At 53.8% G+C, this 68735-nt stretch overlaps 3 protein-coding genes and 1 long non-coding RNA gene across 11 annotated transcripts in view; 1 reads left to right on the top strand and 3 right to left on the bottom strand.

Annotated features, from left to right (window-relative positions):
• Positions 1 to 14305, bottom strand: part of ST6GALNAC1 (ST6 N-acetylgalactosaminide alpha-2,6-sialyltransferase 1) — a 20199-nt gene extending 5894 nt beyond the window's left edge. Inside the window, exons 1-2 of one of the 4 annotated variants that reach the window (XM_058703351.1) lie at positions 14236 to 14305; positions 12314 to 12726 (exon numbers count right to left, since the gene is read on the bottom strand). In XM_058703351.1, the coding sequence (XP_058559334.1) occupies positions 12314 to 12444 (131 nt within the window). In that variant the 5' untranslated portion in view covers positions 12445 to 12726; positions 14236 to 14305. Of the gene's footprint in view, positions 1 to 12313; positions 13866 to 14235 lie in introns of those variants that run through there. The other 3 variants (XM_058703349.1, XM_058703350.1, XM_058703352.1) reach the window with 3 other exon arrangements.
• On the top strand, positions 8886 to 18730 carry LOC131497232 (uncharacterized). Its single transcript, XR_009254821.1, has 4 exons — positions 8886 to 9153; positions 14139 to 14412; positions 14509 to 14612; positions 18598 to 18730. It is a non-coding gene; the product is annotated as an uncharacterized LOC131497232 (long non-coding RNA).
• Positions 16399 to 20111, bottom strand: LOC131497230 (uncharacterized). Of its 4 annotated transcripts, XR_009254818.1 has the most exons (5): positions 19500 to 20111; positions 18826 to 19364; positions 18542 to 18677; positions 17939 to 18347; positions 16399 to 17029 (listed from the first exon to the last, which is right to left on the bottom strand). XR_009254818.1 is itself a non-coding variant. In XM_058703353.1 (3 exons), coding segments are annotated over exons 1-3 (723 nt in total). In that variant the 5' UTR covers positions 18548 to 18676; the 3' UTR covers positions 16399 to 16768. The 4 variants fall into 4 exon arrangements, 1 of the variants encoding a protein (XP_058559336.1); XR_009254820.1 differs by lacking the exon at positions 19500 to 20111 and having other exon boundaries at positions 18607 to 18677; positions 18826 to 18966; XR_009254819.1 differs by lacking the exon at positions 19500 to 20111 and having other exon boundaries at positions 18542 to 18692; positions 18826 to 18963.
• A 19033-nt stretch (positions 20112 to 39144) lies between these two features.
• MXRA7 (matrix remodeling associated 7) lies at positions 39145 to 68511 on the bottom strand. Of its 2 annotated transcripts, none has more exons than XM_058703549.1 (4): positions 68184 to 68511; positions 51223 to 51286; positions 47151 to 47247; positions 39145 to 40174 (listed from the first exon to the last, which is right to left on the bottom strand). In XM_058703549.1, the coding sequence occupies exons 1-4, from the start codon at positions 68466 to 68468 to the stop codon at positions 40060 to 40062; spliced, it is 561 nt and encodes a 186-aa protein (XP_058559532.1). In that variant the 5' UTR covers positions 68469 to 68511; the 3' UTR covers positions 39145 to 40059. The 2 variants fall into 2 exon arrangements, with proteins under 2 accessions (XP_058559532.1, XP_058559533.1); XM_058703550.1 differs by having other exon boundaries at positions 51223 to 51274.
• Between the last annotated feature and the right edge of the window lie 224 nt (positions 68512 to 68735).

Raw genomic sequence — 68735 nt, 5'->3', positions numbered from 1 at the left:
TGCAGCCACTACTGCTGACCATCTCCTATGAACGCTGGGCTAGTTACTGGGGCCTGGGTGACGAGCTCAACCAGGTCCGGTCCTGCCCCCACGGAGCCCAGGATATATGGGGGACCACAGATCATCACAGATAAAATGCCAAGTTGTAACTCGGAGGTGTGCCGGGGAATGGGTGATCGTGATGAGCCACGGGAGGTAGCCTGACCCAAGCTCTGTGTCCGTGACAACGTGAATGCTAAACCCCTACGTGGCATCGAATTGGGCGTGTTATGGGTTGTAGTCGTTCAACGGGATGTCAGCTCTGCCCTAGATCGCAGGCTCCGAGGGGGCAGAAATCGCTCCAAGCAGCCCTTACTACAAAGTCCCCCCGGGGTGGTGCCATATCACATCAGGGCTTTCGAAAGGCTTTCTTTTAAACATTTTTTTTTTTTTTTAACGTTTATGTATTTTTGAGAGACAGAGCGTGAGCGGGGGAGGGGCAGAGAGAGAGGGAGACGCAGAATCCGAAGCAGGCTCCGGGCTCCGAGCTGACAGCACAGAGCCCGACATGGGGCTCGAACCCACGGACCGTGAAATCATGACCTGAGCCAAAGTCGGATGCTCAACCGACCGAGCCACCCAGGCGCCCCTTGCAAGGCTTTCTGAGCCCACCGGGAAATGGATTTAAACAAACGTGGGGGAGAATTTGAAACATGTACTCGCAGAAGAACATCTCATTCAACAGCTGTTCACTGTCTCCGTGCGATGTGCTTTGTGGGTCCCAGGAATACAAATTTGAACAGGGCACAGACCTCGAACCCACAGAAAACACAGTCACTGTTGTTACAGGTGGAAGACAGAGGAGACTTTGATCCCTAGACCAATAGAGGGCTGGCCCAAGGCAGTACCGAAATAAGGAGATTACCCATGTTAATCCTTCCTCGTGTGGGGCCTCCCTCTGCATTGTGGCCGTGTTTCCTGTTTCCTGCACCCCAGGGAAGAATGCTTGTTCAAGTGCTCCAAGAAGGACACTCTCTGTTCTGACATTCAAACTTCTCTGGAGGCTCTTAGGGAAAGGCTGGCAGTGGGGTCCTTCCTCCTGGGAACACTTACACGTTGTTACCTGGGCTCAGTGAACAAATGCCCCTGCCTTTGTTTTATGGCTCAGAGAAGGGACTCGAACGAGAGCTATTCCAGACCAGAAAGGAGACAAAGGCCGCGAGGCAGGGCTGGGCTGTGACACGGAACAGCCTGGAAAAGATAATAGCCTTCAAGGTTTGAAGCCTTTATTCTTTTTTTGTTTTCCGTTTTTAACTTTAAAAAAAGGGGGGGGGGGGGGAAGGGGCGGGGAGATTTATCATAAGGAGAGAAAACATCTTGAGCCCAAGGCCAGGACATGGTTGGGGCTCTAGAAGGTTCTGGAACCTGGAATCTCTCTTTGAGGCCTGTCCCTGTTCCTACCTATCCTGTTTCCCTCAGCCTGCTTTCTTCTCTCTGCTCCTCAGCCCACATGGAGGATGGCAACCCCAAGTCACCTGCCCCAGGGACTGTTGACTCTCCTTTTGTCTCACTTGGGTCCCTTCTTCGTCCCTGGCCACATGGTAAGTGACACGGGTCTCATGGCAAGTGGCCTCCTGGGGTCCACCCTGTGCACGGGAGGAAGACAGTCTCAAGAGAAAGAGGGGGTTATTGGCTCATGAGCTGGGCAGACGCCCCTAAAGTATCCATTCTGAAAGAGGACCATCCACGCGGAGTGGAAAAGCTGAGAGAGTTCAGAACATACGCTTGATGGATTTGGGCCACCTTTGTTTCGTAGAAAGGTTTGAGGCCTTGAGATTCACTCCTCCCCTTAAAGAAAATTTTTTTAAAAATGTTTATTTATTCTTGAGACAGAGAGAGACAGAGCATGAACGGGGGAGGGGCAGAGAGAGAGGGAGACACAGAATCGGAAGCAGGCTCCAGGCTCCGGGCCGTCAGCACAGAGCCCGACGCGGGGCTCGAACTCACGGACCGCGAGATCGTGACCTGAGCCGAAGTCGGACGCTCAACCGACTGAGCCACCCAGGCACCCCTTCTCCCCTTTAATGTCACAACTGAGCTGAAACCCCAGGCTCGGGGCACAGGCGAAGGCCTAGGTGTTAACTCTCATGGCAAATAGCTCTCGTCACTCAGCCTTGAACCTCGGATGCACCTCCACCCGCATTTCCCACGCCCAAACCGCAAGAGGCGTCTAGAAGTTTCCCTTCCAAACTGCGAGCACCTTCGCGTGGCTGTGATCGGGGAGCTGGTGTGGCAGGGTGGTTTTCCACCCTAGACGTGGTGGGCATGCAGCCCAGACAGCTGGCCCTCTGCCTCGTGGTCACGCCAGCCCCTAAAGAGGGGGCACCAGGCACTCCTTCCTGCAGCCCCTTCCAGAAGCGGGAGCCCCAGGGCCCCGTGCAGGGCTGTCTGCCTGCGACACTGGCAGATTACTGATGACTCTTTTAAGTTTTACACGGAGTTGCAGCAGTGACCCAGGTACTGACAAAATTATGTAATTAAGTTCCATTTCAATTCCCTATAATTAAACACAACTATGATTGCTAGGAATGTGGGTGTTTATGTAGGCATTTCCTTCTGTTCCTGCCTGGTATTTACTGAATGCTCAAATTCCTTCCGGCCATATGGTGAATGCCCTGCATTCGTCTTGTCCAGATCCTATGTGATCCTGAATGTAAACACCATGGGCAAGGCCGGGGCGGGGGGCGGGCAGGGGGGGTGGTGAAGGAGGGGACCCTGTTTTCTGTTAAGGGTTCCGGGGGACAGGCAAGTCATTTATGGATCGCATCCAAGCAAAAAGCAATTCCATATCCAATTCTGATCTACCGGGGAGGTAAAAACGTAAAATGTTGCACTTTAAAAACAAATTTATCAGCGGGGATCACATAGTTCTAGTCAATACGTGAAACGGATACGGAAGAATAATGGTCTGACATCTTCTTCCCTCCAAATTCTGAACTACGCAACACGCAGGGGGACCTGGAAGCAAAGAGGTTCAAGGTTTCTTTGTCCTTGGTGCCATGAAACAACGGTTGGCAAGCGTGCAATAGCACAGTGGATCCTTGAATGGTGTGTGGGTTGGGGGGGGGGGGGGCGCCAGCCCACACACAGTCGAAAATCTGCGCGTAACTTTTGACTCCCCCCAGACTCAACTCCTAATAGTCTGCTGGTGACTGGAATCCTTATCAAGAGCATGCACAAGTCAATCAACACATGTTTTGTGTGTTACATGCATTGCATACGTGTTCCTACAATCAAGTCAGCCAGAGAAGAGAGAACGTCTTTCAGAAAATCCTAAGGAAAACAGGGGGCGCCTGGGTGGCTCAGTCGGTTAAGCGTCCGACTTTGGCTCAGGTCATGGTCTCGCGGTTCATGAGTTCGAGCCCCGCATCGGGCTCTGTGCTGACAGCTCGGAGCCTGCTTGGGATTCTCTCTCTCCCTTTCTTTCTCTCTCTGCCCCTCCCTCACTCGTGTATGCTCGCTTCCTCTCTCTCAAAAATAAATAAACATTAAAAAAAATAAATAAATAAAAAGAAGAGAAAATGCTAGTCTGAGAAGACACACACACCCCTATGTTCATGGCAACATTACTCGCAACAGCGGAGATACGGAAGCGACCCAAGTGTCCATCGGTAGATGAATGGATAAAGACGCGGCCAATGTGTACAGAATGGAGTTGCTCAGCCATTAAAAAGAACGAGATCTTGCCATTTGCAGCAACGTGGATGGACCTGGGGGGGTATTACACTAAGTGAAATGAGCCAGACAAAGATCTTCCAGTAATAAATAAGACACGGGGGTGTGAAGTCCAAGCATTGGGAATATACGATAATATCGTAACAACTTGGTATGGTGACAAGGGGTAACTAGCCTTATTGTGAGCATTTCATAATGTCTGTGAATATCGAATCATTATGTTGTACACCTGAAACTGATATACAATTTCGTATGTCAGTTATTCTTTAATAACCGCCCCCCCCAAACCAAAACCCTTTGATTTCCCTAAATAATTCTGGGCTGTGCCATTCAGTGGCACAGACGCTGAACAGGCTCCAGGCTAGGTGTGCCTGCCTTGTGATAAGTGGCTGGCCACACACATGCCTCTAATCACGTCCTCACGACCCGGACCCCCTTCCCCGGAATCCTCACCATCAGCTTCTTTGCTCACTCTTTTTATCTTGAGCCTCTTCAGGGTCACCATCTGGTTCCCCCACCTGGGTTTTCATGATGCCTGCCTCTCCTTGGAAAGGGGAACCAACTGTCGGGTCCCCACAGTGTCTTTCCTCACCCCCTGCTGAGGACCCTCTGTGATGGGCGGCTCTCCGCTCCAGGACCTGATTTGTATTAAGCATTCAGGGGGACAGGCAAATCATTCAGGGGTCACATCCAAGCAAAAAGCAAATCCAACATCAAGTTCTAATCTATTGGGGGGGTGGTTAAAAATATAAAATGTCGCACTTTTGGGGCGCCTGGGTGGCTCAGTCGGTTGAGCGTCGGGGTTCGGCTCAGGTCATGATCTCACGGTTTGTGAGTTGGAGCCCCTGCGTCGGGCTCTGTGCTGACAGCTCAGATTCTGGGTCTCCCTCTCTCTCTGCCCCTCCCCTGCTCACACTCTTTCTTTCCTTCAGAAATAAATAAATATTCTTTAAAAATGTAAAGTAATTCAGTAACAGTAGGGCGCCTGGGTGGCTCCGTAGGTTAAGTGTCTGACTTCAGTTCAGGTCTTGATCTCAAGGTCTGTGAGTTCGAGTCCCGCGTTGGGCTCTGTGCTGACAGCTCAGAGCCTGGAATCTGCTTCAGATTCTGGGTCTCCCTCTCTCTCTGCCCCTCCCCCGCTCACACTGTCTCTCTCTCTCTCTCTCTCTCTCTCTCTCTCTGTGTCAAAAATAAACATTAAAAAAAACAAAAACAAAAACATCATAGCCCAGCCTGGAGCCTCCCCAACTCCCTTGGTGCCGGCAGACATAACTCTTTAGGGGCTCCGGTCTTCTCTGAGATGAAAACCAATCATTCTGCTTCCCTCTCCCCCAAACTTTGAAGTTTATTTCCCCCAGGAAATCCTGACACTTTCTTGCATGATTTACATTTTAGAACTTCACTTTGAATCTTTAGACGCGTCCACAAGTTGCTTCAGTCGCTAAAATCTCTACTTTGCCTTAATTCTCTTTATAGGCTCGAAAGAAAACACCCAGAAATCTGTATTCTATTGTTATTCCAAGTGTTCGCTTTTCAAATCAAAGCCAATTCTCTTATTTGTGTAGTTTCCGGCCAATTAAATCCTAATGGGGAACAATAGAAACCGGGAGAAGAGGAAACACATCTAAGCCACTGCTCCTAACGCTTCAGTAGCGGGATCCAATTTCCAAAGCTCTCCCCCAGCAGGGGAGCCCTGAGCCTTCTCTGGGATCCCATTCACCTCACTGAACTCACTGTGGCCCAGGGTGGGTGGGAGGCTGGTTTAAATGTTGGACGATTTCCCTCCCTGGGATCCACAAATACAGACACAAGCCTACAGCTCTCCCCAGACCCAGAGGCGTGAGTCTTGAGATTAGTTAAGGAGAGTAGGGAAGACCTTGAACGTGAACGGGGAGGGTGGTGGGGGTGACCGAGGTCATTGTTGTAAACCCAAGAATGGCAGGTATGTCTGGGTCAAGAATCACAGATACGAGATGAGACCCTGTGGCCCGGTGGCTGGGAAACGATCCTTGTGAACCAAGACTGTTCAAAGCAGAGTCTATGTTTATCACCTGTATCTGGTACCTAGCTTACCTCTCTTGGGGATAATCACAGAAAACTAATTTCCCGGCACTGGGCAAGAGGACAGGGGAGCTCACTGCGGTGGAAAGTCACCTGCTTGAGTTCCAGCCCGGCCACCAAGTGACCAGCTGTGGGATCTTGGGCAAGGTCAGAACCCTTAGAGCCCCTGTTTCCTCATCTGTTAAATGGGACTCTGTTTTCTTTTTTAAGAACTCCAAACTTACCTTTATTATGATATTTAGGGAAATATGTCATTAATGTTGAATGGCTACTGATGAGGCACTTACATTTTACTAAGATTTCATTTAAACTACCTCAAATCAAATAAGTTTAGCTCTCATTTTGCACATTATTGATAAAATGTATTGGCCTCTTTGGGTTTTGTTTTGTTTAAAATTTTTTTTAACGTTTATTTATTATTGAGAGAGAGAGAGGAGAGAGAGAGAGCATGAGCAGGGGAGGGGCAGGGAGAGAGGAAGACACAGAATCCGAAGCAGGCTCCAGGCTCTGAGCTGTCAGCACAGACCCTGACGCCGGGCTTGAACCCACGAATTGCGGGTTCATGACCTGAGCTGAAGTCAGACGCCTAACCAACTGAGACACCCAGGTGCCCCAGTAAGAACTAGAAAGTAAAGGACACCTTGAAAGACCTTAGAGGGAGGAGAAGATTTGGTGAAATAGATCAAATGTCTCGGAGAAGGACTTGTCTGTTTCCTCCCACCATTGCCCCCTCCCTAGAAAGTTTAGTCTGGGTGAAGAGGACAGAGAGGAGAGAGGAGCTCTGGGTCCCAAGTTCAGAGGGCTCCTGCGCCCTACTTGTCGTGTTCCTGGGGTCTAATAAGACCCCTGACAGACAATGGCTGCACACTGAACCCAGGAAGACAGAACCGTAATTCTGACAACATCAGGAAATTCTCACACCTAAGCCAGGTAGACATGAAAAGGCCAAGAGGCAGGGACGACGGTTGTCTCCACGGCCACACGAGGGCTAAGAATCAGCCACCCCTACCCAGGCGCTGGCACGGCGTGGCCATCCGGGAGCCCTTGACATCATCCTGGGGAGGCGGCAGAGGAGGGAGGACGGTCCCGACATGAAGTTTCCCTGCAGCTCCATGAATGGGGATCCAGGATCGGAAACCAGGAAGTTATAGAAAAGAAAGTTCTGTGTCTTAGACCAAAATAAGATAAAAAAGAGAATCCACAGAATTGTTGAAGACAAATTCATTCCAGACTAGGAAAGCCAAGCAGGTAGAGACATGGTCTTAGCTGGTATCTACCTATCCAGGGGCACAATGGAGACTGGGACCAAATGAAGAAGATACGAGAAGTAGTCCAATAACCCAGGTTTGAAATCATACAATTGTGTCCCAGTCCTTCCTCTCCACTGCCTCCCCATCCTGTTTGTTGCCAAATCCAGCCGATCTGAGTTATTCAGGCCTTTCTTCCGAACGCCGTCCGCCCAGGGCTCTTGGGCCCTAAACCATTGCAACAGCCTCTAACCTAGCCCCCCACGGAGACCACCTTCCCCCCACCGTCTGCCGTGCAATCTACTAACTGAGGAATCTGCACAATGCACAAATGTATTCAAGTTACTCCGTTCCTGTAAAGCTTTTCCTAGCCGTGGAATCCAACCGTTGGTCCCTCAAGGGCCACGCATTCACTCTTTCATCAACAAGTGTTTAAAAACCACCTCGCAGGGGCGCCTGGGTGGCTCAGTCGGTTAAGCGTCCGGCTCTTGACTTCCGTTCAGGTCACGAGCGCACTATTGGTGGGATCGAACCCGGAGTCAGACTTCTTCGCTGAGAGCCGGGATCCTGCTGCGCATTCTCTCCCCCGCCTCTGCCCCTCCCCTGCTTGTGCTCCCCCCCCCCCAAAAAAAATAAATGAATTAACTTTAGAAACAAAAAATGAAAAAACACTGCCGAGGGACGGGGGTGGGGCTTGTGACACCAGCCTGGGTTGTGGCTTGGAGCACAGACTCCGGAGCCAGCTGGCCTGTGTCTGAACTTAAGTGACAAGGGTGACCTTGGTTGGGAAAGTTGCCTAACTGCTCTTATCCGTAAAAGAGGGGTGTTGCTGATAATAGTATCTACCCAAAAGCCTTGATATGTGGTCAGTAATCATGGGTTCTGGAGACCAGTGCCTGGCATGCGGAGCCCCTATCAGCCTTGCTCACATGAGTCATCAGTCCCTCGAGGAACACGCCCCGCCCCCCCACCGGTGGCCCTGCTTCTGCACCGTTCCTTCTGCTGCCTCCTTAGTGCGCGGTGTCCCCCGTGCTGCCATGTCGCCCAGCCCGCCAGCGCTCTGCAAATGCCACCAGGATGTTGTCCTGACCCTGCCCCCTGGATGTAATTACTCTTCTCTGTTTCTTCCCATAGCGCTCGTCACCTTGGACTTAAATCGGGGGGTGGGGGGGGGTATTTACCACTGTTAATAATGTCACCCTCCCTCTCTTGCTTCTTGTGTGGCTCTCCCCTCCATCGGACTTTGAGTCTCCTGAGAGTGAACGCGTTCCAGGTAGTGGAGCCCAAATCCCGTCTGTCTTGCTCCTTCCTGGCTGGGTGGGATTAGGCTTAACCTTTTGGAGCCTCATCTCCCTCATTTGTGTAAAAGAATAAAAACGCTGATCTGGGGTGACGATTGCGAAGATTGGAAATCACCCCCGGAAAAAAAAAAAAAAAAAAAAAAGGGAAATAACCCCCAGAAAGCTCCTGAGCATAGGTGCGGGTCTGGGGAAATCTCCAGCTCTGAGATGATATTGAGGTGTCATTAACATGCAGACTTGAGAACAGGGACCTTCAGAAACCACTGATCCTATACTTGGGTTGGCATTCTATGACTCCCTTTTATCTCTGATTTTACTGTCACCCTTTGCCCAGGCAGCACTGTGGGGGGAGGTGAGCCACCCCCACCCCCACCCCGACCCCGTCTCTAACTGCACAGGTGCCTCCCCTCCCCCCACTCTTCTTCAAAGTGTCTCCTGATTTTCCGCTTCTTCCTACCCCACCCCTCCCAGATCTTCTGCACCTTACGTTTCAGTGCCTAAATCTGCCAGGGAGGGCATTTGTCAGCCCCGGTCCTTCCCTTCACCGCAGGATAATCCGCTGTCGAAGTCCCTCCCTTGGTTCCTGCCCTGGGTCAGGCCAAAGCTGTGACTCACACCTCCCATCGATCCATCCTGTTCCCTCCTGGCAGACCAATCGTTGCACAATCCTGCTTTGGTGAGGTCGCCTCCCTGCCTGAAAGCCTCTTGCATCAATCCTCGGCCCCACCCTCCTGAAATGCCCTCCCTGGGCTCCCCAGAGCAAGCCCCTCATTTCTGCAAGGCGGATTCGGATTCGCCCGAGGCTCAGTCAAGAGGACACTTGACTGCAGGTCGGCCTCCTTTTTTATGCTATCCTCCCCACAAGCCTTTTCCAAGCCCTCCCTGCCTCCGAGGTCCTTCTTCTCAACAAAGCTTTCAACAGACACACAACCTTTCCTCCAGGGACCTCTGGCTCAAGGCACTCAGTCTCTGCTCTGTGGTTGATTGGCAGTATAGTAAGGAGAGACTTTCACTGAGAAGTCTCAGTGTGTGGCCCTTTCCCTATCTCTGATGCCTAGGGCAGATTTACTCACTTCATAGTCACCTTTGATGATTCAAACTCCGTCCACACACAAAACAAAACAAAACAATTACAGAAAAGATTTAAAAAAACAAAGCAAAACACCTAACCCCCAAATTCAGTCTCATCCATTTAGAATTCCAGGTGTCCCGCCTCCCCCCGCCCCCCACCCCAGGCTTGGCAGGGGTGAGGCTGGAGGGGTGGGGGAGGTGGGGGCAGCTAGAATCCCTGGTCAGGCACAGAGTAGACCTTCCCTTCCTTCTGAAGACCTAGTTCTCCTGTATTATTACTCAAGTCTGGGAAGAGTGGGGAGCACTTGGTGTCCCCGCTCGCACTGAGGTTCCAGTGGCTTCTGTCTGCTGACGTGGTGCTCTCGGTAAGGTCAGTAAGTGTGGCTTCCCTGGGGCAGCGCTCTCCTTTGCATTGAGGATCCCCTCATGAATGCCCCCAACAGTATTCGGGGTCCCCAAACGCTTCTCTGGAGTGGATGTCCCTTTACTTGGCCCCAGCGGGTAATTGGGGGGTTCTGGGGCCCTGATCCCTCCTGGCACCACAGGAGTGCTGACCTGCCGTCCACAGCCTCCTGGGGTCTGAAGGCCCAGGCCAGAGCCTTCTTCCCATGTACATTACACCATGGACAATTCCCACCACCTTCCGCCTTCAGAAATCTCTAGACCAGAAACAGGCACCAGTCTGCTTATATCTCCCCCTAACTCCAGGACATGTGACATCGGCTGGGGAAGGAGACCAGGCATCGGGGTCACTATGAGTGACTCCTGCAGCCCACTCCTACCCCAACGTGTGTCTCCGGGGACACTGTAATCCCCTGACCTTCTCTCCTTCCCTGGGCTTCTTTTATTTTGTACAAACTTTCTTTAATGTTTACTTATTTATGAGAGAGAGAGAGAGAGAGAGAGAGAGAGAGAGAGAGAGAGACAGAGCACAAGCCAGGGGAGGGGCAGAGAGAGAGGGAGACACAGAATCCAAAGCAGGCTCCAGGCCCTGGACTGTCAGCACAGAGCCAGACGTGGGGCTCGAACTAACGAACTGTGAGATCATGACCTGAGCCAAAGTCGGATGTTGAACCAACTGAGCCACCCAGGCGCCCCTCCCTCCCCGGTCTTCTTGTTTAAGCCAGATTGCGTTGGGTTTTTGTCACTTGTGGTCAAGAGAGTTCAGCGTATGCAAACCCAGATTCACACCGTGCACAAAAATAGGTTTCAGATAGGTTAACGATTTAAGCTTAAAAAAAGTACAAAAATATTAGTAGACAATACAGAAGGCAATGGGAAGGGGAGGAACAATAAGATAAAAATGGAGGGAGGCAAACCATAAGAGACTCTTAAATACAGAGAACAAACTGAGGGTTGCTGGAGGGGAGGTGGGTGGGGGGATGGGCTAAATGGGCGATGGGCATTAAGGAGGGCACTCGTTGGGATGAGCACTTGTAAGTGATGAACCACTGGGTTCTACTCCTGAACCTAAGACTACGCTGTGTGTTCACTAATGTATATATATTCACTAATGTATATATATTCACTAATGTATATATATGTATACATCACTATATATATATATATATATATATATATGGCAATTTATAAAATTTTGGGGTGGGACAGACTTTCCCCCAAATTGCACAAAGTCCAGTGGCCATAAAGGAAATGATAAATAGATTTCACCTACATAAGAAGGAGTTGAGTCACGTGAGATAGCATAAACAAGGCAATAAAAACAAACATCAGCCTGAAGAAAACCTTTCAAGTATTGTTACATCTACGACAGAAAAGGGTTAATATCCTTAATACACAAAAAACTCCTATCGTTAAATAAAAGAGAAATAATTTCGCTTCCTTTTTTGGGGGGTGGGGAAGCAAGAGATATGACCCAGCCATTCCCTAGAAAAAGACAAGCGGCGGTGACAGCTGGCTGACTTAGTTAGAAAAAATGCAAATGGTCAGCACACTTCAGAGGATCCTCAAATTCACGGTGGCCTGAGAAGTGCAAAGTCAAAAGAGAAACATATTTTCACCTCTCAGTTTCTAGAAACTTCAAAAGCATTAGTGATCTAGTGTGGTGACTGAGGAGAGAGTCAATGTTCACACCTGTTACCTTTTCAGAGTTGATGTGATGGCATCTGATGGGACTAGATTTGTACGTAAGGATGAACTTGGGGGCCAGAATTAAGCGAAGGAAGAGGTTCTTTTTTTCTTTTCTTTTCTTTTCTTTTCTTTATTTTTTTGGGGGGAGAGGTCATTTTCTGACAAACTCCACGGGGAGAGTGTGATTTTGAAGTGCATGGAATCGGGGCGCCTGGGTGGCTCAGTCGGTTAAGCGGCCGACTTCGGCTCAGGTCATGATCTCGTGGTCCGTGAGTTCGAGCCCCGCGTCGGGCTCTGTGCTGACAGCTCAGAGCCAGGAGCCTGTTTTGGATTCTGTGTCTCCCTCTCTCTGACCCTCCCCCGTTCAAGCTCTGTCTCTCTCTGTCTCAAAAATAAATAAAAAAACTTAAAAAAAAAATAAAATTTGAAGTGCATGGAATCCACGGGGTAAATCTTGTGCTTTAGGACACAGTGAATGGCATGTAAGAACTCACCCCAAAGCTGCTATTATCATTCACGGTCCCAGAGGGGGAAGGCATTTTCTGTCTATACCTTCCGGAGACCCAGACTCCTCGTTCTCAGACTCCTGCCCACGTTTCCCCTCTACCAGCCCCAAGGCATCCGGACCCCTTGGTTTTCCCACCCCTGACACCTGCTTGTCCCCCAGAGGCCCCCTGGGATCTTTCTTGCCAGTGTTTCTTGACAACATCCCTGACCCCCGCCTACCCCCGTGTGGGTGCAGCAGGTTCCCCAGGCTTCCCTGGACGAGAGGCTTTCAAGTTTCCTCTAATAAATTCTGAGGCATTGGGAAAGGGGCCAGAACCTTACCTGAAAGGTTTCGTATCGGGTTCCTTAACGAAGGAGGGCAGGACAAAGAATAAGGAGATCAACACGGCCAAAAGCAAGAGCCATTGGACAGCTTGGTCCAGACGACTGGGTCTCCTCAGGCAGGTCCTCATGGTGGTGGCTCGGGTGCTGCAAGAAAGTTCTGCATATCCTGGAGCTTTGATGTGGACTGCAGGTAGTTTAAGGGCTTAGGACTCCTGGCCAGGGAGTGCACGCCGTTTGTCTTGACGGTGAACCACTCTGATAGGCACGGAGTCTATCAGTGTCTGCGAGGGAAAGGAGGAGCTGCCTTCCCTGCTTTGTGGAGGCTTATAAGCTGGCGTGGCTCGAAGGAAGAGAAACTCCTTTTGTTCAAACAAGTTTGGTTTCCTTTTCTTTGTCTCTGAAGCCAATTTCTGCATGTAGAACTTTATGAGAAACATGCACACGTCACAGGGAACCTCGCTTTTATCAGGTTCCAAACCCTTGGGGACCCTGGACAAGTGCAGATGCTGGGAAAGCCTTGAACGGCCCCCAAGTTCAACATGACCTTTATAAGGAAGGTACAGGGAATCTGGTTGGCTTTAAGACCTTCTAGCAGTCTCTCCTAAAAGAACGTTGTGCAGCCATAGACCAGAGCTGCGAGAACATCTCATTTGCAAACTGTTCAGGGTGGTAGCTCTCAGTCCTGGGTGCGCATTAGAATCACTTGGGAGCTTTGCTACATCCAATGCCCAGACTGCAACCCCCACCAACGAAGCCGGAACCCCCAGGGGTGGCTCTTCTCCCAGGCAGGGGTATTTTTTTTGAGTTCCCCCAGGTGATCCCGACACGCGGCCAAGTCGAGAACCGCTGATTTACCGTCAGTCGGCTCAACCTTCCCGGCTTCTCATCCGGAGTCATGGCCATGACAGCAACGAGTGGCGTGGGTGCAGGCGAGAGCTCTGAGCCAGGCACTCTGAACGGTGCGCGTGTGGGACCGCCCTCACAGACACCCGAGCCGCTAGGCGTTGTTATCAACCCCCTTTTGCGGTTGGGGACATCGCCTTTGAGAGCAGGCGGCTTGCCCCAGATCACGGAGGGAGCCCTCAGCTCTCGGGGACCCATCCGACGACCTACAGACTGCATCCTTATCTGCTGAGTGACGACACCTCTGAGAAATCATTAATTCTGTTTTGATAGGAAGAACAAAAGGCGTGAGGCCTAGGGGAAATGTGTAGCTCAGAGAAGTGATACCAAGACCCGGTGTAGAAGACTTAGAAAATTCAGAGACGCAGCCCTTGGTCAAGTACCGTGGGTTAGTACTTTCCAAACTCTCGCTTACAGGATGTTGAATCACACAGGGGTTATCCAGCAGCCGAAATGGCTCGCGATCCTAAGCTCTGAAGGTCGCGGGACCCGGGTTCATGGCTCACACACGGCAGGGTGCATTCGGAGGAATTGCACAGCCTCCCATCCTGTACCCAACGTCCTTGGCCTTCACCCAGGGCACGCACCAATAAATGTTTAAACCGCCTTCCCCAGGCAGGATGAAAACAGTAAGAACACGCTTCTGAGTGGCTGCCAGGAATAGAGACGCAGGATGGGCTTCCTCTGCCCCTTGCCATACGCCGGGACGCATGGCACTGTTCCAGGGGAGGGGCTGGGAACGAGGAGACAAGTGCCTCTCAGTGCTGATTCAGTCTCTCTTTCTCTCTCTCTCTCTCTCTCTCTCTCTGAACACACCTAACCTGCAAACGACCCTATACACTGATTCTATAAACATTGTCTGCACAGACCCGGGTTAAGTTCTAACTGTCCGCCTTAACCGACCCTTAATTGACCAGAGTTCACCCGTGAACTTGGCACGAGCAATCGCCCGACGCCCTGGTGCCTGTTCGCCATGCTAGGCAAACGGACCGCGCTTGGGGAAGGCGCTGGCTTACCCTTGGCACTGGTCTGATCTCGACGAAGCATCTCTTACATCTCGCCCCCTGCTCTTGGAGAAGGTTCTGGCTGCCAGTGTTTTCTTTCTGCCTTCCACAGCGCGGAGAGATCTAAGTGGGCTCCTGGGTGCGAGCTGAGCCACCGAACAACGGTCTGTGCTGCTCACCACCTCAGCGGTGGGTGGAACTGGGAGCCCTCGAAGCCCGCTGAGGGGGTGGGGGGTGGGGTGGCAGACAATCCAGGCTTCTGGCTTCTTGGTTCTCGGGTTCCAGACTATGTCGCTGCCGGGCACAGAGTGAGATCCAGAGAAACACGCGTTCTAGTGGAAACAGACTTTCCGAATGGGTTTCCGGCCATCACCACGGTTTCGCATTAGGTAAGGTGGACAAACCACCCTCTCCTTTTAAAAGCCTCTGACTTTAGAGTTTATATGTCAGCGGACGGGATGCACAAGATCTTCTGTGCAGATAAAGTTGGTAAAAGATCATTCTCGGTAAAAGGTAAGATTGCGACGCTCCCGCGGATATGAAACGTGAACATGTGTTAAAGGTTTTATTCCACTCGTAACCAAACCGGGCAGATGTAATATTGATCTCAAAGAAGTGCAGGGGCACCTGAGTGGCTCAGTCGGTGGGGCGACCAACTCTTGATTTTGGCTCAGGTCGTGATCTCACAGTTGGTGAGTTCGAGCCGCCCCCACGTCGGGCTCTGCGCCGGTCGCTCGGACCCTGCTTGGGATCTTCCCTGTCTCTCTTTTTCTCTGTCCGTCCCCCTCCGTTTGTACTCTCTCTGTCTCTCTCAAAATAAATCAGCTTAAATAAAAATAAGCAAATACATAAAAGAGAAACGCAGAGGCACAAATTAAAACAGAGTAAGGACGGTTAACAATGATTGCAAATGGGGGCAAAACTGGTTTTTCCACAAAGAGGAGGAGCATCGGATAGACAGGACAGAATCTGCATGATTATCAACTCCCTGCAATTTACAGAGTTGTAAAATAGTTCAAAGACCGTGGGAGGCTGAAATCAGCTAAGCTGGAGAGAGGTCTTGTAGACAACGCGCCCTTTTCCGCTGACACACGACAATGTTTCTGGAGTGCGTGTCCCTTGGAATCACTCCAGGATTAGAACTGTTGACCTCAACCTTTGGATCCTCTCTGCTGGAAGAGACTCTTGATGACTTAGAGGAATGCTGGGTTAAATGGAAAGAGGTCAGCTTCTTAGGAGCGGTGGGAAGCGGCGTTCAATGCCCCAGTATATGTCCTGCCTTCTCTAATTCTATTTTCTGTACCAGGCCCACTCCAAACTTTTTTTTTAAAAACAGTCCAATTGAGATATGATTTATAGATAGTGTCTAGTTCATCCACTTAAGTGTACAATTCAATGGGTTTTAGTATATATATATATATATATATATATATATATGTTTTTTAAATTTTTTATGTTTTATGTATATTTGAAAGAGAGAGAGAGAGAGAGAGAGAGAGAGACAGTGAGTGAGCAGGGGAGGGGCAGAGAGAGACAGACACAGAATCCGAAGCAGGCTCCAGGCTCCAAGCTGTCCGCACAGAGTCCGACGTGGGGCGCGAACCCAGGAACCGTGAGATCATGACACAAGCCGAAGACGGACCCTTCACCGCCTGAGCCACCCAGGTGCCCCCCAAAAATAGAGTTTTAACTCCTGAGCCTTTGTTGTCTGATGAAGGAGTTGATGATTGAGAGTGCCCTGGGCAAGCATTCACTCTTGCGCTAGATAGCCTCTCTTCCAGACACAATGTCCTACCTCCCCGGCGGTCACAGTCAGCGGTGTGCTCGTCTTGGAACACTGGGTCTGGATCAGGCAGCCTGTGGGGAGCCATCTGGACTACGGCGGTATTTGTGGAGGCGGCTAGAAAGGCCAGGTGGACCCTGATGGACCTCCACGACAACGTTTCTTTAGTCTCCGGGCGCAGGGACAGTATTTCCTGTTCTCCGGAGACTCGCTATCAAAGAAGAATCTTCCTTCATTTCCTAAGATCATAGCCTACCCTTCCTTGGCACATGGGAGAGCGTCTAGCCTTCCCACGTTCTCTCCTCGTGGAGAAATTCATCTGGGGGGGGGGGGAAGGTGAATGTGCCCTGCGGGCCCGGTGTCATGGTGACAAGCACTATCTGAAAGAAACGTGACCTGAGAGCATTTGTTTATTTCACACTTGGTGAGAGATCACCATAGGGCAAGACACACAGGGCCTTCCCTGGGGGCACGGGGCAGGGTTGACCAGCCTGAGCGCAAAAAGGTTTCCCGGGCAGTGCTCCCAACATGGCCAGTGAGGCCCCCAGAAAACACGGGACACGGACAGCGCCAAAGACAGTGCCAGGGCGGGCGGGGGGGGGGCACCCGTGTGGCTCAGTCGGTTCAGCGTCAGACTTTGGCTCGGGTCACGATCTCATGGTTCGTGGGTTCGAGCCCTGCGTCGGGCTCCGTGCGGACAGCTCGGAACCCCGGGGCCCGCTTTGGTGCTCCGTCTCTCTGTCTCTCAAAAATAAACACACGTTAAAAAGGCAGCGCCAGGAAGGCTGAGGATGTGATGTAAGCGGGAAAACTCCGTTCTGCCCTCCGCCAGCCCAGAGAGGAGAGGCTGAGAGGTAATGGCCAACGGCCATCTGCAGCGTTAATCATCGCTGTGTAGAAGGTAGCTTTGTGGAGAGGCTTCTCTGGGTTGGCAGGAGACTGATCTTTGACGACAGTTCCCCAACACTGGGCCCTGTTGGTGCTGCAGACGTGCAGATAAAGTCCTGACCTCCCGGAGGCTGCCTGCCGGGCAGAGAGGCTGATGAGACTCTGATAAACAGACAGGGGTGGGTTCTGTGAAGGGAAAACATGGGGGTGGGGGGTGAGAGCTGTGGTCAGGGACAGCCTCTCGGGGGAGGGAGCAGGTGAAGGAAGGAGGCAGGCCACCAGGAAGATACGGGCAGACACCGGGCTGGGGCTGAGCCGAAGGGACAGGAACCCGAGACCCGGAGGAGTCGGAAGCTGCTTGGCACAGAAAGAGACCAAATGCCTGGCTGGGGCTGAGCCAACAGAGGGACGGGTGGGGGCGGGGGTGCAGCTAGAGTTGGGAAAATGGAATTCAAAACAAATCTCCCCACCCAAAACCCTCCGGGCAGAGATGCACGAGAAAGAAAACACTTTCCCTGTTGAATAACCTGACACCAGGATTCAAAGGGGTTTTGTAGGCAATCCGCTAAGAGATAGCAAAGACAGAGAGAAACCCTGCCCTTGGATGCAGCCGAGAGAGAGCATGTTCACAACATAAACAGGGTCCAGTCCTCGGGTAAGAGGGCTTCGCAGCGCATCTGGCCCGTGGAGTTCATCCTAACTCCCCTCGGGGGGTCGGGGGAGACCATCTGTGTGGGCTCACTGGCTTTAAACAAAGCAAAATAAACTAGGCTCCTGGCCGCCCACAGAAACCGGGTGCTGGGGGTGCTATCTTCCTTGATCACATTTCAAAGAGATGCTTCCAGAGTCTTGGAGAAAGACCTTCCCGGGGCTGGCAAGAGGATTCTTTAGCCTTCAAAAGACTCACATATATTTCAAACAGGCAAGGAATTTACATGTTTTCTAAAGCAAATGCCCTAAGACAAGGGAGGGGGAGAGGACTCTCTATCCTTAGTTTCCGCAGGGGAATGAAGCGTCTTATTTTTCCCTTGTGTTTGCTCTTACCCTGGAAAAGCAAAGCATGTGGGTGTTGCAAGTCTCACTGAGAAGGTTCGGTTCATTCCGAGCTTGATGGACAGGCCCCGGGAGGACTGGAGCTGGACAGCCTTCTACAGGCTCACCCTGGGTGCTGGATGGCCACTGGGGCCCCCAGGCTCGGCCTGACCGCCGCAGCCAGGAGGGGACTTTGGAGCCTCCAGAAGGTGGAGAGAGATACTGATGTCTTTTTATGGTTTGTGCCAAGTAAACCAGGCAGATCTGCTTAACTGCAGCACTCTTTTCGTCGCTCTGCCGGAGCCCTGAATTCCTGTGTAATGAGAGTGCCATGAGGTCATTACGGAACACATTCGGCATTCTTCCACTTTTCCTGGTCTTTTCTCTAGGACGCGCTCTCCCAAACGTTTCAAACTTCTCCCTACAAGGCGGAAATGAAGTAGAGAGTCGGGAAACAAAATCTGGGGAGCTATTTATGGGAAGAGAAAAGAAATAACGAATGAGGACAGTGGCACAGCAAAGTCGAGGAAGGTAGACAGTAATTCGTGCAGCCGCAGGGAGAGGCTTTGAATGTGCCCCGCTCCTGATAAAGCAAGCAAAGAGAGAGGGCATTACCCACATCAGACCAAAACAAGTTGGTTTTTTTTTTTTTTCCTTCTTCTTTTTTTCAGGTTCTCCACCTGGATCCTTGGTGCTCCCCTCCTCCTTTATGTAACCGTCAGTAGAATATTCCAGCTAAACAAACAGGTCTCTGAAAAGAAGCAAACTGATGACAGGTTCTTTTATGCTTGTAGTGCCGAATCTCAAATAGACTTACACCCTGACAGCGCTCTGAAAAGTTTCCTCTCTGCCTGGCGGGCTGGGAGCTGACGTTTACGTGCGGAGATCAACCCACTCACCTGAATGTGTGTGACATTTCTGTTTGCTGTTTCTCTTGTTTGTTCTTTGGCTATCTGCTGTTGTTGTGTGTTTGTTGGAGAACACTCTCCCTATTTCCGAACCGCAGGCTGGTCAGAAACGAGGAGCTGACTGGATCTTTTCTGTGCCTCCACGGGAAGGTTTGTTTTGTTCTTGTTTTCATACCTTTGCAAGATCTTGGCTCTCGGAAAGGCACATGTGACTTCACGCCGTACATGATGCGTTTACCACGGAGACTTTTAGCACCTAACTGTGCAACTGCCTCCAGTAAAGGCAGCTGTTTGCCAGATCATATGATAAGAAGGACCTTTGGGTGACTTTGGGAATGCGAGTCTTTTAACCCTTGGGGAGTCCTCCCCCTTCTTGGGGTGGCAAGGCTGTTTTCCCCGAGGCTCATGGCTCTAACAGGACCTCAGTGGGTTCCACGGCCGGCAGGCTCCTTCTGGCGGCCAACGTAGAAGGCGTCGCATCCGCCTCCCCATCTCTCTCGTTACACCCTGCCTCGATTTAGCCGCATAACCTTGAGCAAATCACACATTAACGGTTATAAAGATAACAGCTCACAAAGGCACAGACTCTGTTCTAAGCAGTTACACATACTGTCTTATTCCTCATAACAACCTGATGAAGGTGGCAGTTAAAATCCCCGTTTTACCATTTTACAGATAAAGTGAAGGACAGTAGCTTCCCAGAGGCCACTCCATTGGGAAGTTGCTCGGCCAGGATTCGGGCACCCGCACCACTCTGCTGTGTGGCCAAGGGCTTTGTGAAGATGTATACATCGTCCATAACATCAGCTAGTTGACCACGTGTCCTCCAAGGTCCCCACGAGCCCCGCAAGTGTCCATGATGCTCAGTGGCTCACTAGCGTGCGTGCAGAAGAGGAATTCTCCATGCTGGCTCTGTTCACGCCCCGGGAACTTTCGCCAGCAGACGAGGGCAGAAACCACTGCCGGTGGGAGAAACCCAACGGGACTCATCTTCATGGATAAGTCATTCATGGAGCTCTACTGTGTCGGACGGTCAGGGTCTCGTCCCCTATGTCATCATTCACATACTAGATGACAATTCTTGTGTCAGATGGAGCCCCGAAAGCTTCTGGAACCCGCTGGTTCCTGGGCTGTGGAACGAAATTAAAGTTAAGCCCTTCTGCACCCCAAGTGGAACTGGCTTCTCTGTCCTTTGCACTCGCATACGTCCTACCAAGATTTGATCAATGACGTTTATTATGTGTCTTACTGGCTCCTCCCTTGACAATACAGTGAGGGGGTTTTTGAGCCAGGGACCGCCGCTCATCTGTAGGTGTTTCCCCGGCACAATTGTTATTGCGTCGTAGGCATTTAGCGAATGTGTGGCAAATCGAGGGAAGGCCAACAAAACAAATACACGATGACATATGTAGTGTAAGCCCCGGCAGGCTTTTTTCCCTCTGTCTTTTTTTGTAATCCAAGTGCTTAATTTAAGCTTTACTTGCCAAGGCGCCCGCTTCAAAGAGCATCCACTTCTAAGACAGCTCTCTCGAATAAACACGATAAAGAGCCGGCTGTCCCCCCCCCCCCCCCCCGCCGCCAACACCCAGCCCCGCACACCCCACCCCCAGACTCCTCAGTTTTAGAGATCTTGGTTGATTTCAGTAACTGACCATCGAGGCTGCCTTTTCCTGTTCTCGTCCCACCCTTTATAAAGTCCTGCTGTTAACCTTTTAAAATCACTGGTAAAGGCTGGGCCCCCCAAACCCCAGGGCCCTACCCTCCACCCCAATAAAAGCAGAGCCCCCAGCCTGCGCACGCTCTCTCTCACTCTACGTGTGACCTCGGGTGTGGTGTGATTTCCAGGTCCTGTAAGTCACAGACCCTCTGTTTTTCACAATTTCCTGATGGTTGTTGCTGAAGGGCGCCTTGTGATCGGAGTAAGAACCCCCAGGGCTGGATTACTTGTCACATTGGTTTGGAAGGTGGAGAGTCTGAGGGAAGCTCTCTGGGGCTGAGCCTGGCATAAGACATTCTAAGACCCTTGTTTTTCGGCCCAGATGTCAGGATTAAATGTGATCAAACAAGCACTCAGCCTAGTCCGGGAAAAAGGCTTGGGAAGAGAATGAACTCAAGCTCTTTGGGGTCTGTTATCATTATGGTGGACACCCAAAACGGCCTGCAAAATGGAAATTTCACATTAGTTATGTCGGTGGCCGAGGGCAGGCCGCCCGAAGATGGACCGCTTCGGCGTGAAGATTATTTTTGATTTCAAAGTAACCAAAACCCCGCAGATTCAGGAAACGCTCTTCATCTCCTGGTGCGCTCCCCCACCCCCCACCCCCCAACGGACTGAAAAGAACTTAGACACAGGACCTGCTCCAGGGACAGAGCTGTCACCATAGGTAATTTCATTAGGATACGAACAGGGAGGCTAGACAGGGAGGAACCCCGCGAGGCCTGTTTGATCAAAGACCTCTCTGTCCCATTGTTCCCCACGGGCCCCGCAAACGTTTGTGCACCGAACGTTTACTGGTTTTCATCTTCCCGTGAGTGAGTCGAATCCCTTCCATTTGAGGTCCCAGATCGCAACCCACTCCTCCTTAGTTCAGGGTGAAAAATACACCCCCTGGCGCCTGTCTTTGGAATTTCTATGTCTGTGCGGATTCCCCACAGACTCGGTCTTCCTATCCCAAGACCCTTAACAAGCACTCACGAGAGAACAGCGGGCAAGTAGGGGTCTTCATCTGACGTACTTGTGCAAGTGACAACAACCTAGGAGGATGTCCATGAAAGAGGAGAAGGGACCCCTACCCGTTTTTGCACCCCTTTGGAGCCCTGCCTGTTAAGAAGAAAATGCCATTTCTCTAGACTCAAAATGCCAGCTTGTTTTTGCCTAATATTTGAATCTTTTTTTTTTTAATTTTTTTTTAACGTTTATTTATTTTTGAGACAGAGAGAGACAGAGCATGAACGGGGGAGGGGCAGAGAGAGAGGGAGACACAGAATCGGAAGCAGGCTCCAGGCTCCGAGCCATCAGCCCAGAGCCCGACGCGGGGCTCGAACCCACGGACCGCGAGATCGTGACCTGAGCCGAAGTCGGACGCTCAACCGACTGAGCCACCCAGGCGCCCCCTAATATTTGCATCTTGACTCACCTTCCTCTCAAGGTTCAAAGCTCAAAAATGAGGCCCTCAGACAGACCTGTATCTTGAAAATGGGAAAGCTGGACTTCCTCCAAAGGCTCAGACAAGAAAGACCACCAGGGGGGTGGGAAGGGGAGGGTGTACCTCCTGCTTACTGAGCGTGGCAGCTGCAGCCGGGCCTGTCACCAGCATGCACCTTTTGGGGGATGGGAGCTTTGGGGGCAAATTGACACACGTTCCCTAGGGGTTTGGAGTTCACACAGGGACCACTGCATGACTGTTCACACTAGTGTGGCTCTTGTCTCCAGTCTAGGGGTTTCTGGAGGCGGGACCCTCAGTGGAGTGGCCCATGCCAATGGAGTCTGGGAACGAGGATGGGGGTGCTCCCGTGCCAGTCTCCCGTGGCCCCTGGACGGTGCACAAAAGCCTGGGCGTTTCCTGAATTTTCCTAAGAAGCACAAAGGTCAGAGGAAGGGCGGGCCCCGCGGGCTGTCCAGGTGGCCTCCAGACCAGACCGTGAGCCGGCACGGACAGGCTGGAAGCAAACAGAGCACCGTTTTGTGTCGCTCCCCCCGACCCACCGAGGCTCAGTGAAACCGCACGTAGATTCTTGTCCGGAGCGTATGCCGCCTGCCCCTCTGAGAGGACAGTTCTGTCCCGAGGCCCTTTCCTCAGCCAGCCTGGAGCGTTCGCCACTACCCTTCCCTTTGGGAAACCGAGGAGCCCAAAGTTCACGGTCCTTAGCACGCCAAGGGTAGGCCTTGAACTTCAGACCTCCCTGGTTGTCGCGACCCCGCGGAACGGTGTCGGTCAGAGGCATTCGGGGCAAAGGGCATTGCATACCACTTAAGAAGTGTGTTCTTCTAGGGAATTCACGAGAATAAGAGGGAGGTTTGCTGATAGTGAAGGCAGTTCCGGGTGAGTCGGGAGCCCTTCTGACCGCAGAGGGAAGGACCTTGGGGAGGACAATCGCCTCCGGGGATAACTGGGGGTGGGGGTGGGGGGCTGGGACAAAGCTGGTCCTCAGGAGTGCTGTGTGTTTATTGTTTCCTTTGTGTGTTTATTGTTTCCTTTGAAGCAGCCACCTCATGCTTCTAGGTACCCAGTCACTTCCCTGACAGCCTCTTGAGGCCTTGGTTTCTGTTTGCATTTCCGGTGATTACAGTAAATCAATAATGTTAGATAAGAAAAAACAAGGAGATCTTCGAAGCTGCAAGACACCATAAAGTCTGTCATAAAAAACGAGTAGGTAAACACCTCAGGGATTACACCCAAAGCCACTCCAGTGGACAAGCGTCACATGTCCTCCTGCTTTTCCTAGTGGGAAAAGCTGGTCTACGGAGGCCGGCCTGAAACCACCATTCCCCTCCCCCACCTCCACACCCCCCCCCCCCCGCCCCCGTAGGGATCTGGGTACTGCTGGAGAGTCAGCCCCCACTCCCCCCACCCCAGCTGCTGCCCACGAGCCCACAGCCCCCACCCCCCTCACATCTGGCCTCCACCACCAGCCAGGGCACCGGAATTCAGTCCTGTCTCTAAATCCCATTTTCCACGGAAAGAAACCAGGGATGTCTGGACAAGCGGCCCATTAGGCTCCAGAGCAGGAAATGTACAGATGGATTCGGGGCATCTTGTTATGCCAGAAAGCCAGGAAGCTATCAAAGATGAATCACATTAGAAGTTCACAGAGTCTAGTAAAGAACTGGCCTGTACCCTTCAAAAATGTCAAGGTTACGAAGGACAAAGAGACTGAGGAGCCGGTCCAGATGAAGGGAGACAAGAGAACCAAACACAGCGTTTGATCTTGGATCGGATCCTGGTGTCGTCGACTCTGAGTCTAAAGTTGTCTTTTGTCGGGGCGCCTGGGTGGTGCAGTCGGTTAAGCGTCCGACTTCAGCCAGGTCACGATCTCGCGGTCCGTGAGTTCGAGCCCCGCGTCGGGCTCTGGGCTGATGGCTCGGAGCCTGGAGCCTGTTTCCGATTCTGTGTCTCCCTCTCTCTCTGCCCCTCCCCCGTTCATGCTCTGTCTCTCTCTGTCCCAAAAATAAATAAAAAACGTTGAAAAAAAAAATTAAAGTTGTCTTTTGTCTAACAAAAGAGCGGACGCAGGATTCAAACGAGAGACGGCTCGTGTCCGGCGGGGGGGAAAAAGACAAGAGCCCTGAATAACGGTCCTTGCCCCGTATTTATTCATATCAGAAGGATTGCAAATGTGATGGGCGTGTACAAAGAGACAAACTAGGAACATTAACTTGGGGACGTGAGGGGGAAAAGGGGGTTTTGAAGATATACGGTGTTTGGGGTTGGGGTCAACATAAAACAAAATCCAGGCGCCGGGCAGATGGGTAGATGGTTGTTAACAACAGACAGGAGGCACCGTGCCTGTTTACCTTTGCCAGCCTAGGGGATGAGACAGACAGGGGAATATCCTCAGGGTTGACAAGGCACCTTTTCTTTTGTTAACCATCTCCCATCCGGGCTGCTTTGCCTGCAGCCCAGCGGTCCAAAGTCCAATCCACCAATTTACCTACCCTGGCCCTATTCTCCTATGAAAGCAGCTTTCTGCTATAGTACTAAACTTGGGGTGCTTTCACCCCGAATATCTAATCTTGTGATTCCTATGTATGGGGCACCTTTCCACTGATTCTGTGTCAGGCCTTTGCCTCTCTCTATTTTGGGGGGGTTCAGCACCCCCTCCCTATTTGGGGGTGCCTTTGCACCTCCCTAGTCTTGGCACCTTTATGCCTCCCTATTCTTTGTTTTTAATTTTTAAAAAATTTTTTTTTTAACGTTTATTTATTTTTGAGACAGAGAGAGACAGAGCATGAACGGGGGAGGGGCAGAGAGAGAGGGAGACACAGAATCGGAAGCAGGCTCCAGGCTCTGAGCCGTCAGCCCAGAGCCCGACGCGGGGCTCGAACTCACGGACTGTGAGATCGTGACCTGAGCCGAAGTCGGACACTCAACCGACTGAGCCACCCAGGTGCCCCTGTTTTTAAATTTTTTTAATGTTTATTTATTTTTGAGACAGAGAGAGCCAGCATGAGTGGGGGAGGGGCAGAGAGAGAGGGAAGGAGACACAGAATCCCAAGCAGACTCCAGGCTCCGAGCTGTCAGCACAGAGCCCGATGCGGGGCTTGAGCCCATGAAACGTGAGATCATGACCTGAGCCGAAGTCAGACACTTAACCGACTGAGCCACCCAGGCGCCCCTGTGCCTCCCTGTTCTTGGAGTGCCAATCTGGTTACCCAAACTTGGGTGTGAGCATTTTATGACTTTGTGTTTCTTTGTGCCTTGTTAACCCATTGGTGTAGGCCCGGGGGATTCCTAAGCTTATCCCTCACATCCTGGAATAGGTGTTTTTTTTTTCTTTTTTAATGTTTATTTATTTTTGAGAGAGAGAGAGCAAGAGTGAGAGCACGAGAAGGGGAGGGGACAGAGAGAAAGAGGATGGAGGATCCGAAGTGGGCTCCCAATTTTTTAAAAAAATAAAATACTTTGGGGGCGCCTGGGTGGCTCAGTCAGTTAGGCATCTGACTTCGGCTCAGGTCGTGATCTCACGGTTCGTGAGTTTGAGCTCCGACATCAGGCTCTCTGTTATCAACGCAGAGCCTGCTTTGGGTCCTCTGTTCCCCTCTCCCTGCCCCTCCCCTGCTCACGCTCTCGCTCAAGAATAAACATTAAAACAACACAAAACAAAAAAAACAAAAAAACACTGCGTTGGGACAACTGGCAGAGAAAGACTAAGTCATAGATTATGGCCCCAAACACTGCACTTGAACAACTGAGCCTTTAGAGCTAACTACCAGTTTGCAGGAAATACGGGGTTTAGAAGAATAGGGAAACTGTACCTTGAGAGCACCATCAGCCAAATCCGGAAGGTGAACTATTCTAGAAAAGACGTATGAGTGACCTGGTTTCTCTGTCAAATCAATGTCATTTAAAAAAATTTTTTTTTAACGTTTATTTATTTTTGAGAAAGAGAGAGACAGAGCATGAACGGGGGAAGGTCAGAGAGAGGGAGACACAGAATCGGAAACAGGCTCCAGGCTCTGAGCGGTCAGCACAGAGCCCGACGCGGGGCTCGAACTCACGGAACTGTGAGATCATGACCTGAGCCGAAGTCGGCCGCTTAACCGACTAAGCCACCCAGGCGTCCCAAATCAATGTCATTTAAAACAAACAAGAAAAAGGGGTGCCTGGCTGACCCAGTTTGTAGAGCACACACCTCTTGATCTTGGGGTTGTAGGTTTGAGCCTCATGTTGGGTACAGAGATTACTTAAGTATAAAATCTTAAAAATAAAAAATAAATAAAAATAAATAAATAAATGAAACAAAAAAAGGAAGGTAGACTGTTATTAGCTAATAAAAGATTGACTCGAAAAAAAAATAAAAAAATAAAAAATAAAAATAAATAAAAGAGACTCGAAGGGTGCCTGGGTGGCTCAGTTGGTTAAGCATCCAACTCTTGATTTTGGCTCAGGTTGTGATCTCATAGCTTGTGGGTTTGAGCCCCACGACAGGCTCTGAGCTGACAATGTGGAGCCTGCTTGGGACTCTCTCCCTCTCTCTCTGCCCCTACCCCACTCGCACTCTCTCCCTCTCTCAAAATAAATAAATAAACTCATAAAAACAAAAAAAGAAGTAGACTCTCAAAGATCTTCCTCTCTTAAGCTACACGGTTCACTCCTCCCTGGGTGATAGACTCTTTTGCTATCCATGACGCCAGAAACCAGGATGAAACAAACAAAAAAGCAGAAGAAATCTCGAACTATGTTAGAAGCGGATTAGCTTCCCACTGGCAAGTATGATACAAAGAGAGAACATGGGAAAAACCAGATAGCCCCTACCCCCTCCCCCCACACCCCCAAACAGAAGCTTTAAGCATCATACTCAGGTCTCAAGTAACAGTTTGGACATACGTAGGACAAATTTAAATTCTACTGATGTTTGTCTAACAAACATTTACTCTTTAGGTCTGATCATCTATTTGCCATGGAATGATTTTTAAAAAAATTTTTTTTAATGTTTTTATTTATATTTGAGACAGAGAGAGACAGAGCATGAGCAGGGGCGAGGCAGAGAGAGGGGGAGACACAGAATCTGAAGCAGGCTCCAGGCTCTGAGCTGTCAGCACAGAGCCCGCCGCGGGGCTCGAACTCACGGAGTGTGAGATCATGACCTGAGCTGAAGTCCGACGCTCAACCGACTGAGCCACCCAGGCGCCCCTGGAATGATTTTTAATATCCGCCTGTCGCAGGGTGGGCTTTTCTTCTCCCCGTCTTTTCTCCCCTCTCCCCTCCCTGAGTGGGAGTCTTTGATAAGGGGAGAAAAAAAGACAGTCGCGTCGTAAGACACAGGCGCAAAGGAAGAGCAAAGTGCGTTTGTTGCGGACGTGTTTTGCCCTGACGAACCGGGTAGATTTCAAGCCCAGCTAGGTCTCCCCCAGACCACCACCCGTGAAACGTGGTAAGAGTGTAGTGCATGGCCGTGGTGCTGCCCAGATTCCCCTTCAGGACTGGGGCATTCCCCCCACAGCGGCTGCGGGGTTAGCTGGTAAATCATTTTCTGGAAATCTCCCTCCGTTGAGGGCACCACCCTGTGCCCAAGCAGGTTACAGCTACTTCCTCGGGAGCAGCTTGTATTCGGTGACTGGTCCGAGTGGAATCTCAAGGAACTGGTTCTCTCTCCTGCACTTGGGATCCCGGTGAAGACCATTCCAGCTCTGGAACTCCCTATCTGGGGCCTCTCTGCAACTCCGTGGGGGCCCCGCTTCTCTTCTCCTCCCGCCGTGTTGCGCTTCCTTTGCTCCTTCCTTAGCAGTGGTGTTCCCGGTGCTCCCAACAAACCTGCCGAAGGACACTGGTTGTTTTCCATTTCCTTATCTTCCGTTAAGATAATTGCCATCTTAATGGGGGTAAGGTGACAGTATGTTCCAAATGTCCCTGTTTTGTCATTTTGGCTGCAGCTACATATGTTGTTGGGGAAGAAATTTTTTCCTCTGTCATTCACAGGTTCTTCCAGCTGGTCTCAGAATGAAATTGAGGGGCGCCTGGGTGGCTCAGCCAGTTGAGCGTCTGACTCTTGATTTCGGCTCAGGTCAGGATCCCAGGGTCATGCGATGGAGCCTGCTTGGGCTTCTGTCTCAGTCTCTCTCTTGCTCCTTCTGTCCCTCTTCCCTGCCCCCGTGCTCTCTCTCCCCCTCAAAGTAAAATCAAATAAATCTTAAAAAAAATAAGGAAATTGACGTGACACGGATTAATAGGGGGAAATCGAATTTAATTTCATACATATGGGAACCCCACATACAGGAGAGGTTCAAAGACCGAAAAGTAACCGAAAGGTGCATGTGCCATTCTGAGCTGAGGAATGGGATGGGAGCCTGGGCAGGGGAGGAGGGCAACTCACAGGCAATGAGAACAGATGCTTGGTAATTACATGTTTGCCCTGCCGTATAGACGGGTCACTCAGATAAAATTAATTTCTGTAAAAACTCCCATTCTGGGATAGACCTCGAATTTAAATTCTTCTAGGTAGTTAAGACACGGTCAAAAAAGTTTCTCTTGAGTTTTCAGGTCTTGATTGCATTTGGCTCAAAATAATTCAACGGCCAACACGGAGCATTTTGGGGAGACTTGTTCTGATCCCCTTTCAAACGTATCTTACAGACACGAACAAACCTTCCAGTTTAAGCTGAAATCTTCTCTGTTCACCATCCTGATTCCATTCTTCCTCCTTCCGATCTATCAAGAACGGGGTCATATCCAGCCCCGATTTTTGTACCTTTAGAACGTGGGTGTCGCGTCTCAGTCTGTGGTCCCCAGAAAGCAGAGCCGAGATAGGACTTGGGTGCAGGTTCATTGGGGAAGTGTCCCTAGGAAGCAGGCACGAGGAAACGGACTGAGCCACTGACACAGGGCGGGAGGAAAAGCCCGTGTGGGAGCCCTGTTGGCTGGCTGCCACGAAGATAGTAGCCTGGGCATTTATCCAACACTCCTGTTTACCACTGATGGAGGGTCGCCCTTGCACTTCCGGGTTGCCCTAAGGGCCGAGTCGAAACAGAAGAGAGAGAATGTGGAAGGTGCCTGAGGAGGTGTCTAAACACAACAGAGGTCCTGTGGGGGGCAGCCAGCCAGGTACTAACCAAAGGTCCTGGGCTGAGAGTTCATCTAGTCACCTGCAAAGTTGGGGTGCTCGACGCCTCGCTGCCCCCTCGGGCCCAGTTCTGGTTCTCTGGCCCTCGTGGTGACTTGAGCTCCCAATTTCCTTTTAGCATAACTCCCCTTCCTCTCAAATCTTCCAGAAGTGGTTTCTCATCCTGGCATCAGTGCTGACAGATACAGTGTGGAAGTGAAAAGCGAGAATTCCGGCATTTGTAGAAATGATTTTCTCTGTTTGACCCCCATCTTTGGCGTCTGATATCTGTATTATCGGTGGGAAAGGAGGCCTTGAGAGTCTCGTTCTAGCCTCCTCTTACACCCCGCGGTGTGCCCACCTCCCCTGTGAGATTCCCTGTTTGCATTTATAAGGGCTACAGGGTTGCCAGGGGCATGGGGAGGGAGGGCGGTCAGAAGCCGTAGGTGGCTCTACTGGGTATCTTCCTGGGGAGGGGGGCTTGGTGCTTCTGGGCTGGCCCGAAAGGGCGTGGGGTCATAGGACCCACCAACCTGACCAGTCCCGGGAGGTGTCTAACAGGTCGCCTGGCTCGTTGTCCCGGAGGGCTCCATGCTGCAGGGACCATTCTAGGCCGTGCGGTAATCCTGGAGGGAGCAGTTCTCTGCAGTACCCTGGGCCGTGTGGTTCTTCTTCACTCCAGCCACTCAAGGCGTCTCAGGGCAAATGCAGTTCAGCTACAGCCCCCCCCCCCCCCCCCCCAGCCACGCAGCTTCCCGTAGCTTTTGCACCTGCGCCGTTGAGCTACTTAGCCTCTCTAGGCCTCAGCCTTCTTTTCGTAAAATGCAAATAATACTCATGGTGAATGCATTGATGGGCCACCCAGATTCCCCAGGCCTGGTACTCACACTCCGTGGGATGAGCTCTGCATGTCCGTCCAGTCTTCAAAACGCCCTCCGGAGTCTGCCGCGGGCCCTCCCCTCCTCCCGCAGGGGCTGGCGCGGGAGCGCTCCGAACCATCGACTTTTTTTGAGACATAATTCACCTACCATGCAAGGCATCTATCTATGTAAAGCGGACGGGTCAATGGCTTTTAGCGTATTCACGCAGTTGTGCGAACATAGCCACAGTCGATTTTAGAATGCTTTCCTCGCTCCCCCAGAGTACCCTGAATCCATTAGCGGTGACCACTCTTGCCTTCTACCCCGCCCCCAGCCCGAGGTAACCACGAATTCTACTCTCTGTGTCTCTCGATTTGCCTCTTCAGGACATTTCGTATAAACGGAATGGTACAATATGTGGTCTTTTGTGTCTGGATTTTTCACTTGGCGTATTATTTTCAAGGTTTATCCATGAGGTAACATGTCAGTACTTGGTTCCTTTGTAGGGCTGAATCATATTCCATTATATGGTTGGACCACGTTGTGTTTAGCCATTCACCAGGGTATGGACATCTGGGTTGTTTTTACCTTTTAGCTATTATGAATAATGCTGCTCTGAACATTCACGTCAAAGTTTTTCCGTGGGCATATGTTTTTTGGTTGCCCCCCCCCCCCAGCTTTATTGAAATATAATTGACATACGACCTTGTGTAAGTTCCAAGTGTAGAATGCGTTGATTTAATACACATATACTGCGGGGCGCCAGAGTGGCTCAGTCGGTTGAGTGTCTGACTCTTGATTTCGGCTCAGGTCATGATCTCACGGTTCTGCTGAGCACGGAGGCTGCTTGGGATTGTCTGTCACCCTCTCTCTCTCTCTCTCTCTCTCTGCCCCTCCCCTGCTTGCGCGTGCTCTCTCTCTCTCAAAAAAAAATTAATTAAAAAAAAATAATACAAATTAAAGATTTAAAAAAATACACATATATTGCAAAATGATTTCTACCATGGTGTAAGCGAACACCTCCATTACAACCTACGATTACCATTTCTTTCTTTTTTCTTTTTTAATGAATGCGGACATACGTTTCGATTTCACTTGGGTGTATACTTTGGAATAAAATGGCTGAGTCATGTGGCAATTCTTGAACCTTTGGAGGAATCGCCCCTGTTCCACAAACCAGCTGCATCGATTTACATTCCCGTCAAGAGCGCAAGGGTTCCAACTTCCCCACATCCTCACCAACACTTAACATCTTTTCTGTTTAATTTTTTTTTTAATGTTTATTTAGTTTTGAGACAGAGAGAGACAGAGCATGAACGGGGGAGGGTCAGAGAGAGAGGGAGACACAGAATCTGAAACAGGCTCCAGGCTCCCAGCTGTCAGCACAGAGCCTGACACGGGGCTCGAACTCACGGACCATGAGATCATGACCCCAGCCGAAGTCGGACGCTTAACCGACTGAGCCACCCAGGCGCCCCTCCTTTGCTCGTTTTAAAACCGGATCATCGCCGATAGTTTTGGAGTCGTTTCCTTCTCCCATAAAAGAAGAGCGTTACTGCGGACTTCACAGATTTGCTGGGACGATTTCACACAGCGCCCTGCGCTTCGCGCGCGTTCCAGAAAGTTGGTGAACCTTCATCTCACCTTGCCTCAAAAGCAGAAATCAAATCAAATTCATCCTGCGCAGCGCTTCGCAGGAGGACGCGTGAGGACGGGCGCAATAGACGTCTGGAGGCATAAATGTGCCAATTCACACGACTCAATGTCCCAATTTGCGTCTCCGGTGCCTTGCCCCCTTGCTCCCATTTCCCTCGGCGAACCTTTTCTTCTGGGAACAATTTTCTTAATTTTATTCCCCTTGCCAGCTGCTTCCCGGCCTGAAATTTCGCTGGCAGTGTCACTGAAGCTGATTGCAAGACAAGTCAAGACACCACCCCACAGGGCTGGGGGGAACCTGAGAAACTTTTGAAGGCACCGAATGCCTGGCGGCACAACATTGTCCCCCTTGGGAGAGCGCAACAGAAAGCAATGAAAGGCATTACAGAAGCGGTTTGAGATTTTCAAAAAAAAACCCCTGACTGCAGACTGAGTTATTGAACGGTTCAGTAACCCTTAACGTCCCCCGCCTGGTCTGAGGCATAGCCCTCGTTCTCTTTTGTAGAGAACCAGGCCACTCACTGGCAGGTGCAAAGATTCGCGATTGGGGCTTGGGGGTGGGGTCCCCGCTAGGGTGTGGACGGATTTGGGTGTCGGACAGGAAACAACTGAATCACTCAGGCCAAGTGTGAGTTCTGCCTGATTGCACACTTACTCAGCGGTGCCTTGGTAAACCCGGCTGGATAATCGTGTTTACCAGGTGAACCCGCCCGGGGCACGGTGGGAAAGGGCAAGCACAGGTGAGGAAGGTGTCTCATTCCACCTTGCCCCTTCTTGAAGGGAAGCCCAGTACCAGAGGCACCACGGGTGGGAACGCGGGTGCGTGCGCTTGTGCGATCAGAAGGTTCTGCTGGATTGTACCTTAGGCCCGGGTATAACCGGGGAGGTGAAAAACAAGGAGTGCGCGTGTGTGGTGGATTCAGCTGCAGAACAGGGGTCTTAAACCCTGGGCCACTGGACGGCGGGACTGGGCAGTGCTGGGGGAAGAAGGTGGGGATAGTGCGCTCCGGGGTGCAGGGACCAGAGCGACTTCGTATGCGGGGAGGCGGGTCCTAGCACGACGGACTGTCCCGTCCGGGCCCCTGGCCCTGTCGCGGGAGGGAACTGGGAGCCAGCCTCTGGCCGTCCAGCTCACCAGGCCGCAGCCGGAAGCGGCGGCGCCCGGGCGGGACAACGAGCCCCCGGGGAGCCGCAAACACCTTGCAAGGTCCGGGCAGAGCCAGACGCCAGACGCCGCCCTGGCAGCCCCTGGGGCGAGGGCGGGGCCTGGCGAGGGCGGGGCCTGGCGTGGGAGGGACGGACCAGATCGCGCTTCTCACTGGACAAGTGCCCCTGTCCATCACCGAGGAAATGAGACCGGACGTCCGGGACTTTCCTCCTCGAGGGAAGGAGGGCTCTGGCTAGATGGAAGGATGCGGTACCCAGTAGCAGTCAAGATGTTTGCCTTCGCGCGAGATTGGCATTTGCTCTAACCACTGAGGCGTCGCGGAGGGATACCGGTCGTGGAAGGGGATTGGCTGCAGCAGCCAAATGCTGGGGCTTGGGGGTGGGGCTGGAGCCCGGCTCCAGGTGCCGGGAGCCTCATAGTCTATAAAAGGGACGCTTAATGCGCAGGTGAAAGGGTTTGGGCTGCTTCGAGTTTTTTGGGTTTTAGGCTGGTAGTTAGGGTTGCGGTTTTCATGAAGGCTCCTGAGTTTGGTAGGCTTTTCCTGGAATTACCGAGATCTTGTGGACTCCTTAATAAAGCACCCCGTTTTCACGTTTAGGGTCAGGACTGGACACTAAGGGGCGCTGCGCCCGGAGCGATGACCGAGACCCTCGGAAACTTCCGTGTTCCCCGGGTTAAAGCGAAGGTTAAATGGAGGGAATTCAGTAGAAAACAGGAAGAAACAAGAACGGAAGTTTGCAGGGGGAAAACAATGCAAGGAGCCCCTAAATATTTGAACGGATGCTCAGCCCTTCTCGTAATAAGAAAGATGTAAATTAAAACTTAGCTGTGAGCTGGCCATTGGCGGGGGTTGGGGTGGGGAGTGTCCCCAACGCCTGCACCGGGCACCAACCCCGCCACGCCCACCCTGAGTCCTGCATCGTGTCACTTGCTGGCAATGCCGGAGACCCGTCCACCCGTTCCCCTGATGGGGACCCCTTCTCTTCCTCCCTTCCCCCACGCCCTTCATCATCACATCCCAGGCTTTCCTAAGTTGCCTCCTTCTAGGGCCCTTACCCTTCGCCTTGGCAGACCCCCTCGTAGCTCCCACTGCTCTGCCGACCCCCTACCATCTGGACAACACAGACTTTCCAGAAACCAAAGGCATGTCCTGAGGGGCTTCCAGTCTGGACAAGATGGCATAGGCTTGTCTGTCCGCTCTTCCTGACTAATCTAACAATAAATGCAGGAAATAAGAGACCATGAAAAGGGGCGCCTGGGCAGCTCAGTCCATTAAGGGGTCCACTCTTGATCTCGACTCAGGTCATGATCTCAAGATTGTGATTTCGAGCTGCACATTGGGCTCTGCGCTGATAGTGCTGAGCCTGCTTGGGATTCTCTCTCTCTCTCTCTCTCTCTCTCTCTCAAAATAAATAAACATTAAAAAAGAGAGAGAGAGGGACGCCTGGGCAGCTCAGTTGGTTAAGCCTCTGATTTTGGCTCAGGTCATGATCTCGAGGTTCATGGGTTCCAGCCCCGCATTGGTCTCTCGGCTGACAGTTTGGAGCCTGCTTCGGATTCTGTGTCTCCCTCTCTCTCTGTGCTCTTCCCCCCACTCGCACTCTGTCTCTCAAAAATAAATAAGCATTTAAAAAAAGAAAAAAGAATTAAAAAAAAAACTTCGCTGAGCTAACCTTTCCGACCTGTCAGATTGGCAGGAACTTTGTTTGACACGGTACTGAGTTAGGCATGGAGCTGGCGGTGGGCAAACTGGCCCAGCCCCCCGGAGGCCATGGTGGGATCTCACAAAATAACATGTATTCACCTTCTGCCTAGCAATCCATTTTTACGGACCTACTCTGAAAATACACTTCCACACACAGGATACAAACCGTGTGCACAAAGCTTTATTCACAGTGGCATTATTTGAATTAACAAAAGATGGGAAACTACACGAACGTCCATCAGCAGGGAATGGATGGACAAACTAGGCTGTCAGCACTATGTAGCATTATATATATATATATATATATATATATACACACACACATATGTACATACATGTACATATATGTATATGTATGTATGTACATATATGTATATATATATATTTTTTTAATTTACTTTTTAAAGTGTTCTCTCTTTTTTAAATTCCTTTCAATGTTTATTTATTTTTGAGAAAGAGAGAAAAGGGGAGAGAGAGGGAGACCCAGAATCCGAAGCAGCTCCAGGCTCTGAGCTGTCAGCACAGAGCCCCGATGCAGGGCTCGAACCCACGAACTACAAGATCATGACCTGAGCTGAAGTTGGACGTTTAACTCACTGACCCACCCGGATACCCCAGCGGCATGTAGCATTACAGAGCGGACTATGAAGCATGAAAAAGAATGAGGACACCAGGGGTGTCCTGGGTCCTGTGGCGTGAGCTCCAGACGCTAAGCAGGCTGCTACCTTCAGCAAAAAGAAATGCCGAAAGGACAGAACCAGCACGATAAAAATAGTTGCTCCTAAGGGGTAGAGGTGGTGGTGGTGAGTCTGGTGGAAGCCGTGGGGGGTGGGGGTGGGAGATAGAATACAAATAAAGTGATAGTAATAACAATAGTAAAAGAAACCCAAAAATACACCAAACAAAAATCTGTGACAGTAGAAATTTGCCAAGATTGGCCCCTCTTCTCCCGGGACCCGACATTAGGTCGCGAAAGCGCAGGCATGCTGGGTGGGCGTCAAGGTCTCCCAAGTGGGGCCACGCTGCAGACTGCCCTAAGGGTTTCCAGCATCCTGCCCCTCTCCGGGGCTCCTGGGGGAGATGAGGAGGGCAGAAAGGAAATGACTTGTCTCTGCTTCTAGGTAATACAAACCTCCCCTCCACCGTGAGAAGGAGACACTGGATGTGGATCCCGGACAGTGAGGATGAGGGGCCCGGGAGAAGAGGGGAAGAGGGTGGGTCTCAGCACGCCCAGGCAATGGCGCGCACGCGTGCACACGCGCACACACACACACACACACACACACACACACACACACGGGTTCAGAGGCGGAGCTTCTCGACGCTCCTCCCCAGCACTGCCTCGTTCCACGCACGGGATGCCACGGCCTTCCAGAAGCACGTGGCCTGGCCTGCCTGCACCTGGCCAAGCCTACACCCGAGTGTACATCCGGGCCTTCCAGGCCCGGAAAGCTGCCCAGAGGATAAACTTGGGCTCTGTCAATCGGAGGTCCTTTGGACAAATGTATTTTCTCACAGTGAAACTGGGAAAAACAAAACTACTCAAAGTGATCTGTTCTTAGGAATCTGATTTACATTTTCAGATTAAAAAACAAAAATTGAGGGGCGCCTGGGTGGCCCAGTCGGGTAAGCGTCCGACTGTGGCTCCGGTCGTGATCTCACGGTTTGTGAGTTCGAGCCCCGCGTCGGGCTCTGTGCTGACGGCTCAGAGCCTGGAGCCTGCTTCCGATTCTGTGTCTCCCTCTCTCTCTGCTCCTCGCCCGCTCATGCTCTCTCTCTCTCTCTCTCTCTCTCTCTCTCTCAAAAATAAATAAACATTAAAAACATTTTTAAAAAATTAAAAAAAAAAAAGGGGGTGCCTGGCTGGCTCAGTCAGTAGAGCAAAGCAACTGTTGATAGTGGGGTTGTGAGTTCAAGCCCCACGTTGGGTGTAGAGATTACTTTTTTTTTTTTTAACGTTTACTCATTTAAAAAAAAATTTTTTTTTAATGTTTATTTATTTTTGAGACAGAGAGAGACAGAGCATGAACGGGGGAGGGGCAGAGGGAGAGGGAGACACAGAATCGGAAACAGGCTCCAGGCTCCGAGCCATCAGCCCAGAGCCCGACGCGGGGCTCGAACTCACGGACCGCGAGATCGTGACCTGAGCCGAAGTCGGACGCTTAACCGACTGAGCCACCCAGGCACCCCATCGTTTACTCATTTTTTGAGAGACAGAGTTGAGAGCCAAAGTGGACTGCTTAACCAAATGAACCACCCAGACTCCCTGAGATTACTTTTTTAAAAAAAATCGAGAACAAGAACAAATCACCCAAAAAGGGGGGAAAAAAGAGCTGTGTGCACAAGGAGTTCACAGCAAGTTTACTTTAGGTTTTAGGCTACTCTTAAAGCTGCTTAGATTGCACATTTTCTTCACCCTGGCCATTTTCAGTGCAGGAAGGGAGGAGACACCTAAGTTTGTCTCGATGGTGGCAGTTACAATGGACATTTTGAAGGAAGGTAGCCCTGAAAGGTTTCTAGCAAACGGGGTTTGGTAAATAGAAGTGAACTGTCTGTGGACTTGGTTTTGAACCCACTGGAGGTGGTGATGGATGCGATGGGTGACAAGCCACTGCTATTTGTGACAGGTAGTAAGGCCAGCCTGTGCGCGGGGGTCCAGGGCGGAGTGGAGAGGGGGTGCAGGGGGAGGCACTGAGAGTGGCTGGGCAGACACTCTGGGCGCCGAAAGTCTCAAGCCCCAGACTGGAGAGAGTTCTTCAGATTGGCCTCTGTCAGCCCCTGCGGCTCTGGGCCCTGCGTGGCGGTGACACGCCGGCAGTGTCCTGCCTCCCCACCCCCCGCCCCCCACCCCCCACCCCAGCCCAGTACCTTAAACTTTTTAGTGGCGTTAATGGCATCGAGGTCATTTTCTTCCAGCCACCACTGCGAGCAACGGGGGTCTCGGCTTCAGCTTGCAGGGTGGGGTATTACCTTGTGGTTGTGTGTTACGTTCTCGCCATCGACTCCGGGAAAACTTCTAAGAGCGGGTTCCCAATCTGCAGGTACATTTTGTCAGAGGCGTTTTGATTTTCCTGCCCCGGAGCAGCACTGACCTCTGGTGGGACAGATGGGTGTCCGTTTCAAATGGGTCCTAAGAGGATTCTTCTGGCCACAGATGGACTCGAGGGTGTCCCAGTGAGGCAGAGGAGGTGACGGAAATGGTATAAACGGAAGTGGGCGCTTATCTGGAAATGGCATCGGAGCCAATAGTCGCCAGTGAGCCAGTGGTGTTTCCTCAAAGCACTAGGGGCCAGTGTGGACCCTGGGTCGCAGAACCAGCACCCGGGAGGTATGCAGGGTGGTGTATGCAGCATATTCAGAGGCTCCCAAGTCCCCAGCAGGTGACAGTGGTCCTGGTGTCTACCCAGTAACTACCTACCCTACCCAATCCTCACAGAGCCCTGATGGGGTCTACTCGTCTGCTCCTCGGAATGGCCGTGTGGTGACGCGTTGCTGCCCCAGCCCCGGGTATCCCGGCCGACCATGGGGGGGGGGGGGGGGTGGGTCCCCATCTCCTTGCCTGTGATTGGTTGAGGCATGGACATGTGACATATTCTGCCCAACTGGGACCTGAAAGGAAGGGAGAGGGGCACCTGCATGGGTTCCCTAACTCCTAGAGACACAAGCCAGAGATGTCCCATTTCCTGCTTCCGGATGGGACACCTGAACTCCCACGGCCGTGTCGCGACCACGGGAAGAGCTAGTCGGCCACAAAAGCCCGCCCTGCGAGGAAGACTGAGCCACAGGGACTGTGGTTTGGGCCCTGTCAGTCTGGGCCTGCAGCCAGTCTGCCTTTGGGCCCCTCACGTGACCTAGCTCTCCTGTTGTTTAATGGGGCGCCTGGGTGGCTCGGTCAGTTGAGCGTCCGACTTCGGCTCAGGGCACGATCTCACCGTTCGTGGGTTTGGGCTCCGCACCGGGCTCTCTGATGTCAGCGCGGAGCCTGGAGCCTGCTTCGGATTCTGTGCCTCCCTCTCTCTCTGCCCCTCCCCCACTCGCACTCTGTCTCTGTCTCTCTCTCGAAAATAAATAAACATTAAAAATAATACAAATAAGCTGGCAGAGTCGGAGTTTTCTGTTCCTTGCTGTTGGAGCATCTTAGCTGATGCAAGTGTATGAAAATTCCTTGACTTTACTTTTCCCACAGCCGTCAGAATTTGGACTCAAGCACGACCAAGTCCTTCCTGTTTGGCATGATCAGAGCTGAAGGACCCAGGCAGGAGGAGAGGAAGGCCCATAAAGCGGTCCCAGGGCAATGCGCTTGGCAGGGCGGCCCGGGGAGAGGTGGCCCTGCCCGCCACACGATGGAAGGGGTCCCTGGGAGGTGATGAAGGGAACAAAGAAGTCTAACATCATAATTTATTTTTAAAGCAGTGTCAAGATATATATATCTTTTTTTTTTGGTTTGTTTTTAAAGCACTGACATTTGGGTAGGACAACAGAGAACAGACCCCTCTCCTGTGCAGATTGTCCACAGGGAAGCAAAAGGAATGGCAGGAGCAGACAGGGGAGGTGCCCGAGGAGAATCCCAGGAGCAAGAGGAGAGGACGGAGGGAGAGGAACTTACCCCCATCCCCGTAATCTCTAATGTGAGGTATGCAAAATGCCACTGCTGCTTTGAGTTCACTGTGTTGACGTAGCTTTATTTCGGCAAATACAAAATATTTCTAAGACCGTCATGGGCTCTCTCTGGGGCAGACCCTCTCCAGCTCGGTTGGCTAGGAATTTTCCTGCCCGTGGGGCGAACAGAAACAGGGCCCGTGCAGCAGGCAGGAGCCCCGCCGTTATCCGTGTCCTCGCAAGTTCGTGGACTCCCAGAGATTTACTGACCTCCTGATGTGTCCCGTGCGCTGTCCCGTGAGGTCATTCTGGTGTTTTACTCAATGCTGTCTGGGGACCTGCTCTCTCCCTGCACACGTGCCTCGCTTCTCTGAAGGACTTTCGTCTCCTTAAAGGGAGGCCCCGTGTTGCATGTGTGATTTCTTCTACCTCTAGTAGCTAGCGTGGCCCTGGGTGCGTTATAAGCACTCAGATGAGCCTATATGTGAAGTAAGTCTCACGCGTCCGCGGGGGAAGCTCTCCGAGGGTCCCAACTCTGATAACACCGATCTGCTCCAGTGTGGAAGGTGAGGGTCGAGTTCGAGTTTTTGCTAAAAGGACGTTCAGAGTCCCCCCACCACGGCCCCTTGGGCACATGGGTGTGGGAAGGATTCAGGGGCGCTGGGGGAAGACGGGTAACAGGTCCTGCTGCCCGAGTGTCCAGTCTAACAACCCTGCGCTCTCATTCTGCCTCAGAAGGCTTTCTGGAAGCTTCTGTGACTGCACGGACGTAAGCCGTAGGGGAGCATTCTCTTAGAAAAAAAAAAAAAAAATGTCTGACTCCGAAGACAATAATCCCGATTGCTGGAAAACCATGCCTAAGTTTTGGGAACCACGTGGCCTGTGTGTAGCGCCTCTACAGCTACAGACGTGAGAGCGAGCGAGCGAGCCTGCCGCAGCCGGCAAGTCGGGGACGGGGCCTCGCGGGCGGAGGCAGCCTACATGTCGTACAGCCGGAGCTGCTCCTGCACGTCGCCGTCTGTCATCTCCCCAAACGTCTCCTTGTTGTCCTTCATGAGCTTGAAGATGGCCTCCAGCTGCTCCTTCTGCACTCTGTGGGGAAGAGAGGGGACAGAGGAAGAAGGTGCTCGGGGGCCCAGCGCAGGGGGCCGCCCAGCGCGTCCGGGGCTGGGGCGCTCCCCTCTCGGCTGGTGCCGCGTCTGCTTTCCGGGACAGCAAGAAAGTTAAACTGAAGCCAGATCCACTCAAGACACACGAGCTGGTTGGGCCGAACGGCCTCAGCCCGAAGGTTCTAAAAGCGGGTTCTAAGTCTGGGGTTTTCCCTGCAGGTCTGGGGACCCACGTGACCCTGAGAGTTCCTGCGGCCCTGTTTCCCCATGGGGGCCTTTTGAGCTTAGATCTCGCGTGACCCGGGACGTAACGGGGAGAGGGCTGTTTCCGTTCCGTGGCCAGAGAGCCCACGAGAAACCATGTTAGTGACAGCCTTTTAGAAGGATGAGGACAGAAACCGTTACCAGCTGGGAAGCAGAGAGCACACGGAGGTGCGTACGGCGGCTTGACCAGGGGCAGGGTTGGCGCGGGGTCTCGCTGCCCGGAGGAAGGGGCTCCTCTTCCTACTTGGCACAGATACCTTATGGCCAGCGGGCGCCCTGAACTGGCCTGCACACAGGCCTGTGAGTGAAAGGCTCTTATCTTTTTCTTTTTTTAAGTTCTTATTTATTTATTTTGAGAGAGAGAGAGAGAGAGAGAGAGAATGAGCAGGGGAGAAGCAACGGGAGAGGGAGAGAGAGAATCCCGAGCAGGCTCTGCACGGTCAGCATGGAGTCCGACGCCGGGCTCGAACTCGCGCAGCATGAGATCATGACCTGAACTGAAATCAAGAGTCGGAAGCCCAGCCGACTGAGCCATCCGGGTGCCTCTCAAGGGCTGCTGTCTTTAAGAGGCTCAGCCACCCCATCTGACCAGCACAGGACAGCTCCCAGGGGCACGAGTGTTGTGAAAGGCTGGGGTGAAACCGCAGCGGGTAACAGGGCTCGGGGCCAGTCTGGGGCCTGTTCCCGCTCCAGGTGCTGGCAGCGAGGCTGGTCCTGAGGTTTCCCTGCGCACCGGCCCTCCCTGCAGCCGGCTCCGCTTTAGACGCCGCACGGCAGGGCTTCGGCACGGCCTCCGGCCACCCAGCACCCATAGCGCTGCTCGGGGCGGGGTCCCACCGTCTGGTCTTGTCCCACCAGACTCCTTCGGCGGTGACCCCTTCTCTACCATCCAGCAAGTGGTTTCCTGGCTAGAGCAGCATCTAGAAGCTGAAATACTCAAGTCCCAACTCCCAGCCTCTCTTCGTCGCCCTGGGAACTGTGATTTCTACGGTCCGTTTTCCTGTCCTGCCATAGGTGTTCTGTACCCTACAGTCCGACAAAAGCACTGGGAATGGAAAGGGTGTGTGTTGGGGTCCCTGGACGGCATCACAATCCCCCCGCCCCGAGTGAACGCAAATTCTCAGGTATTTTCGCCGGCCGCGGCGCTTGGGCAGTTTTCGCAGACATAGGACTTGTACTCTGCTAGAGGGTAACGGGCATCAGAATGAGAGCTCAAATTCTAATGGGTTCAAAGGACATGATTTCTTAAAAGCAAAGCGAAACTGAAAAAACACACGGTCACCGAGATCATCTACTCAAAGTTTATTGGGCTGAACAAAGGCTGAATACACAGATCCAAGCCATCAGGAGGACGTGAGGCTTGGGGCCCACAAGCCGTGTTCAGAAAGATTCCAGACAACTAACTAGCTAGGTCTGACCCGGAGGGAGGCAGTCACCCGCTCACGGTGTCATTAAGATCCCAGTCTGGACAAGGCCGTCGTATTGCGTGTGTGGGGACCTGGGTGCTAACAAGACAGCATCTACTTGTCAGGTCTCGGTGTGGCTGGTGTTCTGTCCCGCGCTCCGTCCCTAAACCTAAGGTTCGAGGCCCAGAGGAGAGGGTCACTGGGAATGCGACACGGCCTAGGGGTTGACATCCCGGCCTTCCATCAGATGGCGATCGTTTTTCTAAAAAACTTACTGCTTAAAAAAATGTTGTAACCAACACATCTAAAAACTGCACATTAGCCTGGTATAGTATAAACGTCGAACAGTATAAAATTCCAAGAAACGGATCTGGGACTGCTCTCGTTCTCTCGCGAAATTCTAACTTATCTATGAAACCTTCTAGGAAAAGGCATAGTCGAGAGATCTATTTCAAGCAAACTATTCTTATTGCTTCTGCCAAAGCGAAGGTGGAGATTCGGCCGAGCTTGATAAGAGCGTCAGTGAAAAGGCTTCTTTTAGCAACAAGAGGGCTGGATTCAAGCCTCCTCGAAATGCAGAGTCAGGGCAACCGCGAATCTCTAGCCGACGCTGGTTCCCTGCCGCCCCGCCGTCGATATAGCGTCTCTCACCCCCCCAACAACCGCGCCCGGAAGGGGGAAGTGGGTCCCCAGGGAGAGGAAGACGAGACCACCCCTAAGCCAGCCACAGAGTGCCGGCGTCTCTCCCTCATTTGCCTGGCACGCCTCCAAGTCTTTCCCGGGTTAGGCGTCAGTGGAGGAAATGGCAGGGGGTGGGCGGCTGGAATGCAGCCACATGGTTTTAAAATGACAAGGTGGCTGCCACTGGCCATATCACAGGTGTGAAGGGTGTGTGGAGAGCTGGGTTCAGTGATACGAAAAATCAAAGTCTACGAAACCCTTGCTTAACCGAGCCATCCGCGCCAACAGGGAGGAACGCATCTCCCCCGGGGGTGGGGGGCCAAGGCGCCCCCTGGCATCCTCCCTGCCGAGGGACGGGTCCTGACGGAGGCTCTAGGTCCCAGCGGGTTTATGTAGGCAAGAGGCACCCGGGAGCCCGCGTGGCTCCGCTCTGGGGATTTCCATTCTAGCGCTCAAGCTTTTAAGATGTCAAAGGGAAAAAGCCTTTAGCAGGAGGCTAAGGATAACTTCATTATTCTTCGGTTCTGTAAAGAGAAATAGGGAGAAAAGATCATTTATTTTACTCCTTCCATCTTGCAAGTATCACGGGGCGGGGGTGGGGGCGGGGAGGAAAGGGGGACATCGGGGACGACGGGGGAGGACGTTTGGAGTTGCAGAAGCCGGGCTGGACACTGGTTTCTCAGACACGGGGTAAGTTTGCTTCTATCACCTGCAGCAAGACAGTCTGTCCCCCAGAGCATGGCACGGTGGCAGCCCGCCGACCCCCATTCTGCGTCCGTGAGGCGCTTAGTTAGGCAGAGGGGGCCCCCGCATCTAGGCAGTTGGGCAGGGCAGACGTCTAGACAGATACTGGGTGCTCCGGATCTTTGGCTATGTGCTTCCCTGGGGCCCTCCCGTCCCGCTCTTCCTATTCCCACTGGCTGGGTTTTGTCCCCGCCGGGGACACTGGCACCCTAGGATGTGTGCCCACCCCGTCTAAACAACACCCAGCAGCCCACAGACTTGATGAGGGAAGAGGAGACGATTTTGTCCCTCTGGCGCCCTCTTCTGGAGGTCAGCGTCGCTCATGTTTCTAGACCTTCACACGGGCAAATCCCTCACGGACACACCAGGTTGCGGACACGGGAATATCCCACAGCCTGGGTTCCTCCGCCCGCTCTCGCCCTTCCCTGTTATGCTGAACAAAACACCTTCCACTAGAGTCGTGTCCACACCCAGAAAGGTCAGGACATTGCCGAGGACCTTCAGAATGGAGTGGGTGCTGGGGTCCCAGGTTCCCATCCATCAGAGCCACTTTGGACCGGAAGGTGGGAAGAACGGATGGCATACAAGGACAGGTGTGGCCAGGGGTGCTTTTTTTTTTCTTTTTCCTGCCAAGCCTCCAGCTTCACTAGCTCTGGGAGCGGGGAGGAGCGGTCCGCAGCCTGCAAACCCGCCAGCCCAGCTACACCCTGAGGCTGGATGGGGCGCCTCCCAGAGGAGCTTCGGTGCGAACGCACAGTCCCCCAGCCTGGCATGGCAGTGCCGAGGATACCTGTGAGCCCTAGGCCCCAGGGGACACCTCGAAGGAGGGGGTGCAGCCAGTGAGAAGCGGGCTCATTCTTCGGCAGCAGCTGTCTCTGGATTTGCAAACCTTACCATTTCCGACCCCTTGGGCAGAAGGAACCTGACCTGCGGGCGAGTCTAAGGATGGGAATGTCCGTTTAAACACGCGGAAGGACAATCTGGGGTCTTGACTTTAGTCCTGCTTCCTAAAGGCCGTGTTCTGAAGACGTATAGAGTGAGGCTTTGGGGGATGCTCTTTAGTGGGACCACTGAAGATTCGGGCTCTGGATATGGCTCTGTTGGCTGAGGTGATAAATTTAACATCGGGGACTTGCAGCATTTATTTGTTAACTAGCTTGCAACTCGACTGGGACCCGGAGTGCCAGGAGAGGAATTAGAAGCAGGCAGAGTTTGGTCAGAAAGAATCTTGACAGGCAGAGAAGGGAGCAGACGTTTCGCTGGCCTGTGGTTTTAGTGGTTTGACAATAATATGCCTGTTCTTTTCCATACTGGGATTCCAGGGCCGTCTCCTAGACTCAGCTGGGACCAGAGCTACCTCGCACCCGTCGGCTCTCTCCCGGGCCACACGGGAACCACCGTGCTGTAGATGAAAAAACAAAGCCAAACTTGCCAGCCTCTGCAACCCCAAGCGTGGCCATGCAAGGAACAGAAGCAGCCGTTGAGAGGGGTGGCGCGTCAGGGGGCCCCATGCAGTGCCGCGTGAGCCGGGCCTCGCGCAGGGGCGGGAGGGAGCAGGCACAGGCAGGCTCGTCCAACAGCCGCGGGGAGCATGCTGGGGAAGGGCGGTAATGAAAATGAACATGAACTCCAGCTCCACCCTTCGAGGACGGTGTTTCGCCCCTCAAGTTGGGGCGCAGCGGTGATAACCACAGCCTACAGATGAGGAGAGATCGCCCCCTTCACCCCAAGAGCGACACCCGGGGCGCGGTCTCCACCGCACGGAATAGCCAGGTGTGAACTGATATACGACAAGTCCCCGAAGACTCCGTAGCAAAAGACCCTCCTGTCTAAACATAACAGAGAAGGGACTTTCCCTCCCCATCGCCAAGGTCCCAGCTCGGAGCCCAGCGACAGTGGCTGTCTGACCCCTGGCCCGAGGCCTGGCATCCATCCCCTAACTGGTCCTTCCTGTTCCAGTGGCTCCTCACATCCTCTGAGCACCGGGAACCAAGACCTCAGCTCCGTCCACGGGGACCTTCGAGAGCCCACAGGTGCGTCCAGCCCTGCCTATCCTTAATCCCGGGGCTGCGAAATGTTTCTGTAAAGGGCCCGATACAGACTCTTTTGGGCTTTGTGGGCTTTCTCACTCCGGCCACAGCAGCGCAGAAGCCACCACAGGCCACAGGAAAACCAGAGTGGCCGTGTTCTGGTCACACTGAGCATAGTGACCAGGGCTGTAGTCGGCCACCCCTTCCTCTGAGCCGAAAAACCTGCCTGTCCCACAACTTGGGAGCCCGGGGTTTTTGCCACACGAGGTTTTATCAGCTGCATCACCTTCTTAGGGCAGGACCAAAGTGGCAGGGGGACAGCCAGGGGGTTTCCGGCAGCCTCCCTGGTCCCCAGGGGAATGACAGTTCTGCCCAGCCTCACAAGGGGGCGCTAGCTCCCCGCCAGCTGGTCCATGAGGCCCACGGGGGACTCGTGTTCACTGGGCTCCCAGGACCCTGCAGCCCTGGGAGAGGGGCCTGGTCACCCAGCGACCCCCGTGCTGGCGAAGAACGAGGCGGCTGGGTGCTCGGTGCGCAGAATGAATTAATTGGTTATGAAGGCGGCGGGGGGGATGGGGGAGGTTTAGACCACGCCAGTCATGTTGGGGACACATTAACAGACAGGAGGGGGGAAGCACCAGTGGTCTAAGAAGTCCGTCTCCTTACCAAAAGGATTTGCAAGATTATGTGTGGCTCAGGACCTAAGGAACGTGCTACAGGGAAGTGAGGTCAGAGGTCAGCTCAATCCTGAAATATAAAGGCAGCAAACCGGGTCACACCCACAAGCAGTGTCACCAGCACGGAGGAGTGGGGGGGGCTCCCCTGGAGGCCAGGTCCCCCTGTTCCGGGTCCTCCTCCCGCTGGGCCGACACCGCCACCCCTCCGCCCCTGGGGAAGAGCCTTCCAGGCTGGCTTTGGAAGAAGCGGGAAACAGCCACAGGAAGGGAAATGCGGGTTCTCGTGGACAGAGCGGCTTCTGACTTTTGAGGGACCCTGAGTGGTGTGGCCAGTGGCAATGAAAGGGTGGCTGAGTTATGCATTCTGGAAAAATAAACCCTCCTGTCCCCTGTGACCCGAGAACCCCAGCTTGTGCTAACGAGCGGGCGGTGGTCACCACAAGCCTGGGCTCCCGTTTAGATCCTGCTTGAACCAAAGCACGCCAGCAGGCTCCAGGCCTGGAGACCCCGGGGCTCGGGGTCAGACCCCGGGTTCTCCCTTCCCCAGGTGTCCTGCTGTTTCCAGAGCGCTCCTTGGCACGCTGGCGGGATGGAGCGCAGAGGATCCGCGGAGGTTAGCCCACGGGTGTGCGGGGGGTGTCCGGCGGGGGTGGGGGGCGCCTGACTCTAAACCCGGGGTGCTACACGGCTGCCTCTGCCTCTGAGCTCCACAGAGCAGAACAGATACAGAAGGAAGGCGGCCGCTGGGCGAGGAGGGGCTGGAGGGGAGCGGCCAGATAGATGAGCAGGAAGAATCGAGCTCTGTCCTGAAGTGACAGATTGGTTCTGTCATGAACTCTATCTGGTCCAGGCTCTTCCCCGGCATCTCGCTTTTTCCCTCTGCAGTGGGGTGGGGTGGGGCAGGGGAGGGGCTCAGCGGGTCCTCCCGAGAGAGCGAGCGCCCGGAGGGGACCGTCTCCAGGGGAGAAGAGCCCGGCTGAGTGGAGGCAGGACAGACAGATAGGAAAGAACCCTTGAAACGAAAACAAAACAAAACGGAGGGTGGCAGGGGGTGGGGGCAGGCAGCTGGCCCGAGGCTCAGCTCGCCTCCTCTCCTGGCCCCCGAGGGCAGGGGCCAGACAGCCCTGGCTCGTCGGAGAGGAAGGTGTGCGGCCTACCTCTGTTCTTCCTCCAGCTCCTCTTTGGTCATCATCTTCTTGTACTGGTTTCCCCGCAGCTTCCCGGGGCTGTATTTAAAGGAGAAGACCTCTCCCCCTGCAGGGAAGAGACGGGGAAGGGGGTAAGAGCTGGCGCGTGGGACTGGGGAGGGGGCTGGGCGCCTCCCACAGACTCCGAGTCCCCCCCCCTCCCCCCGTCCACCCCGGTGACCACGCACGTGCTGCCCAGGCCTCCGAGAGGGGACCTGCGACTTTTCTGCTCGACTGGCAGGGCTCCCTCCCACACTCTTTCCATGAAATCCCACAGTGACTTAGGGACTCGAAAGGGGGATACAGAGACAAAAATGAGATAGTTGGAGAGAAATCAGTCCCCCTCCCCAAACGGTATGGCTCCATCCACCAAATGCTGGACCCCTCCCCCAAGGCAGGGTTCAGCCATCCACAGAGCTGTCTGGCAAAGGCTCCCACCAAGCCGCTGCCTTCGAGGACACTCTACCCTTGTCATTGAAGCCGCCCCCCCCCACCCCCATTACTGCTGTGCGAATTACATCAGACCCAGCAGGCTGGGCCAAGGTGCTGGGCTCCCTGCCTCTCCTCGGGTCCCAGGCCCGGAGGGTGGCACAGGGACTCCTGATCCTTCTGCCGAGGTCCTCCAGGCTCTGGGGCTTGGGGGATGCCCACCAGCTATCAGAAATCTGAAATAACGCATCCAGCTCACAGGAGTGATGTGGGATCTTTCACACCGTGTTGAATTTGGGCATCCAAACCGGTGCCTAGTACTGAATAGGTGTACCGGGATTTGCCAGTCCCCGAGAGCAGACTCCTTAGCTGCCTTAGAACAAACAATCTCGGGGCGCCTGGGTGGCGCAGTCGGTTGAGCGTCCGACTTCAGCCAGGTCACGATCTCGCGGTCCGTGAGTTCGAGCCCCGCGTCAGGCTCTGGGCTGATGGCTCGGAGCCTGGAGCCTGTTTCCGATTCGGTGTCTCCCTCTCTCTCTGCCCCTCCCCCGTTCATGCTCTGTCTCTCTCTGTCCCAAAAATGAATAAAAAACGTTGAAAAAAAAATTTAAAAAGAACAAACAATCTCGAGGCCTGATGAGAGGGCACGCCAGAGGTCTGGACAGAGAAAGGCAGGAATGTGCGACAGGGAGCCAGGGCAGGTGCTGAGCAGAGACTGCCAGGGCGGAAGAGAAAAGAGCTTCAGAGCGGAGTGCTGGGCTGAGTATCGGAGGGAGAGAGCCCACCCCCCCGGGAATCGATGGCCGTAAGTGGTCCTTCAACCCAGCAGGTGTAGGGCAGACGGCCTCTGGCCACCCCTGGGACAGAGACTGATTGGCTTGTCTTGTCTAATTTCCATTAAGGTATAAAGAATTGACTAAGGGCAACGTGGAGGCCAGCAAATCACCCTCCCACACAGAGGTAGTCCTTTTCAGTTCTGTTCTAGAGGGTTTACCTCTCTGTCACTTCAATGTCAGGAATCTCGAACACCCTGCCACCAGGCCACCCTGACCTCCAGCTGGCGGCTGTCCGGCTTGATCACACAGGCTGATGTGGGCTCAGGGGGAAGAAGGGGCCTCAGCCCCTCTGATTCAGGTTCTCTCTGGGCTGAAGGAAGAAGGTTCTGGATGCAAATTCAGAACCCACATGTAATGTGGTGGGGGCTGTGTTTCTGCTCTCCAAAACCTGGCTCGGGAGGAGAACGCTGGCCGGCTCCCAGGGCACAGTCCTCGTGGGGCGCCCCTGGGGCTGTGGCCCTGCCTTAGGGAGAAGTTCCTACATTAGTACCAGGATTCATGGGCTCTTTATTCTTTCTGCAGACATGAAGTGAGCTCTCCGCTAGGTGCTGGGGGCTTAGCCGTGAATCAAACGGGCAGCAAGCCAAGATAAGTAAAATACAGCGTTTGACGCTGGTCATGAGGGCTCTGCAGAAAGAACAGGGGTGTGGGAGGCAGGGAGGGGGCTGCTTGGAAGTTTCACTGGAGATGGGGTGGGGGTGGCATCGGGAAGGGTTTTGCAGATGATAGTGGAAGGCAGCAAACCCTGCGCTGTCTGGGAGACAGATCCAGTAAAGCAGGGAGGCCAGCGGCACTGGGTGGCAGACAGAGGGGCCAGGCCGCGTGGTCGGGGAGGGGGGGCTTGGTTCTTCCTCCGGGTGAGACAGGGCTTGGGGCAGAGACAGGGGAATCCGTTCCCACCCCCCCACCCCCACCCCCCACTGGAGACCCTGGTCCCCGCTGGCCGGCTCTTCTGGAACACAGCTCAGGCTGACAAACCAAGGGCTGGGTCCTTGTGGACCGCAGGATCAGGGGCTCCCAACAGCACCAGGTATGGCCTGCCTGCATCTGAGGATCTGGGTGCTTTGCTGAGTAATTCCGAGCCCCTGTCGGAGGGGCCTGGGTCCCTGGTTGCCAGGAAAGCCCTGAGAAGCCTGCCTTCGGGGCGGAATCACACAGAGCCGCGGTCTCAGACTGAGCTCACCGACCAACGCACCAACCACCAACTACGACGCTCGCTCTGGACCTCCAAGAGAGGCAACAAAGAAACCCAATTACCCTCAACGTCAAGGTCATTGTGTTGCTATGTTTTAGAAAAATAGCGATTTTAATTCTGCCAGCTGGGTGCTGCTCAAGGTTTCAATTTACGGGGCAGGTCTGATGATTTTATGTTTTCCGAGCCAGGCAGAATGAACGAACGAATGTCCGTCCGGAAAAGCTTTTCCCTTAATCACATCACACGTGGCGTACCGAGTGATCCGCGGCCGCGTCCAATCCAGCCAGACCAGGGGGTTTCAATGTGAGAGCCTCCCGGGGAGGAGGACTTCTAGCAGCCTTGTGTGACTGACTCACCAATTTGCTTAGGAAGGGCATCTTAGCGACACTAATCAATTAGCCTGGGAGCTGAGCTGCTCGCTGTGGAGGGCCTGGGGGCCCACTCTTCTTTCCTCTGACAGCTGGGGACATAGCCCTCCCCTCCCCTCCCCTGCTTTGTCAGAGCTGGCAGGTGGCGGCTGGGGGCTGGGGGCCGTCCAGGGGCAGCAGTCAGATAAGGAGGGAGGGCCCAGGGATGAGGCACACTGGGGGTGGGGGTGGGGCTAGTGAGCCTCCCCTTGTCCTGGCCGAGGGGCCTCCAGCGGCCTCGGCTCCTGCCCCTTTCTGTGTCCCCAAGTCACTAACGGGATCCCCACCTCTGGCATCCCTGCAGCCACCTGGGGCCACAAGGCAGGGACAGACCCCAGGGCCACAGTTCCCGTGTGTCTCTAACCCCCAGATGATGGAGAAGCTAGGAGAGCAGGGTCCCCCCGCACCGGGCTCCCCAGCTGCCTGCCCTTCCCTCTTCCCCTGAGGCAGTACTGACAGAAACCGCAGCGGCCTGTGGGGCCTCAGCGGGGTGCCGGGGGCCCCCCAGTGCAGCCGCACCGCCAGCCCACACGCCCACACCAGCCGTGGTCACTGCATTCCTGCAACGCGTTCTTTCCACTGCCCCTGCCAGCAGTCGGCCAAAAGTCACAGCAACAGTCTTGCCTTTTGACAAATTGAGAACTACTTCAGACATACACGAATGCACGTCCTCCGTGTACTCGCCATGTAGATGAACAAATGTTGACATGTTGCTGTTTTTTGTTTTCTTGGCTTTTGTCTTTGAGTTTGTTTATTTATTTTGAGGGGGCAGGAGGAGAGAGAGAGAGAGAGAGAGAGAGAGAGAGAGAGAATCCCAAGCAGGTTCCGCACCAGCAGCTCAGAGCCTGACTCGGGCCTCGAACTCACAGACTGTGAGATCATGACCTGAGCCGAGATCAAGAGTCGGACGCTTAACCGACTGATGGAGCCACTCAGTCGCCCCTGATTGTTTGTGTTTGTTTTCAAGAAATAAAACACGACAGACCCAGCGGAAACCCACACCGTGCTTGGTTCTGCCTCTGTCCGTCCAGGGCACTGGCCCCCGGGGGTGCCCAGGACAAGCCCACCGCCTTCCACCCGGTCGGGTTCGAGCTGGCCAGTTTCCTTAATGCTCCCGGACACGCCTGCTCCCTTCTCCTGGCCGGCCAGAGTCTGATGGCAGGGATCCCACTCACCATCTTCCTCCTCAGGCTCTGCTCGGGGTGGGTCCTCCTGGCCATCATGCTCCTGCTCCTCTTCCTGCAAGACAAAGAGAGAGTCAGCGCCCGGTGCCCGGAGCTCGACACGGTTTACTCGGATACCGCCACCCAGGCGTCCCCGACCCCTTGGTGAAAGCGACCTGACCCTGGCCCCCGGGCGGGAGGGATGCGCCACAGTGGTGGGGGCACTGGAGGCCGGTGACCACCTTGGGGAGGTGGGGCAGCGGTGGGCAGAGCGTCAGGAGAGGAAGGGGCCGCCGAGGGCCAGTCTGAGCCCACACCGGTGCCTGTCTGTTGGGCGTGGTCGGGAGGACCCTGGTGGGGGCCACGGTTAACCAGCAGGTGGAATCCGTATGATCCCCGAGCTAACGCTGTTTGGCCAAGACGATAAGGGCCGAGGTGCTGTGCTTTTGACCTTTGGACCTCAGTCTCTTTACCCTTTCCGGGTGGGTGCTGGCCAAAGCCTGTGGATGCCGTTTTGGTAAAGGGACTGGGGACTCCCATCCCACAATCTGGGTGCGACTAAAGGCACCAGAGGAAAGCTGGCGGGCCATCCGGGGCCGGGCCATCACAGAGAAGGTGCGTTCACGGGCTCTGCCTCCCGGAACCTCATTCCTCCCATTTCAGTGTCCATTTCCCCCACCTCCTGGAGGCCCAGCTCTCCCACGAATGGACTCAATAAACAGACGGCTGGAAGGAGCGTCCTGAGATGGCCTTCTTGGGAGGAAGGAGTGACTCTAACCTGCAGGAATGCTGGGGGGCACCGGGGACACGCGGCCCAAGGAGCTGTGATGGACAGCGGGCCGGCGGATCCGGAGACACCCCCGGTTTACAAGGGGGAGGCACACACGGAGTGAGCTCCCCGGGCGGCGAAGGCAGCACGCCCAGGCCTCTGGGACTCGGCGCCCGGAGGCGTGCAGCCAGGGTGGCGGCCTCGGCAGGGGCAGGGAGGAGCGGCCGCAGAGCGGAGGAGCTCTGTCCCTCACGGCAGAGCGAGCGAAGCTGGGCTGCAATTCTGCACGAGCCCAACCGCGGGTTGTAAGTGGCAAACCCTGAAGGGCCTTGACTTTCTGTCGCTCACAAAAGGCAGCCAGGGGGAGCCGGGCGGGAGACGGGAGCAGGGCTCTCCATTCAGTTTCCATCCAGCTCAGCGTCAGAAGTGAGCGATGTTGCCCAGAGCGCAGGTCAGTACGTGGCGCCTGGGTGTCCAGATGCCCCGAGAAGTTTGCCCAGCAAAGCATCTTTGTGGCTGTGGGGAGGGGGCGGGGGCAGGACCCTTCGGGGGAGGCAGGGTAAGGAGACACCCCTGTGACCCAGCACACCCACTGCTAGGGACCTGCTCTGGACTGGAAAACCATCTGTCCGGGTTTTTCTACGGTGACTCTGATTTTGTGCCGCAGAAACCAATCCAAACTGGAAACCACTGAAATGTTCATCCTTAGAGTTCCATATATTTGGTTAACATGTTCACCAAAATATTAACAGGTTGAATATATCACAGCGCACACACACACACACACACACACACACACACCATGCATCAGTGTGCATTAAAAAGGAGGCAGCCGGGGGCGCCTGGGTGGCTCAGTCTGTTGGGTGACCGACTCTTGATTTCAGCTCAGGTCATGATCTCACGGTCCGTGAGTTCAAGCCCCGCGTCGGGCTCTGGGCTGACAGCTCAGAGCCTGGAGCCTGCTTCGGATTCTGTGCCTCCCTCTCTCTGCCCCTCCCCTGCTCATGCTCTGTCTCTCTCTCTCAAAAATAAATAAACATTAAAAAATATTAACAAGGAGGCAGCCGTACACACTGATGTGAAACATGCATCAGGACAAATTTCTAACGGGAAAAAGCAAGAAGCAGCATAGTGTGAGAGGGGCCATCTTCTGGGTGTAAATATAAAAATGGAAATGCACATACATGCTCATAATCACCGAGAAAAAGTTTTCTGGAAGGACACACGAGACATCGTTAGTGGCTACCTTTGGGGAGAGGGGCTGGGGGAGGCAGCCTTTTGTTTCTATCTTACACATTTCAGTATAATTTGGATTTTCTAATATGCATGGAGATACATGGATTTCTCTTAATATATTTTAAAAATGCTACATTTTTAAATGCTACGGTTCAATGGGTCTTTGAACTGTGAAATTGGTGATTTTTTAAATGTTTATTTATTTATTTTTTTTTTTTTTTAATTTTTTTTTTTTAACATTTTTTATTTATTTTTGGGACAGAGAGAGACATAGCATGAATGGGGGAGGGGCAGAGAGAGAGGGAGACACAGAATCGGAAACAGGCTCCAGGCTCCGAGCCATCGGCCCAGAGCCTGACGCGGGGCTCGAACTCACGGACCGCGAGATCGTGACCTGGCTGAAGTCGGACGCTTAACCGACTGCGCCACCCAGGCGCCCCTGTTTATTTATTTTTGAGAAATAGAGAGAGAGAGAGAGAGCACAAGTAGGGGAGGGGCAGAGAGAGAGGGAGACACAGAATCCAAAGTAGGGTCCAGGCTCTGAGCTGTCAGCACAGAGCCCGACGCGGGGCTCGAACCCGTGAACTGCGAGATCATGTTCTGAGTCGAAGTCGGACGCCCAACCGACGAGCCACCCGGGCGCCCCTTGACAGCTTGAACATGATTCTAAGGGGGGGGGGGGTCGGCCAGCTCACCAAGGTGCCCGTGGGAGAGGACTCCTCTACCTGCCTATCCATGCAGGCTCTGGCACACAAAAAGTTAACATGAAAACCTTAGCCTTCAAATGTCAGGAAGCTAAGTATAAAAGGAATTTAAATAAGTAAATATTCAACTATGTGTATTGTAGCTCTGTAGCATTCGCATTTGTTAAGTTATTAAAACTTAAAACTGCACTAAGACTTTGGAGGTACCTCTTAACCCAGAATTAAATTAAAGATAAATAGTGTTATGTGTGTGGTAGAGATAGATAGATAGATGCCGTTATAAAATTTCCCGTGTGGGTCTGCGGCTTTTAAAATCGATTTTTTTTTTTTTTAAACTTTTTTTTTTTTCAACGTTTTTTATTTATTTTTGGGACAGAGAGAGACAGAGCTGAACGGGGGAGGGGCAGAGAGAGGGAGACACAGAATCGGAAACAGGCTCCAGGCTCCGAGCCATCAGCCCAGAGCCTGACGCGGGGCTCGAACTCACGGACCGCGAGATCGTGACCTGGCTGAAGTCGGACGCTTAACCGACTGCGCCACCCAGGCGCCCCTAAAATCGATTTTTTAGGGGCGCCTGGGTGGCTCCGTTGGTTGCACGTCTGACTCTCGATTTCAGCTCAGGTCGTGATCTCACGGTTCGTGAGTTTGAGCCCCGCCTCGGGCTCTGCCCTGACAGCGTGGAACCTGCTTGGGATTCTCTGTCGGCCCCTCCCCTGCTCGCTCTCTCTCTCTCTCTCTCTCTCTTTCACAAAATAAACTAATAAATAAATAAAATAAAATAGATTTTTTTTTGTTGCAGTCTTCATGAAGTCTGGAAAATAGTGCTGAATTGGCCACATGTTGTTTTCTGTCTGTGCAGAAATGCCCTTCCTTCAGAAGACGCCCCTCGAAGCCTCTGGGCCCTTCTCTCCTTGGGGAGAAGGGACGTCTGGTCCCAGAGTTGTGAGCCTGGGAATGTGTGTGTTGGCGGGGGGGCGATCGGGGGGCGCCTGGCTGTGGTTGTCCCCGAGGCCACTCCACCCTGGCCTTCCCCTGTCCGTGAGAGACTCAACTCCCAGTTCTGCGCAGGCTAACCAGCCAAGTTGCTGTCACCACAGCCAGAGTCCTGACCCCTGTCATTGCCTCCTCACCCGCCACTTAGCAAGCCCAGAACACATCGATTTTTCTCGGGAGAGTGCTGCCTGCATCAGATGCCGGCAGGACGGCAGCTGGGGGATGGGTAGGATGCTGGAGTTTTCCACCTGTGCTTTGGGGAAGCACCCCAGGTCCACATGTTTATCTGGGCTTACTTAGTGGGCTTTTAGATAACATCATGATAATGGAAAGGATTCCATTATTAAACAGAATGCTGTGTATTGCATTTTGGCCTTATTTTATAAAAAACGTGTACACAACAGAAAAACCCAAGTGCTGACACCGGTAATAAGATGGACAGGTCTCGTAAACAGTGCGATTGGGCCACAGATGGCCATCCTTCTGGACGGCGGTGGCCCTCCAGCCTCCGTCCAAGACTCTCTGCCTCGAGATGGTGAACTGTGGGGGCACCTGGGTGGCTCAGTGGGTTAAGTGTCCGACTCTTGATTTTAGCTCAGGTCACAATCTCACAGTTTGTGGGTTCGAGCCCTCCACTGGGCTCTGCGCTGCCAGTGTGGAGCCTGCTTGGGGTTCTTTCTCTCCGTCTCTCCCTCTGCCCTCTCCCCCTGCTTGCACTCTCTCTCAAAATAAAGAAGCATTAAAAAAAAAAAAAAAAAAAAAAAGGCAGTCAACTGTGAACTATGTGTATGACAGTGAAGGAAAGCAGGAAGGTGGAACCGTGTACCAAATGCTAGAACAGGGGAGCCTGGGTGGCTCAGTCGGTTGAGCATCCGACTTTGGCTCAGGTCATGATCTCGCAGTTCGTGAGTTCGAGTCCTGCATCGGGCGGGACTGAGGGGTGCAGCGAGGCCCCAGAGGGGACGCCAGGCGGGGAGCCTCACGGCTTTCGCAGTGACTGGCTGGAGTCTGGTGTGACCGCAGGGGATCATGGGGGTCAGGAGGCAGGGCTCGCGCCACGAAGATCTTATAGGGAACAAGGCATTGAGGAGACCCCAGCAGCTTTTAAATGGGGAGAAAGAGGAGGAGACCGGCATTTTTGGAGCAGGAAGTAGGAAGGCATGGTGAGGGCAGGATAGGAGGCAGGATGAACTTCCAGAAGGGGGGGTCCAAGTGCAGGTGAAGGATGTAAGGCCTGATCTGGGAGGGTAAGGGACTCGGCCCTCAGCTCAGTGTTTGTTGAATGAATCAGCGAAGGCCTACCTGCATCTGGTTCGAGGCAATGCCCTGGGGGTCTCGAAGTCGGAACCCCACCCATGGGTTTGCTCCCTGACACAGCTCGGCTAGGACCACGCCTGGGGCAGCATGACCCCGGCAGCTGCTCAGAGTGGGGACTGCCAGCCCACAAGAGCCCATCGCTGTGGATTTCTTCTATTTTTTTTTTTAAATGTTTATTTAATTTTGAAGGAGAGAGAGAGAGACAGAGTGTGAACGGGGGAGGGGCAGAGAGCGAGAAAGGGAGACACAGAATCCAAAGCAGGCTCCAGGCTCTGAGCCGTCAGCACAGAACCCGACGCGGGGCTCGGACCCGCCAACTGTGAGATCATGACCCGAGCCGAAGTTGGACGCTCAACCGACAGAGCCACCCAGGCGCCCCCACTGATGTGGATTTCTTGTCACTGCCCTTGGTCCCGAGAGTGACACATGGCACCTGTGTGTTGTAGACTGAATTATGTCCCTCCCCAAAGTCATATGCTGAGGTCCCAACTGCCAGTACCTCAGACTGTGACTACGTTTGCAGAGGGGGCCTTTAAAGAAGGAATTAAGCTAAAACAAGGCCGTGAGGGTGGGTCCTGCTCCGATCTGACTGGTGTCCTTCTAAGAGCAAATGTATAAGAGGACACACAGGGAGACGCCAGGCGTGCGTGTGCTCATGGAAAGGCCCCAGGAGGATGCAGTGAGAAGGTGGCTCCTGCAAGCCGGGGAGAGAGGCCTCGGGAGAGATGGACCCTGCCCCCCCGCCTGGATCTCACAGTTCTGGACAAAGTAAATGTCTGTGTCTCAAGCCGCCCTAGCAAGCCAGTGTAAATCAATTTTGTGAAAACTGTGAGTCGGTGACACCCTCTGAGACAGACAGCTGGCGTCACCCTGGCTGGTCCCCAAAGCAGTCCCAGGCGGGGAACCCAACCCCATCACCTCCCTGACCAAGAGTCCCAGCATTTCGCTACTGGATAGAACCTGAGGGTTTTAACGCCACGTGGCCCCGGCCACTTTTCCTCCAGTGGAGGGATGGGTGGGGGGACAGGCAAAGCACAGGGGCCAGGGTCTCCCAGAGGCCGAGGGGGGAGGCTTCTCGGAGCCAGTGCGAGTCTGCAGACAGCATGTTGCCTTTTATGGCTGCCCTGGCTGATCTAGGCCTGATGCACAGCGCGAGGCAGAGGATGGGGAGACGGAGACAGAGACAGAGACGGGTAGGGAAGAGACAGAGAGAGAGAGAGAGAGAAACATCTCTCTGCCTGAGCAGAAGGCTCGGCCCTGGGGTCCCGCACACAGGCCCTGCTGGGACCCTGTGAGTTGCCACCAAAGCCAACTGGGCTGTGACCGCGGCGGGGCCCCTGGTTAATCTGGGAGTGATTTTAGAGGACCACGGCTCCGCCAGGCAGGGGGAGAGGGAGGCCTCACTTCCCTGGGGATGCCCGACCCTCCCTCTCCGGCAGCAGCCAACAGAGAGAGGGGCCTGCACGATTCCCCTGCACCTCTCCTCAGCCTGGGCAGCCCCACCCACCGCAGCGGCTGCAGGCTTCCCACGTGGGCACCGAGAACAACGGGCATCGTGCGGGCGCTGCCTCCCCCCCCCCCCCCCCCCCCCCCCCCGCCCCAGCTCCACTGCAGGCAGAGGGGGTGTGACCGTGCTCTCTCCCCTCCCAGAAAGATGCCATTAGTCAATCAGGCTGCTCATCTTTTGCATTCAGAGGGGAGCGGCTGGGCTGCGGGCGCAGACCTGGCGCCAGCTCCTGGAGCGCCTGTGCTGGGCGGGGAGGGTGGGGCCAACAGAGGTCATGGTCACGGCGGCTCTCTCTCTCTCTCCCCCCCGCCCGAACGTCCAAACAGCTCAGCCACCGCACGCCCAAGTGACAGCTCCAGGCAGGGGACCCTGTATTTGCGGCTGGATAAGGCGCACCCCTGAGCCGAGGAACTTGTGTCTTCTTATCTCAAACTGGCCCTTCTCAGCCTTTCTCTGTGATCACGGCATCTCTGACACTTGGTCATGGCCCGGGAACGCTGATTCAAGCCTGCTGCTTCCTTTCTGCTTCCGCTTCTCAACCGCTGTCCCTGTCTCCCCGCCACGCCCCGCCCCCCCAAAAGTCCCTAAGATTCACCCTCATTCTCACGCCTGAAACGGCACCGTTGTCCTTGACCTCACTCTCCCCTGACTCATCTGCTCTGAGAACACCTTAAAATGCCAGCTCGATCATGCTTTTTTCCCCACTAGAACCCTAAAATGACGGCTGCTGGGTTCAACTCAAATATCCCCAGGCCTGTGAAGTTCTTCTCCTTCCTGATTCAGGGGCTCAGTCTCTAAGGCTTCCCGGGAAGTGCTCTCCTCTCCCGCCCCCCGGGGGCTGCCATGGGAGGGCAGGCTGGAACTTAGGGTCCCCCTTGGAACCAAGGCCTCGGGCATGTGATCTCGGGCATTCACCTCTGGGTGCTCCTCCTTCCTTTGCACGGGGTCCTTTGAGGTCACAGAATCCGGGGAGGATGGTCTTGAGCTCAGTTTTCATTTTGCCCTCAGTGGGCAGACCCCTGGAGCTTTGTGGTGGGTACTGAGGGGATTGCTGTGAGGAGGGGCAGGGGAATAGAGGGGCTGAGACCTCCACCCAGGGCAGATCTGCTTTTGCTTTATGCACTGGGCTTCCATTTAAGATCGAAGAAGAAAAAAGGTATCTAGCGCCTTAAAAAAAATTGTTTTTCATGTTTTATTATTTATTTTTGACACAGAGAGCGTGAGCGGGGGAGGGGAAGAGAGAGAGGGAGACCCAGAATCCGAAGCAGGCTCCAGGCTCCGAGCTGTCAGCACAGAGCCCGATGTGGGGCTCGAACCCACAATCGTGACCTGAGCTGAAGTCGGACGCTTAACCGACTGAGCCACCCAGGCACCCCCTTAATTTTTTTTTAATGTTTATTTATATTTGAGAGAAAGAGACAGAGTGCCAGCGGGGGAGGGGCAGAGAGACAGAGACAGAATCTGAAGCAGGCTCCGGGCTCTGAGCTGTCAGGACGGAGCCCAACGTGGGGCTCGAACTCACCAGCTGTGAGATCATGACCTGAGCCGGAGTCGGCCGCTTAACCGACTTGAGCCCCTCAGGTGCCCTGCTAGTGCTTTTAAAAATGTGAGAAAGCCACCGATCTAAGTGGCTTTGACCTAATTCAAAACCCTATAGCTGATAAAACCTTTGATGAAAGTTCTCCAGTGTGTTTGAACACTTGTAGCCTCGGGGAGCTCACTACCTTACAGAGCCGTCTGCCTCTTTGGGGCATCCGGGGGCATGAAGAGAAATGGCCTCTGCCTGCTGCCTAGGCCAGTCCTACGAGGAGGTGGCATTGCCTCCTGGCAGGGGCTGCCCTGTTCTTTCTCTTTGTTGTTCCTGCGGTTTATAAATTCCACAAGCATGTGGTGGGTGCTACTGTGTGCTGAGCCTGCTGTAGGAGCTGGGAGTGTGGCCGTGACCATGGCAGGCAGGGACCCTGTTCTCCGGAGCCGACATTCCGCTTCGGCAGACATAAGGGATGACCTCAGACCCTGTGGAGTGCCCTGAAGAAAGCCCGATAGAATGGCGTGCTGGAGCAGGGGTGGGAGACTTCTATCCGCTAAGGTGCTCAGGCGCCAGACCCTTGAAAGGCAAGGGGGCAGGAGCAGTCAGGTGAAGGTCTAGGCCAGGGAGGGTCCGCCGGGCAGAGCGGAGAGCAAATCCCAGGGTCCGGATGGGCGGCAGGCCTGGTGTGTCTGAGCACTGGGAAGGCGGCCGTGGCTGCAGAGAGGAGGCAGGGCGGGCCGCAGGGCCGAGGCAGGAGTTTGGAATGTATTCTGTGCCACCGCAGGGCTTAGAGCAGGAGAGCGTGAGGGGCCCGTTTCCAGGTTATAAAGATCGCGCTGGTTGTTGGGTGGAATGTGGGGGGCGGGCTGGAAGCAGGGGGAGCCGCTGAGAGGTTCCTGCACAGCCCAGAGGAGCCACGGACTGCCGGAGCAGCCTGGAGTGGAGAGGAGGGCCTGACGTCAGGAGGAGGTATCCCACAGGCAGAGGCGACAGGACTTGCTGATGGAATGACTTCGGGCTGGAGGGAAAATGAGAAAACAAGGATGTTGTGTGGGCTTTTGGCCTGAGCAGCTTTGGGAGCCATGGAGGAATTCTGAGCAGGTGGTGAAGGACGCTGGGGGCGGGGAGGGGCCGAGGGCACCCCTCGGGCAACAGAAGTCGAGAGCACTAGGGGCGCCTGGGTGGCTCGGTTGGTTAAGCGTCCCACTTGGGCTCAGGTCACGATCTCACAGTTTGTGGGTTCGAGCCCTGCGTCGGGCTCTGTGCTGACGGCTTGCTCAGAGCCTGGAGCCTGCTTCGGATTTTGTTTCCCTTTCTCTCTGCCCCTGCCCTGCTCACACTCTGTCTCTCTCAAAATAAATAAACATTAAAAAAAAAAGAAGAAGAAGAAGTCAAGAGCACTTAACAGACAGGGCCGTGTCAGGTGCTCACTGGACAACCACAGGCCAATGTTGAGGAGGCAGGAGATGGGGCTCAGGAAGAGGCTGGGGGCGGGGGGGGGCAGTGGTCAGTGTGTTCCAGAGGCAGCAGCGGCGATCCGGGTCCAGAGGTGAGCCCTCCACTTGATATGGGCATGAGCTTGACCAGCGTGGACCAAGAACAAAGGAAGAATACTGGGTAAGATGCTGACTCAGGAAGCGGGGATGGGGGGAGACGGGGAGAGGACGGGAGAGACTGAGACCCAGCGTTCACGTTCCCAGCACACAATACCCGGGGGCGTGGAGGAGCCAGACTGCGGGGCCAAGTTCAGCCATCCAGACTAACAGGGCCATCCTGGACTCCGACCTCATATCCCAAATGAGGGCACATTCATAAGCCCTAAACACACTCTCTTGGTCAGATGGCCAAGCATGCCAGATCCAATCTTCTCAGATGAACGGCTTTTGGCACCGTTCCTACAAAGAGGATTTGGAGGACATCAAAAGCTTCATTTAAAAAAAAAAAAAAACAAAAAAAAACCACCCAGAGGCACCAGCCAGCATTCTCCCCTTATCAGCAAGGATTAGGTGGAATTCTAGTGTCTACATTGTGGGATAAATAGAGACGGTTATGCACAGCGAGAACCCGGGGACAAAATCAGGGCTGGGAGCGCAGGATGAAATGAAACCTCTGTGCAGGGGGACCGACCAGGCTGAAGAATTCTGACCACGACCAGCTTTAAGGATAATAACACAAGACAGGTGGCCGGTGTTTAAAATGTCTAAGGAGGCCTCTGCACCACAGGCAGAGAAACTGGTTTTAGGCTTCATGAAGAATAAAGATACAAATGGTTGGACCCCTGGAGCAGGGTTTACTGATCTGGACTGGAGGTGTTTGCTTGTCTTGGGATTGCTCTCAGATTCTGAGTCCTCAGCAAATACGCATCTGGCCAGGAGAAACACTATTAATACCGAGGTCACAGAATTAGGTCCTTGCTGAGAACGTGCCCAGGGTTGTCTCAACCAGAGGTCACGTTGGCCAGACCAGTGTTAACAACGTGGAATTTAACTTGCAAATACGAAACCCACGCGTGCACACAGATAATCGTGGACTGCCAAGCGCTCTAAGAGATATCAGAGGTTGTTTTCGTTCAAGCCTTTCAGTTTGGGGAAACCGAGGCCTAGAGGCACAGAGGTTAAAGGACGTCCCCCCCCCCCCCCCCCCACCCAAGTCCTATCTACGGCTCTTCAGAGGCAAAAATATTAGGTAAACAAGTACCGTGCATTCTCACGCTAGGTTTCCTTGGGACCTTTTTTTTTTTTTAAATTTTTTTTTTCAACGCTTTTTTATTTATTTTTGGGACAGAGAGAGACAGAGCATGAACGGGGGAGGGGCAGAGAGAGAGGGAGACACAGAATCGGAAACAGGCTCCAGGCTCCGAGCCATCAGCCCAGAGCCTGACGCGGGGCTCGAACTCACGGACCGCGAGATCGTGACCTGGCTGAAGTCGGACGCTTAACCGACTGTGCCACCCAGGCGCCCCTCCTTGGGACCATTTAATCTCACTTGTTATTCTTTAGCCACTGTGGCCAGGAGAACGCGACTGATACTTCTCCCTTCCGGGTGGGAGAGGAGTGACATCCTGCGGCAGCATCCCAGGCTTCCTTTTCGGTTCCGACCAAGCGGCAAGCAGAAAGATGTCAGCAAGGCGCTCTGTCTGTGCACAGCACGACCCTCGTAGGAGGGGGTTTCTGAACCCCATTGAAGTCCTGATTCATTCACCTGTCCCTAACGGTGGCAGACCGGGTGTGGTCAGACTCCGGCTGTTCCAGAAAGGCAGCTTTGTCTCTTAAGACATGCTCTTGGGGTGCCTGGGCGGCTCAGTCGGTTGAGTGTCTGCCTCTTGGATGCTTGATTTTCGGCTCAGGTCATGATCCCAGGGTTGCGGGATTGAGCCTGGTGTCAGGTTCCATGCTGAGTGTGGAGCCTGCTTAGGATTCTTTCTCGGGGTACCTGAGTGGCTCGGCTGGCTAAGGGTCTGACTCTTGGGATTCTTGATCTTGGCTCAGGTCATGATCTCTCGGTTCATGGGATCGAGCCCCACATTGGGCTCTACGCTGACAGCGCAGAGCCTGCTTGGGATTCTCTCTCTCCCCCTCTCTCTGCCCCTCCCCCACTCATTCTCCCTCTCTCTCTCTCTCTCAAAATAAATAACTAAACTAAAAAAAAATTTAGGGGCGCCTGGGTGGCTCAGTCCACTAAGCACCCGACTTCGGCTCAGGTCACGATCTCACCGTTCCCGAGTTCGAGCCCCACATCGGGCTCTGTGCTGGCAGCTCGGAGCCTGGAGCCTGCCTCAGATTCTGCGTCTCCCTCTCTCTCTGCCCCTTCCCCGCTTGTGCTCTGTCTCAAAAATAAAAATAAACATTAAAAAAAAAATAATAATGAAGGATCTTTCTAAAAAAATTTTTTTAAAAAAAGATCCTCTCTCCTTCTGCCCTTCTCCTCCATTTGCAAGTGCACTCTCTCTCTCTCTCTCTCTCTTAAAATATATATATATAGAGAGAGAGATTCTTTAAAAATTTACCACCTCCCACTATGTAGAAAATTCTGACAGCTGAATTTTCTGTGTGCAAATAAGACTATCTCCGAAAGCTGGGGCGCCTGGGTGGCTCAGTCGGTTGAGCGTCCGACTTCGGCTCAGGTCACGATCTCACGGTCCGTGAGTTCGAGCCCCGCGTCGGGCTCTGGGCTGATGGCTCGGAGCCTGGAGCCTGCTTCCGATTCTGTGTCTCCCTCTCTCTCTGCCCCTCCCCTGTTCATGCTCTGTCTCTCTCTGTCTCAAAAACAAAAAAAAAAACATTAAAAAAAAAAATTATAAAAAGAAGACTATCTCCGAAAGCAAGAACAAAGTTGAGCCATCGGGAAAGCCCCTGGACTTCCTTCTCACACGGAAGAAGACTTCTGAGCTGAAATGACTCTACAGAAGACACTTGCACTACCGAACCCTGGACTCTTGTCCGCAGCTCGGCACGACCCCCCAGTGTGATGGTATTTGGAAGTGGGGCCTGTGGGGGTCACCGGTGTTGGATGAGGTCCTGAGAGTGGGGCCTCCGTGATGGGATTGTTGTCCTTATAAGAAGAGGAAGAGACCAGAGAGCTCTCTCTCCACCACGTGGGGACACAGCAAGGAGGTGGTTGTCCACAACCAGGAAGTGGGCTCTTACCAGGAACTGAATCGGCCGGCACCTTGATCTTGGGTTCGCCAATTTCCAGAAGTGGGAGGAATAGATTCCTAGTGTATAAGTCACCCAGCCTCTGGCATTTTGTTTTAGCAGCTCGAGCTAAGACAAGATTCCAAAGTGAGCAATTGACAGATATCTGTCTCGCCCTCCACTGGCTGGCTTCTGTGCCTTTGTTGAGAGAACAGAAAGTGGGGCCATGTCGGCATCACGAAGGTCAGGATGGATGATGGGGGAGGGGATTCACATGCTCCTAAATCATTCTGTGGTCTCTGGGGTGGGGGGGGGGCGTGCAGGACACAGCCGTGGTGACAAGGATGGTGAGGGTAGGGGACACAGCATGGACCTAACAGCAGGATAACATCAGAGGTGAACCAGGGGGGTGCCTGGGGGGGCTCAGTCAGTTAAGCAGCTGACGCTTGATTTCAGCTCAGGTCGTGATCTCACGGTTCACGGGTTCAAGCCCCGCATCGGGCTCTGTGCTGAGGGTGCGGGGCCTGCTTGGGATTCTCTCCCCCTCTCGGCCCCTCCCTCTCTCGTGCTGTCTCTGTCTCTCTCAGAATAAATAAAACTTTAAAAAAAAGAAAACAAAAAAAAGGAGGTGAACCCGGGCCCCGCCGCACAGTGGGGACAGCCAGGTAAGGCTGTGCAGCCCAGTCAGACCCACACCACCCGAGGGTCTGAAAAACCAAGCCCCGTCCTGAGAAATTCCCCACTGGGTTTCTTTTTTTTTTTTTTTTTTTTCCCAACACTGTATTTTTTTGTGATTCAAGTATAATGAATATGCAGTGTCATAAAAGTTTCAGGTGCCCAATGTAACGATTCAACAATTCTATAAGTTTCCCGGTGCTCATCAAGTCTCCAACACTGTATTTTGAGAAATTCCAAACCTACAGAAAAATTGGAGGAATAAAACAATGAACAAGGTACTCACGTACCCTTCACCTAGATTCACCGATTATTAACATTTTGCCGTCTTTCCATTCTCTCTCCACGTACACACCCACCCTGAGTGTGTGTGTGTGTGTGTGTGTGTATAACGATTAGCATCATGATACGTTGACCCCTGAACGACACGGGTTTGAACTGTGTAAGTCCACTTATAGGTGGATTTTTTCAATAAATACAGTAAATGCAAAAAAAGAAGAAGAAGAAGAAGAAGAAGAAGAAGAAAGTATCATTCTATGTTATTCCTAAATGTTTAGGCATGCATTTTTCTAAGGACAACAACATACTTCCACATAATCACAACGCCAGCATCACGCAAGAAACTGTGTTGAATACAACAAAATCATCTAACAAACCATTTATTTGAAACATATCCCAGTTATCTCCAAGACGTTCTTTATGGCTCCCCACCCCCACCCCCATCCAGAACCCAATCAAGGATCAGGCATTGCGTTTGTCTGTCTTGTCTCTTTAGTCTTCAGCCTAGAAGAGTGTCCCTGCCTGTTCTGTGTTTGGTGATACCGTCCCCACTCGGTTGCTGAGCAGAGCCAGGACCCAAGCGCCAAGAAGTCTGAGTTCTGGCCCAGACCTCACTCTAGTACCATCTGAGTGACCCCTGACTTTCACCTTGACCACCGTTTGGGAACCCTACGACGTAGTTTTGCTGGAATCCACGCCCCTGTTGGGTAAGAAGCCTGGTAATCCTAAAATTGCAACTTATACATCAGCACCAAAGAGCACTGTTTCCTGGCCTTAAAAGGGACCGGCTCTGGTTCGTGACATTGTTGGCCACCATTCTCTGTGAGGGTGTGGCATGTCTGTCACGCTTCCTCAGCTGCCCACCCCTACACTCGCCCCAAGGAGACATGACAAGAAAGAGGTTCTAATAATAGAGCTCTGCCCAATGCCCAGCCTCCCTGCCCTGGCCGGTTGCTCACCCCCCATTTCTTCAGTGGCTGCCCGGTGTCTCGGGCCATCATGCTACTTTGCTCCCCGCAACCGTGGGGACGCTTCCCAGTGAACCACAGCCACAGTGAAAGGCCGCTTCCCTGGGCTCTGGATCCTTCTCAATAATCAGCTTTGTGAGTCAAAGGAAGCAGCTGCCCTGAGCCTCCCAGGCCTGGCAGGGCAGAAGGACGACTGGATCAGAAGGACTGCCATTAGTTAGCAAGGTGGCTGTATGCCCCCAGCCCCCATTTCCCCAGGGTCCTTCCACCCGCTCTCCAGGCTCGGCAATAGGATAATGAGAAGTCTGTTTCCAGCCAATTTCTTAACAGCTTCTTCCAGGGGTAATCCCACCACTAAGGAGGCAGAGTAGTGGGGGACAGTGATAGGTGTCCCCCCCCCCCGCCCCCAGCACCTGATCCCGGGGCCTGAGGCACGGCAATGATTTAGTGTTTGCCAGCTGGAGTTGACAGGGGCTGGGCAACTCGGCAACGGTTGGGGACCTGAACCTACAAGGGAAGGCAGGAGCTCCGGGTGAGGAGACTGACTTCAACATAACCCTCGCGTCGGGATGATGTCGGGACAGGGTGTCGCAGTGGGAGGACGGCCTCTCAGGGTCATCTGGCAACTGCCCCGCATGTGAACCCCTGTGATGAGCTTTGTCCTTCAAAGCACCCGCTCCCCCCCACAGGACGAGCATTTTCCAGACAGAGGCAAATTGTGCTCTGGCTGCTACTGACCGTGGGCACCGGGCCCATCCCACTAGATCTCGAATTGCTGACGGCCCCCAGGCCTTGCAGAAAGCTCTCTCCTGGGTGCTGTAACCCAGAGGGTCAAGACATGACTGGATGCCACAATCAGGCGCTGCAAACTTCAGTCTAGAACTTGCTGTTGAGTGATAAAGGGCCACTGTGTAAACTGTGGGAGCAGGGCTTGCTGAGGGCAAGCGGCTGAGAATAGCCCATACGCCTCTCCTGTTCCCAGGAAGCCGTGAGCGCAGGCAGAATCCCAAATACGGGAACAAACCTAACAAATCAGCACAGGTCCAAACCCTACCTGCCATCCTCATGGATGAGGTCAGCAAGAACAGCAGGGCCTCCATCAAAGCGGAGTCCCTGTCTTCCTTGGGCCGGATACAGCAGCCCTGGGCAGGCTGGTTAGAATCCGCTCTAATGACACAATTAGTCACCCACTTTGTCAAACAAAGAGCCTGCTCAGAGGGGTCTGGCACACTTACTCAGCAAAGAGAAACCCCTGGCCCCAGGCTCACTGCCTTCTCCCCTCGAGGGTTCTCTCCAGTATAAACCACCGTGTCCAGCAGAATTCAGAATGGGCACTGTCGACACACTGACAAGGCACTAAGGCAGCCTGGTCACACTTTCTACTGCTCTGGCCATCCTCCCTTCCAAGCAGAGGAGCTGGGAAGTTAATTCTGATGTGGGCCCTGGGTGGGAGCCTACAGGGGCCCAGGGAGGAGGAAATCCTGGGAATGTGGGTTTTGTGCCTCGCCAGTGGGTTTCCAATGTAGAGACAAGCACTGGGAAAAGTGTATTTCTTGGTGGGTGAGAGCATATCTCTCTGGGTATCCTGAAGCAAGGCGGCACCGTCAGGACAGAGCTGAAGGACCACAGGGAGTGAGGCGTGGGGCAGTCGCAGGAGGCTCAGCACAGGGGTGCTCAGCTGTGCTGTAGGGGGGCCTTATCTTGCCCTTCCATTCCATAAAGGCCAGGCTTATCTGCAACCCCCGGGGGAGATGTGCCAAAGCACGTGTGCAGTTTGAAAACGACAATAAAAATGACCGCAATCGTGCGGTGCCTTTCCCATCGGCCCCACCCTATGCGCTTCACCAGAGTCATCACTGACTCTGGAGTCTGGATTTCAAATTGGCCTAAAAAAAAAAAAAAAAAAAAGCCAGCTTTCCTTCCCGCCCCCCCCCCCAAGTATGACTATTTTTTTCTTTATCGAGGCAACTCTCATTACTGCAGACCTTGAAATGTGCCACATGCACGTGGATGTGGGAACCCGTGGGCGGGGGGGTGGGGGGGGAAGGGGGTAAGGTGCGGGGTGAGGGGTGGGTGTGACCCGCGCGGGGTGGGGCGGGAGCCGCGGCCGGCCGGCCGGGAAGAGAGGATCGCCAGCGGAGCACACAACTCCGACAGCCTCGTCGCTCGGCGACACTTCTGGGGGAGGAGGGCGACTTTGCCGGCGGGGCCCTTCCTCCCTGCCGGCCGCGGGCTCTGCGCTCCCGGGGACGGCCCGGCCCGAGGCTGGGGACCCGATCCCCCGCCCCGCCCGAGCCGGGAGACGGAGGGGGCGGGGCCCCGGGGTGGGGAGGGGGCGCCCGGGAGGGCCGGGTCCGTACCTGCCTGGCCTCGGCGGCCTGTTCCTCCGCCTCCGCCTCCGCCTCCGCCTCCGCCGGCGCCGCCGCGCGCTCCCCCGGGCCCTCGAGCTCCCCCGGGTCCTCCGGCGCGGCCGCCGGCTCCGGGGCGCAGGGGCCGGGCGGCGCGGGGGTCCCGGGGGCCTCGGCCGGGGGCGCGGGCTCCGGGCTCGCGGCCGCCCCGCGCCTCACCAGCAGCCAGGCGAGCAGCAGCGCCAGCGCCGTGGCCAGCGCGGGCAGCGCGGCCAGCAGTTCGGCCGGCGCCTCCATCGCGCCGCGGCCGCCGGAGTGCCAGCCCGCGGGGACCCCGAGGGAGCCGGCCGCGCCCCGCCCGCGCCCCGCCCCGGGGCGGAGCCCCCGCCGCGCCCCGCCTCCCCTCCCTCCCCCGGGGGTGGCTCCGATGCTGGGGGACCCGGGGCCTGACCCCTGGGGGCGGCGCTCCTGAGGCCGGACGAGTCCCAGCCCCGCCCCGGGCCCCTAAGCTTTGCGCTTAGATTTTTGTTTTGAAAACCGGCTTGCAACACTCATTCCACGGGC

The sequence above is a fragment of the Neofelis nebulosa genome, chromosome 16 (assembly GCF_028018385.1).
Source record: "Neofelis nebulosa isolate mNeoNeb1 chromosome 16, mNeoNeb1.pri, whole genome shotgun sequence".
In the NCBI taxonomy this organism is placed as follows: domain Eukaryota; kingdom Metazoa; phylum Chordata; class Mammalia; order Carnivora; family Felidae; genus Neofelis; species Neofelis nebulosa.
This window is presented reverse-complemented; position numbering and strand designations above follow the sequence as displayed.

Excerpts from the sequence above, each read along its gene's own strand:
- LOC131497230 (XM_058703353.1), bottom strand. Across the intron at positions 17,081-17,938 it reads ACATGCTTTGCTTTTCCAGG|AACCCACCCCTGTCTGTTTA; the intron begins GTAAGAGCAAAC and ends TTCCCTTCACAG.
- MXRA7 (XM_058703549.1), bottom strand. The coding sequence starts at position 68,468 with ATGGAGGCGCCGGCCGAACTGCTGGCCGCGCTGCCCGCGCTGGCCACG. Across the intron at positions 51,287-68,183 it reads AGGCCGCCGAGGCCAGGCAG|GAAGAGGAGCAGGAGCATGA; the intron begins GTACGGACCCGG and ends TTTGTCTTGCAG. Across the intron at positions 47,248-51,222 it reads AGAGCCTGAGGAGGAAGATG|GGGGAGAGGTCTTCTCCTTT; the intron begins GTGAGTGGGATC and ends TCTTCCCTGCAG.